This window comes from Onychostoma macrolepis, chromosome 02, assembly GCF_012432095.1.
Source record: "Onychostoma macrolepis isolate SWU-2019 chromosome 02, ASM1243209v1, whole genome shotgun sequence".
Classification (NCBI taxonomy): Eukaryota; Metazoa; Chordata; class Actinopteri; order Cypriniformes; family Cyprinidae; genus Onychostoma; species Onychostoma macrolepis.
In genome coordinates, this window is record NC_081156.1 from 18,730,158 (window position 1) to 18,802,246 (window position 72,089).

At 37.7% G+C, this 72,089-nt stretch overlaps 1 protein-coding gene across 3 annotated transcripts; it reads left to right on the forward strand.

Annotated features, from left to right (window-relative positions):
- Positions 1-17,754: 17,754 nt before the first annotated feature.
- Positions 17,755-44,893, forward strand: cdh10a (cadherin 10, type 2a (T2-cadherin)). Of its 3 annotated transcripts, none has more exons than XM_058798715.1 (12): positions 17,755-17,839; positions 30,209-30,569; positions 35,298-35,592; positions 37,647-37,766; positions 38,506-38,673; positions 39,173-39,360; positions 39,443-39,696; positions 40,853-40,989; positions 41,068-41,189; positions 41,295-41,403; positions 41,588-41,839; positions 42,948-44,893. In XM_058798715.1, the coding sequence occupies exons 2-12, from the start codon at positions 30,351-30,353 to the stop codon at positions 43,436-43,438; spliced, it is 2,355 nt and encodes a 784-aa protein (XP_058654698.1). In that variant the 5' UTR covers positions 17,755-17,839; positions 30,209-30,350; the 3' UTR covers positions 43,439-44,893. The 3 variants fall into 3 exon arrangements, with proteins under 3 accessions (XP_058654698.1, XP_058654689.1, XP_058654706.1); XM_058798706.1 differs by lacking the exon at positions 17,755-17,839 and adding an exon at positions 18,971-19,053; XM_058798723.1 differs by lacking the exon at positions 17,755-17,839 and adding an exon at positions 29,995-30,124.
- Positions 44,894-72,089: the final 27,196 nt, after the last annotated feature.

Here is a 72,089-nt window from a genome sequence, read left to right on the forward strand (position 1 = left end):
GAGAGAGAGAGAGATCTATAAAAAAAGGCACATACACATCATGACAAAAAGAGACAAAAATATTATATGGCCACTGTGAGCTTGAATGTTTGGAAACCATTTGCTGCCAGAAAATCTCCATACTCTTCCATGATGTGGACAAATTAATAAGTGCTGAATATTTCCATGCACAAGATTTCCCACAGTTTCCGTTCTGTGCTGAATCAGTAGACATGTGGATCGACTCCAGCTGAAACATAGCCTATTCATTTAGCTATAATTTAATAGAAATTTCAAACCCAAGAAAACTTCTTTCAAACACATTTCTGAGTCTGTTTTTGCACGGATTGTCTTTGGGTCTATGTGGGAGCGACATCAGAAGTGCACACACGCGCATGCGTGCAGCTTAGAGGGAGCATTGCCCATGAACCGGAGACTTAATGAGATCTCCTATCACCATTGTGAGCATTGTGGTGTTGAAAAGTGCACTTAACCCCAGGATGCTCCAGAGGCGGTGTCCATGCAATTAGTGTAATGTAAGTCACTTTGGATGAAAAAAAGAAGAAAAAAGTCTGCTAATGATGAGTAATAAAGCCATGGGAAGTCATATAAGGTTTGTTTGTTGAGGACTACCTATTAAAAAAAAAAAAATAGCCCCCAATTTTTATTTTTTATTTTTTTATTTTTTTCCCACATTAACATGACCTCAAACTCCAAATTCCTTATAAATAATACCCATAATTTTAATTAAAAAAGAAGAAAAAAAAAAAACTCATAGGGCATGTTAAACTCCAGCAATTAATTGTATTGATTTTCACATATCCTAAGCCTCAGCTCGATAATGCTTAACCTTCAGGAGGGTGTACTTAAAATAAAGGATAAAAAGAGAAATAAATAAATAGAGAAAAGTAACTAGAAAATACTGACCGAATATCTGAACTGCATGACGCAAACCATAAAATACTAGGAAAGAATAAGACAGAAACTAATAAAATGCAAGATTTTGCAATACATAAAAATGCAATTTTCTCAAGTTAACAACAAATAAAGGATACTGTTGTACAGCTTGTTACATATTGCAATTTGCCCCATTGTCAAAGCAATTTCACCAGTCCTCTCTTACTGTATTTCTATAATTAGGCATCTGTAGCATTACTTTTAGATGTTAAAGTTTGGCTTATTACTGGCCTCATACAGTAATCAAATTTTAAATGAATACTTCCACTTTGAAGCTGCTTTGAGTAAAACTGGTTGGCTATGTAAAAGCTGTTTTTGTTAACTTATTTAATTTGTAAATGAACAGGCGGAAGAGATCCAGTATATTCAACTGCTTGTATTAGTTTCTAATGTGCCACAAGACTTATTACGAAGGATTAGTTGTGTTATTTGTAGGTTGTATAAAAGCATGATCTGTTTAAACATGCTAACCTTGACAGATATACAGGGTTTTAACCAAGCAACCCATTTGCAAAGTTTATTGTAAGCCCTTTGAGGTTTTAGTTGATTTATCATGATGTCTGACCTTGTGCCTCCGTAAGGCGAGAAGACTGTACATTTCAGTAATGAGTAATTTGGAGGTGCAAGCAATTTCATTCTCAGCTGGACTTAGACGGGAATGGTGTGATTATTGCCAGGGTCATTATGTAGTGAATCTCACTATTTAATATAGCATGCATTGTGTGAAATATTCGTGCAGTTACAGGCATTAACTGGTCTGAATTCAGCACAAGAAACATGAGCAATCTTTTACTGAAGTCACTTTTTAAGGTCCAATCCGGGGCCAGTCAACGACATTGCACTCATTTTCTTGTCTTATTTGATTCAAACAGGTCAAATTCCTACATACTACGCCAGAATACACCTATGATAAAATAAATAAATAAATACAAATACATAAAAAAAATTAATAAATAACTGAATTACAAACAAATCTGAAAAAATAAATAAATAAATAATATTTGTAATTTGTACTTTAGGAAGTTATAAAATGAGGCTATAATGTAAGCATACTTTTAGCTGCTGGATGATACAGGTTTATTTATTATTATTATTATTATTATTATTATTATTATTATTATTATTATTTATTTATTTATTTATTTATTTATTTATTTATTTAATGGTAGGAGTGGTGTATTTTGAGCCAAAAGTTGAGCCAGTGGCTTACCCCTTCTTATGATTATAAAGTGTTATTTTACTATAATTCTATATTATATTTAAATATTTTTAGACCAGACATATTTGATTTTGTTCTTTGTTTTGAGCTTTATTTTATTCCTTTATATGCCTTGTTTATGAAAATTGGCCATTGAAGTTGCAACATATAAGTGGGATGTTGAGTACTGTTAAGGTCGGTCACAGTCCTTTTTTAATTATTCAGTTTAAACTTTATTTTGTTCTGAAATTTTTAAATAATTTAAAAATGCCTTCAAAGTTGTGAACTGTATCTTAAAATAAAACTTTTAAGAAGTCATCCCTCCATCCATTGCATTACCCAAACTGATTTATCATTATTAGGGCCATTACTGTCATGTGCTCAATTTAAACATGCCATAAGGAAAAACTGGCTTAACTCACTTATATAAAATACTTATTATACCTTAATATTTAATAAGCAACAACTGCCAATACAAAAGTTGCTAAGCAATTTAGTCAAAAGCTTAAAGCTTAATGTATACAAATATAATGTTATTAAACTTTGCCCTCAGCCAAAACTATTTGTTCTGGAACAAATAATGGATTCATGGGACCAGAGATTGCCCGTTAGATTTACCCAAAACAAATCAAAATATATCTTGTGTGTAACCACTATAGAGACATCAGAGCCAGTGGCAAATTCCAGAGGAACATTGGCGATGCCCTGGAGCTCACATCTCCAAAAACGTCAGAGCAAATGTTCAAATAGCCGCTATCTTTATAAACAAACCATATATTTGAAGTTTAAAGTACATTCTGTGACATAACAACATTAGTATTTGTAAAATTATGGTGGATTTGGGCGTCTACCATGACACTCGCTCTAAGAAATGCTGCAAGTAGGGTGATACAAATGGTGAAAGGTTCCTGTGGCAATACTGGGTGGATATATCATGGTTGGAAAGACTTCTCAGCCAATCAGATTCAAAGACCACAACAAACTGTTGCATAAATAAGTACATACAGTTAATTTATATAAATGTCAGATCAATGCAAGTGTCCCGAAAAGATAATGAAGAAAGAGTATCTTGAAAAGAATTACAGTAATCCTCTAGCCTTTATAAGTCCTCTATTAAAGAATTACCGTATTGTCCCGAATATAAGACGATGTTTTTTTCTTGGAAATACATCTGAAAAAACGCGGTCGTCTTATATTCGGGGTCTACACTTTGACATGTCAGTAATACACCCACAACAATAGGTGGCGCCAAAAACGCATAAAACGAGTGTGCCATGAAATGTGTAATGTAATATGTGTTGTAAAGTCGTGACTGTAATGTTAGCCTGATGGGACCAAACTTCCTCTGTAAGTGATTTTAAAACATAAGACTATACCCACATTTGAAGACTACAATAAGATTTCACTTCTACTGATAATAACATTTTGGTAGGCTACTATGAGATGGATAGCCTAAATGTTATATAATTAAAATGGGCTACCTGTTATTTCAATGGTATATCAAAAAGTGTATATTTTTCAATGTCATTGTTGGTACATTTTACCAGTATTTACCATACTTTCAAAACAAAAATTAAAATAGGAAAAATATGCAATTTGAAAATAATTTAAGAAAAAAATGTGTTTTACAGAGAGAAAAACAAACAACAAAAAAAACAAGATTTGTTTTTCAAAAAGCCTTTTTCCAAAAGGTACATCTGGAAAAAGGGGGGTCGTCTTATAATCAGGGTCGTCTTATATTCGGGACAATACGGTATAAAGAAATATTAAGAATTAACAATTATATTAAAGGTGGGTATGCATTTTTTCCAAAACGCTTTAGAAAACTGAGTCGGGCAAGTACCAAAACAAACTTGTAGCCAACCAGCAGTAAGGGGCGTGTCTACTCATGATACGAAGAGAGAGCACTCATCAGTGCACATGACGGACATTAGCCGAGCCGAGAGACGACAGAAAGATAGAGATGGCAGATAAAAAAACAAAAGAGGGAAACGTCTGCGGAACAAAAGAAGGCTTACACGTGTCTACACCGGACACAACAGTTGTCCTGTCGCGGTCTGTCTACACTGGACGCAACCAAGTGACCGTTCATTTGAAATTTGTGTCAATATGTCATATATAGAACGCAGCAGCAGTTTACTGTTGGGGATTTGTCATGTCGCGACGCAGCATCCAGTGTAGATAGCATCACTGATTATGAGTTCTATAGTATTTTGTTGCGCCGCACCGCTCGTGTCTGGTGTAGACACGGTGTTACGATAAGGCAAGAAGAAGGACCCGTGTAAATATCGGATCAGCTTTCCAGTGCTGGAGAGAACTCAAGGAGCGGGAAGGCCTGCAATCGGACGCCGAGGTTGCTTTGTTTCTTCTCGATAGGTGGGTAACATTGGTTTTGCCTGGGTTGCGTATGTGTGGGGCGGAGCTATCAAAATTGGGGCGAGAACCTTTTGGGGTAGGGACATGTTTGTTTTGGTGATTTCAAATGTCAACACTGGCTACCATAAATCACTTACCCCACCTTTAAATCTAAATGAACAAAAAGACTACATCTCTAAGAACTTGCCATGTGTGTTTTACATTTTTTTTTTTTTATAAATGACACTCCTATGTGCTATTGATCCTGTGTCACTTTGATCCGAAATTACGATAACAAGCACAAGAAATAAGCAGACATTATCTGTCATCTAGCTTCGATCTACTGTAGCTCTCCATGAAAAACTCTCTGTAAATGAGGTTTATATATTGCTAAGGACAAAGACACATAAATTACAGTCTTGCAGAAGATAACGTGGCTTTCCATCCTGACCTCCAACACCTCAGCTTAGCCGGAGCGCATCTGAAGCGCCTTCAAGAAAACATCACAACACGGCAAACGCCATAGAACATTCTGAGACTGAAAAGGTCAATAACGAAAGATTTCATTCTATCTCTGAGGAATCTCTCATAATAATGGGGGCAAGAATTGCTGGCAGAGCCCGTGGTTTGCTTTAAGTGAGGACAGGCTTTTTATCATCCTACGCAATGACTGACAAAATAACCTTGTCTACAAGGCTGAGAATGCTGAGGAACAGATGACTACAGAGCTCTCTACAAAGCCATCGGTTTATGCTTTTGGGCGACCTCTACAACCCATAAAGATGGGTCTGACCTTGTTGTAGTCACACTAGAGTAGGTACTAAAGTAGGTTCCTCCACCTCTTCAAGACTCCAAGATGCATCTTCCAAAGCAAACAACCTCCACATTTTACATGAGCCACCATCAGAGCAAGCAGTGAAGGACGCTTAGGGCAAAGGCAAGCTATGCTGAACAGCAGATGTGCACAATATCCCCCAGAGCACCTGGTGTAAGTGGGCTATGTTGTGATTGCCAGGCTGCACCACCCCGCCTCCAACCGGGAAAACATGAAAACTCCCAATGACTCCCTGAAAGATTGAAAGATTTTTCATGGTTCTGAGAACCAGTGGATAAACCACAGAGGGATTACTTGCCTTAGTGCCCTTGGAGTTCTAACAAATTCACACATGCAGCCTTTTCTTCACTCCCATATGTGGCCCACCTTAACCTTAAACTGTACACATACTTTAATCCCTGACCATGTGACTAAGACCAGAATTCTCTGAGCTCTCACATCAGCTGTAGCATCTGATGGGATTGCATTCTGGATTCAAAACAAAGGTGTGCACAATACCATAGAGAATCTCTGTTGACATAATTCCAACTTCACAAGAACAGTTGAACTGGTGCAAATTATTACATTATTTGTGTGCTGCGTTCACTCTGCTGTGTTCTTCTAATTATAGTTGCTACACAGTAACTGAACAATAAATATTTTTAAGTAATTTTTACTCATTCTCAGCTGTAACATTTACTATTTTTCTCACATGAACTGTTATGAGCAAAAGTGTCATATCGCATATTACAAAACATGTTGTCTAAAGGCCTATTCAGGTGGTATTTTTATCTCATAAGATTTACATATCACCTCAGTGATAAAACTCATGGATTTGAATGGCGATTTATTCACAGTGGCCAGCACATGATTGCCTGCTGTAAATAAAATTATTTTTATTTACAAATTTATTCTTATTATTATGTAAAATGTATTCTTATTATTCCAAGCATACTTTATAATATATAATCCTATTTATTATTTGATTTAAATCTCCTGTTTAAAAATAGACATGCTGTATTTGCACACGCGATATAGTTATGTATATACAGTGAGGAAAATAAGTATTTGAACACCCTGCTATTTTGCAAGTTCTCCCACTTAGAAATCATGGAGGGGTCTGAAATTGTCATCGTAGGTGCATGTCCACTGTGAGAGACATAATCTAAAAAAAAAAATCCAGAAATCACAATGTATGATTTTTAACTATTTATTTGTATGATACAGCTGCAAATAAGTATTTGAACACCTGAGAAAATCAATGTTAATATTTGGTACAGTAGCCTTTGTTTGCAATTACAGAGGTCAAACGTTTCCTGTAGTTTTTCACCAGGTTTGCACACACTGCAGGAGGGATTTTGGCCCACTCCTCCACACAGATCTTCTCTAGTTCAGTCTTTGAGCTCCCTCAAAGATTCTCTATTGGGTTTAGGTCTGGAGACTGGCTAGGCCACGCCAGAACCTTGATATGCTTCTTACAGAGCCACTCCTTGGTTATCCTGGCTGTGTGCTTGGTCATTGTCATGTTGGAAGACCCAGCCTCGACCCATCTTCAATGCTCTAACTGAGGGAAGGAGGTTGTTCCCCAAAATCTCGCAATACATGGCCCCGGTCATCCTCTCCTTAATACAGTGCAGTCGCCCTGTCCCATGTGCAGAAAAACACCCCAAAGCATGATGCTACCACCCCATGCTTCACAGTAGGGATGGTGTTCTTGGGATGGTACTCATCATTCTTCTTCCTCCAAACACGTTTAGTGGAATTATGACCAAAAGTTCTATTTTGGTCTCATCTGACCACATGACTTTCTCCCATGACTCCTCTGGATCATCCAAATGGTCATTGGCAAACTTAAGTCGGGCCTGGACATGTGCTGGTTTAAGCAGGGGAACCTTCCGTGCCATGCATGATTTCAAACCATGACGTCTTAGTGTATTACCAACAGTAACCTTGGAAGCGGTGGTCCCAGCTCTTTTCAGGTCATTGACCAGCTCCTCCCGTGTAGTTCTGGGCTGATTTCTCACCTTTCTTAGGATCATTGAGACCCCACGAGGTGAGATCTTGCATGGAGCCCCAGTCCGAGGGAGATTGACAGTCATGTTTAGCTTCTTCCATTTTCTAATGATTGCTCCAACAGTGGACCTTTTTCACCAAGCTGCTTGGCAATTTCCCGTAGCCCTTTCCAGCCTTGTGGAGGTGTACAATTTTGTCTCTAGTGTCTTTGGACAGCTCTTTGGTCTTGGTCATGTTAGTAGTTGGATTCTTACTGATTGTATGGGGTGGACAGGTGTCTTTATGCAGCTAACGACCTCAAACAGGTGCATCTAATTTAGGATAATAAATGGAGTGGAGGTGGACATTTTAAAGGCAGACTAACAGGTCTTTGAGGGTCAGAATTCTAGCTGATAGACAGGTGTTCAAATACTTATTTGCAGCTGTATCATACAAATAAATAGTTAAAAAATCATACATTGTGATTTCGGGAATTTTTTTAGATTATGTCTCTCACAGTGGACATGCACCTACGATGACAATTTCAGACCCCTCCATGATTTCTAAGTGGGAGAACTTGCAAAATAGCAGGGTGTTCAAATACTTATTTTCCTCACTGTAACTGTATATAATACACATTTTAAAATTGTACTGCATACCAGCTGCTGCCATGATAAAGACCCATTTCGAATGTTTTCGTGCTTTTCTTCTCTTTCTGCTCCCACTCACTGTGGTGGAGCAGTTATAAAATATTGTTCTTCTAAATACTTTCCAGAATTTCAGAAATAAATATGCATGCAAATTACACGGAAGCGCAACAGTTACCTTGCGGTGTTCAGAAGTGCTCAAAAAGGATTTAAACAGTGAATTTTGAATCGATTTTTTCTCGTGAACTCAGAGAGGTGGATTCGGACGGCAATTAAATTACCACACAAACTTGGTGTTTGTCAAAAAACAGTAGGCAATTCGGCCGAGGATTTTTAAGCGAGTGGTGTGAGAAAAACACAGACATCCTGGATTCGGACGGCATTAGACTACCCCCTGTAAATGGTGAAAATAACTTACGTCCCCCTGAAAAACAATTACCGTCCGAATCAGGCTAAATTGAATTGTTTCAAAAAGTGGTTTCATTTGAAATGAGATCTACTGTAATAACAACCCAGGCTCGTTAAAACAATGTGCCTATGGCAATATTTTTGCAAAATGTTACATGGATTCTTGCATGTTTCTAGGCACATTCAAAGTGAGTGGTGCCAAAAGCAAATTAAATTTGGTGTCAAATTTGGCTAAATTGAAATGTCCAAAACAGATGAATGTGGTGTGAATGTGGTTATTAATCATGCAGTATATTGTGATAGTTCGGAAAAAAAAAAAATAATAAACAACATTGTGGGGTGGGGAATTGTCCATTTTGTCCATTAGAAATTGATTGGATTTTTGTGGTTTGTTATCCACTTAAGTTGTGACGTAAGCAATACTGTTTTTGGTCCAGTCCTCTACTTGTTTCAGTTGATAATACTACATCAACGGCAATTTATGAGCATTGTTTTAGCTTAGCTAAGCTTTTAAAAACTCACAGTGTGTACACTACAGTCTCCATACTCATGACATCCCGGACACCAATATTTTAACAATTCATAAAAGATGAAACACTGTCTGTCCAATGGAGGTTTTAGTATGAATGTATGATCATGAGTTTTCAGTAGTATTAAAGCACACCATGAGTGTATATTAGCATAATTTTTTGTTTACTTGTGCATCTTATAGAGCGCTTGAACCTGGAAATGGCGATGCATGACATTAAAATTAACAGATTGCTGCAATCTCATGTGAGTGAGTTTGCTGGAGTGGAGAGGTTATTGTCCCGTCCTCACACCAGTGTTCATGTCATCAGAGAAGAGAATGTTGTTTCAAGGGAGAATTGTTAGTAGTTATATTAGTTAAATAAGTTATTTTTATTGCAGATTATGAGGACACATTATTTAAAAAAATAATAATAATCATGTCCACACATAAATTATTTATAATAAATACTGCAATATTCCATAAACGTGATAAAAACACATTTACTGAAGCAACCATGCCATGCCATATGCCAGTGCTGTACCAGCTGAGCTACCAAGCAAGCTTACTTCACCAGAAAAGCCATACATAGGGAGCTGGTTATGTGACGCAAACATGAAAATGTACAATCTACAAATCATGCGCTATGGTAAACTTAGCACTGTGCAAGAAAATGCAGTACATCATTGTATCAGTATTATGCCCCTGTAATCATAATTTGTGCAAAAATGAATGAAAGTTGTTGGTATTTCACTAGAATTTATTTCACCTGGAAACTGCAAATCATTTTTCCAATGAACGTAAGACGTAGGGTCCTCCATAAAAATCCATCAGACCATTTTATATACTGTACTGATACCGCTCTTTTTTTTTCTTCCATGAAGTACCTGTATCTGCAAAACGTAAGAGTGCTGAGAGTGAGCACATCAATAGATGGACACAAACCATCAGCCCTGAACTATAAAAAAACAGCGGTAGACATTATCTGACAAAAATAGGCATTAGCATCAGATTCAAGGCTGGGCAAACTAGAGAGGATTGATCGACCACTAAGAGAGATGCTTGATTTAATCACTTACATTACACACAGCTCACATTACCCTACAAGGGCACAGATTGTGCCTATACTACAACTTTAAACATTATGTTTTTGTTGCAGCTTGAGTAAAACACAGTACACTCAGATTGTCCTACACTTTATACTGGTAAATGTCACACAAATGACAAGCAATTAATCCCACTGAATTCCACACATAACCTCAAGCTTCACACTCACTGTCACAGATTTGATACTAGTAAAATTTACTGCATTTCAGACACTGCAAAGGCAAAAATGTTCTATTCAAATGTCAGAAAATAATTAAATAAACATATACATACATATTTACATATACAGTTTACCAACTCCAAACTTTTGATCAATACTGGGTAACACTTTAGTATAGGGACCAATTCTCAGTAGCTTATTAGCATGCTTATTATTAACATATTGGCTGTATATTAGTACTCATAAAGCACATATTCTACATCCCTAATCCTACTCAGTACCTAAACTTAACAACTACCTTACTAACTATTAATGACCAGCAAATTATGAGTTTATTGAGGTAAAAGTCCCTGGATCTGTGACCATCTGGTTGTAAATCCCAAATGAAAGGTAAAGTTCCTTCCCCATTTAACAAAGGCTGGCTTACAGGTTTTTCCATAAATCATAAATCACCATTCTCCATTCATTCAGATATTCTACCTGTGTTTGCTTCTTTCAGATGCACCAAATTAAAAGTCCCCAGTACTGCACTTCCTGCAGGGTCCATAAACAAACAGCAATACTGCAAGGCAACATGAAAGTGACCTTATTTACTTTCCTAATACACACACCAGGTCTGTGTATGATTCATCGGTGTATGTTCTTCTAAAGAAAAACTGCTTGTCTTCATAATCTTTCATAAAAATGTAACAACTTATTTCACCTCTGAATCATGATCCTTTTAGCTGACTTCACCAATCCTTTTCAAACCATCCGCTCCAACCACCTGGTTCCATTCTGGTAGGCAAGCCCACTTTTCATGATTCAATCAATTGCAGACAGTTCCGCTCTATATTTTTTTCTGGTTGAGTGTCCTGTGTCACTCAGAAATATATCAGATTACAGGAGTAAAATGAGTCTGCCAGGCCCTTTCATCTCTTACAAACATTTTCCAGTAGTTTCAGGAAAAAATACATAATGTTCATTGCCTGCTGTGGAATTACCATTGAATGGCAACATTTTATATCTTAGTATATTACTGATAAAGTGTTGCATTATTCCACCATATCTTCAACAACAACGTCAACTAGATGTGTTATCAAATCACTGTACCCCTCACTGATGAAACTGTAACCACAGACTGTATTAGAAAGCCAGCACTGGCGGCACAGAGCGAATTCCTCCAAAACCCTCCCAAATGGAGCATCCATGATGGCCACTCAGAGTGTGTGGAGGCCAAAGCCATCTGTTGCTCAAGTGTTAGTAATTTCCTCACCAGGTCTGTCAGCTGGAGCACTGCCTTGATTGGGCAATTCTGATGCTCATGGTAAACCAGCAGAATGTCACTGCACCTGGGCTCTTTCTGCAAACAGACAATTATCATTTCAATCAATGGGGTATTGGGCGCTTAGTGGGGTTCCTCTGCAGTGAAAGGATTGCCTCAGATTCTTATATAATTAAGCCCCGGCATGAAATGTCAGATTTAAGCATCAGATGTAATGCAGTCCAATGCCCATCAGTATCATTTAGGAATTTACATCTGTAATTGGCTGTTCATACTAAATAATGAAATACCTTTCAAACGGCAAACATTATGGCATGGATATGGGAATGGAGCAGAAGTATTCTGGCAGCAGTGTTCATTCAGTCTGTTCGCCTCACGTGAGGCCCTGCAGGAGGGAGAGAAAGGGTGAGTCAGACGGAGGTGCAGATCCACCGCTAATGCTGTGTTTCTGGAGAAGAAGAGGTCCTGCCAGCAGGATGCTACAGCGGTGCTGATAAATCGTGCTGCGTGACTGAAATTCACTAATAATAACAATCAGTCAAAATCTTCGACAGTTATTGCCAGGCGCCAAACCCGCCTTTGTCTGTGCACACATAACCGAACGCCTCTTAATTTGCTAATCAATTGGCCATGTCTGCTAAGCCCTGCAATTTATTATGCAAAGCCACCACAACCTGTTGACGAGAAAAGCTAAGCATCACATGAGAGCATTAATTTCCATTTCGGCTCAGTTTTAAACTGATAAATCAAGGCTATTGATTTTTTTAGAAATATAATGTTGGGCAGTAAGAATGATTAAGGTAGGGTTTAAACGGCATCATGGGGGGATTCAAAGAGAATGAACTGTGCCACTGGCAACACTGTTTATTTGCATGTGCTGTCTGTGTAGTTTTAAAGTCCAGTTCAATAAAGGTTATTGGGTAATGGTGCAAATGCAGCCATAAAATCTGTGTAGAATACAATTTGCATACTGCAAGTTCAGATCTTGTACATACTGCCAGTTTTGAGTTCTTGGATGCAGCAGGTTACAATGATCTGGCATACTTTACAGCATGTATGTATTTTGTCCATGAAAGAGGTAGAGTAAAAATGCTTAAAAATGGAAGAAAATAATAGAAATAATAATAATTTTGCATTATTGTCACTTGTATCTGATTAATCATAATTATTGTCAGTTTAAGCTTTTTTTTTCAGATATTTTACTTTTTTTTTTTTTTTTTAGTTTGTACACAAAAATATATATCTGCCTATACTTTTTAAGAAAGGGGTTCCTCACAAGAGGATTGTCACATTTGGGGGTCTTTGGCATTAAAAAAATAATTTACAGGACAATCATTTCATGCACAAGATGCATTTTGTGAAATTTTGAATCATGAAATGGAAAGTACAAGTATCATTTTGCAGGCCTAATAATACAGACAACCCCTTTAATGGATGAAATATGTATCTCATTTAAAGACAGCATTTTGTGATAGGTATTTTTGTTCACAAAAGGCTTTTTTTCCCCCCTGTTATCCACAAACGTACATTCACCATTATGTGCATGGAATGAAAGGAATTGCATGTACAAAAAATTATTTTTATGAAAAAAAAAATAAAAAATGAAGTACTGACATTTCTGTTGACAAAATGCAACTGCCTTTGTATTTCTGTGTTTGAAATGCATTAAAGTGTAATGATTAATTAATTCAGTACATGAAATTAGTCAGGTTACTTGGCACCCTATAATTTAGTGCATTTGACACAAAGTGTTAGTGAAGCTGTTTGTGAGTTTGCTTATATTGATGTGGTTATAATGAGATTGCAAAACACTACAAAAGGTGCAAGAAGCATGATGCTCATATGATGAAAGTACTGAATATTTATGCATTGGCTAGAAAAACTAACAGGTCCATGGGTGTGAAAAAAACTGTCCATGTGCAGTCATTAGTCTTGGCAGGAATACTGGCCAAGAGTAATGTAAGGAAAGGCACACAGGGAGAAAGACAAGGAGGTGGAGGCGTGGTACTGTCAGGAGGAAAAAGAGGAGGCGTTGTATGAAATAACACATGCATTGATGCAATATGCCAAGTGCCAAAATAAGGAGGGATATAGTTATTACATTGCTTTTGTTTTCTCTACACATTTTGTCTTTACTTTGACTTTTAACTGTGACATTCAATCATTTTTGCAGTTGATGTTTTCACTTTGCTATCTCTGTAATGGTGCCCAGACATGGGGTAAGGACTTTGAATCCATTAACATTTCATTCACTATCCATCTGTCGTCAGTTCTTGGTAGCATCTAGCATGTTTCTGCTGTGACAGCACTTCCAAGAGAAAATGAGCTAGTTACATCAAACCAGTGTTAAGAATTAGCTAGCCAACTGAAAGTACTTAACTAAAACTTAACCTTACAAAATTGTCCAGCAGCATTACAGTAGCTCAGTTGATTTTAAAATAATGCCTTTCCAGTACACTTAAAAATAAAAGTTATTTATTGGCATCTATGCTTTCATGAAGAACCTTTAACATTCATGGTACCTTTCAGTATAAATGGTTGCTTATAGTGGAAAAAAAGTTACTTAGTTCATTAAAATGTTCTTTGTGACAAGTATTTTTTATTTTTTTCCACATGACTTTTTTTTTCTCCCAAACCAGTTCTCCATGACCAAGTGAATCAAATAATTTCAACAGTTTATAGAACTTGAACCAATTCACTTCATTTTGAGTTCATGCGTGGCATTTTGGGGCTTTAAAGGAAAAGTTGTCATTATTTACTCACCCTCATGTCATTCCAACCCTTTATAAGTTGTTTTCTTATGTTGAACATAAAAAAGATACTAGGGGAAATAATAGGGAAAGAAATACTATGGAAATCAGTGGGAACCATCAACTTTTTGATTACCAGCATTCTTCAAAATATCTTCTTTTATATGCAACATAAATATGTATTTAGATATAAAGCTACGTTTAAAAAGTATCTTCCCCAACAATGCACCAATCTTCTTCAAAATATATTTAAAACTAACGATTATTGACATCCAGGACAATCAGATCTTCAGATGTTTCTAGAATCTCTCAGTTGCAATGTTGTCTTCACTGAAAGCGATTTAAACTTCAGACTGCACTGAAAATAAATATAAACTGGAGTTTCTGTAAGAGGAGACAGCTGTACACTAGTGCCTTTAAGCTGATGTAAACACGCAAGGCTTTCTGCAACGATATGTGAACAGGTAAATACAGAGATGTTTCAGAAAAAATATACTGAATATATATTCGATAAACATAATGTAAGTTTAATAAAAAAAAATAAATAAATAAAATAAAAATAAAAAAGTGATACCTGGCACCCATTAAGCAGATGTATGAGATGCATTTGAAAGTGTGAATCACTTGGAAGTCATCACAGGTTTTAAGCACCATATTTGCCCAGAAATATCTGATAAACATTTCATTACCCCCCACCACCACCACCACCCCTACCCCTGACATGATTTTGTTTCCCACCATTTATACACAATATTTCCACTCTCGCCATTTTTTTCCCCCTAAGGTACGTTTAAGAGTCTTATGCATCACCCTCTTCATATCTGAAATGAGTAACAACACTTACTCATGGGTTGCCGGTTTGCTGTTGGGACCAAAACAGTAGCTGGCACTGCTCCATCCTTTAGTACATTGTGGCAGGTCCGCGATGCAATCCATGCTCAAATATGCAACAAAAACTGTAGTGGGTGGACTGAAATGATCAGGGATTTTACAAAACATAAGCTATGTATACAGTACATTACCGTTTGGGATTATTTTATTTTATATTATTTTGAAAGAAAGTAATACTTCTTCAAGGATGCAAAAGAAAGATAAAAATGAAAATTAACACTTTTTTTGTTCTTTTGATCTCTTCATCTTCTATTCATGTGGTTTGCACATTTTTTATTTTTTTTTGTCAACTGCAAGGCTGTAATTGTATCATTGCCTTGAGACTACAACTGGCATATTGAAGGCATAGGATCAAATGTTGTTAGGGGATCTATTGAATTTATATGGTACTTGGGTAAGGTTCAATCAATGTACTATTGCAGGGCAATAAAGATGAAGCAAGATTCCTTTTGAATCAGATATTAAATCAGTTACACTGTAGTGTGTCTGTCCTCTAAAGCGCACAAGTATTCTTATAATTGCAAACTGTGCAGAGTAACACAAAAATGTAATTTATTGTAAAAACTGAGATCAAATTAAACTATAACTATATATGCTGTATATTAGCTCAACTGAAAATGCAAACTGTTATATATTTTTAACATGAAGAGACTTAGAAAAAAAGTCAAAACAAACATTCTTTTTTGCTCATGTGGCACATGACTTATTTGTTTATTCTTTTTGCAATACATTGACTGGAATTTCTCCCAACATCTGTGCCGTAGGACAGGCACATCAGTGTGGTCTTTGATCCACCTCATATAGCACATCAAAGCAGGGCTCAAATGAAAAGCTGTATTTGCCATCCCCACCTTGGCTCTTTCTAGCTCAGAGAGAGTCAGAATCTATTCAATGCGCTCTCATCTCCAGCACTTATCCACGGTGACACTTATCCTGAAACTGCATGCTATACATACAATAGAGGACTTGTATGTGAAATTTAAGCAATTTTGTTACACAAAGAGAGTGAAATATGCGGTTCTGTATGAATTGCTCTGTATGTAGTTGGAGAAAATCTACATAGACACATGATTTGATGCAACATTTATTATTATTATTATATATTTTTTAAATTTTGCATTCAAATCTTTCATATAACCATAGTATGTTATTATCCTAATAGATTTTAGACTAGAAATGTACAGCTTTGATATATTTTAAAGTATATCATTGCACACATATGTAGTTGATATTTTACATTTATGCAAACACCCCCGTCAAGGTATACATTTGCCTAATGCTACAGGTTCAATTTTGTTTAATTGTTTTGTCTTAAATAATATTTGGCTTATAATATCTGGCTTTGCAACAAAATACCATACCTATTGTACAAATTCATATTTTACATGGTCATTTATAGGGGTGTAAATCGGATGGTTCGTCACGATACGATATCGATTCTCATACCCAGCGATACGATATTTGCTGATACCTCAAACAATTATACGATACGATTACGATTCGATACAGGAGTATATCAATCGATATTGTGATATTATATACCTATTTAAATGCAATTTAATGATATTATATACATATTTAAAGGGATAGTTCACCCAAAAATGAAAGTTCTGTCATAATTTACTCACCCTCAAGTAGTTCCAAACCTGTATGAATTTCTTTGTTCTGCTGAACACAAAGGAAGATATTTTGAAGAAAGTTTGTAAGCAGGCTGTTCTGGGGCACCATTGACTTCCATAGTAGGAAAAAAAAAAAATACTATGGAAGTCAATGGTGCCCCAGAACTACTCTGTTTCCCACATTTTTCAGAATATCTTCCTTTGTGTTCAGCAGAACAAAGACATTCAGGTTTGGAACTACTTGAGGGTGAGTAAATGATGACACAATTTTCATTTTTGGGTGAACTATTCTTTTAAATGCTATTTTAACTCACAAATGCAACCAAAATATATAACATGAACATTTATATGAAATTTTTACATCCTGTACCTCAATTGGGACATTAATTATTTTTGATGTTACAAAGGTTATTTAATCAGGATTATTTAATCACGGATTTATACTGATACACATGCGTTTTCTTTCTCAACTCTTTATGTTAAGACATATGCCTAACCGGCTGTGTTTACTATGTTATTCGCCAAAACGCGCATTTTTTATGTAATTTTGTCTGTATTTATCCATCCATGCATAAAAACGCGGAAGAAAGCTCAATTTAGTATTCGTGCGGCTGCAGTGTGCGTGTGCGTGCGCGTGCGCTTCAGATGAGTGCGCAGAAAACTTCTCACACATTGCTGGACTGTTCCGCAAACATGACATTATGTGAAAATGTGGACAGTGCCAAAATAAAGGTGCCTATTTATACTACAGATATAGATATTTTACGCGTGGCATTGATGCATCGTATCGTCAGACATCCTATAGATGTATCGATCCATATCTTGCAATTTTGTTATACGAAAGTGAGTGAAACTTACAGAGCTGAATGGAAGTTGGAGAAAATAGTATTCTTCCAAATTTGTATTCAGATTTTTAAGATATGTATTCTTATATTACCTCTATATTATATTACTCCCATTGTTGTTGTGTTAGAAATATGAAATGAGTCATATCATACAGTGTATTGATCATTTGGTAATAAAAACCATATTTTTAGTTAATAAAAATGAAGAGTTTGTCCATGTCCCTTTAATGGCTGTCCACCCTATGGTATTGGGGAATCCTCCCCTTTAAGAAAAGGCCATCCCTTTAGTGACATCAGGAAAATAGATTTGTTGTCTCTTCAGTGGCGGGAATTTCAACGGCTGAGGTGAGTAAGTTGGTGACTTTTCACTTGACAAATTTTATTCGTATAAGTTTGCTTACTTGCTTTGCCAAAGCTTAACATGTCCACCCTGTCGGCATAAAATATGCCTGACATATTTATCTGAATGCAGTATTTTCAAAATATGTAAGTTTAAATATACCAAATTCTCTTCAACAACCAGACTAAATATTTAGCTATTATATCAATGTGATTGAGGATGTAATTATATTATTTATTATTATTGTTATATTATTTTTTTAATAACCCTTTTAAGGAAAGGGACATAATATCTTCCTGAAAATATAATTTGCATCTTAATTTTGCAATGAAAACGTATTTAACAGTAATGTATATGTCCATGACAGGGTGGACATATCTTATGGTATATTCTTCGAATAATGGCCCGTAATTATCTAAAAAAATGTGTAGGAGCTCAGCTAATATGTTTCTATAGTACTTGAGTGTCTACTATTTATGATATGACATAAAGTGTGAAATTAAAACCAAAATGTTTGAGTATTGTGAGGGTTGAAAGGCACTCTATGGTGATATTGACCTTTTTAATTTCTCTGAATGTATTGCTCTCTGTTTTTTGCTGCCTGAAACTCCTCCTTTTGTTGAGAAAGACTGCCAGCTCCACTGAGTGATCTGATTTATGTGTTCAGCAGAAAAATCTTACAGTTATATTTATGCTTATGTGTGGGATGAAAACAACCGGCCCTACGAAAACCTTTGTTAGGCTGATTTAGGATCATTTGCCGTTTTAAGCGTGTCACAGATATGCCTCGGGTTCCTGGCCTTTACCAATGTTTTTATTCCAAGATTTAATTCTTGAAAGTCATCATGCCTGCCGTGTTAAACCCACTGTCCTCATTTCAATGCCCTGGTCTGTAGCCAACACTGGTCTCTCTCCCCTCGCTCCCTCCTCCCAGTCAACTCCATCCCCAATCACAATCTTATGAATGGCAACCAATCAGAGCCTGCTCCCCTCTGCAAACTGCATCCTTGTCCAGCAGAGCAAGAAAGAAAGGATAGAGCAGGAGAGAGAGGGCTTTATGTGTGAGTGAGGGAGGGAGAGAGAGGCAGCTGGAGTCTCACACACAACTGTAGTCAGTCTTGGAATCTGAGCGCTGCCAAGAGGCGAGTACAGAAGCCAGTGTCGTACTTCCATGAGGATGACATGCTCTCAGAAGAGCACAGGAGTCTGTTTTGTTAAGGTAAGAGCCTTATGCTTCTTACTCTTCAGATAACGCCAGCTAATCTAAATAGCATGGAAAGAGCGTTGCAATTTTATTACTAGTTTGAAATTGTTGCTGTGGAACTGACAAGAGGCGAAACTCAAATCGAAATCGAAATACTTTGGAATGCTTCCTTCTGCATAGAATTGCATTTTTCCATGGTAACAACCTCATAATGGATTGCATTTTTAATGAAATAGATTTGAATGGCTTTTTCCCTCTGTCATAATGCCACAGACTTACCAGATCATATAATCTTACATGAAATGCCATGGACATTTGTGGACATTTGTAATCTATCTATCTATCTATCTGTCAATCTGTCTATCATCTGCTTAGATCTTGCATTATTATACTGTAGTCTTTTTATTTTATACTGTGTGCGTATATATATATATATATATATATATATATATATATATATATATATATATATATATTATAATGTATCAAACATATAATGTATAATTTATATGTAAACACAGTGTCTTGTCTAGTTAAACTTTACCACCCACAGGAGTCATGACTGCAGCTGAAGTTTCTAAAATCCTCCCTCTATCTCTATGCATTTAATCACCCTGTCGCTTTTTACAAGGAGGTGTGCACACGTGTTTAGAGGTCTGCGTGCTTGTTTGATCCTTCACATAAAACATATCACAGCCGACGAAGGGAAATTGCTTTCATGCACCGCTGTCTCTGATTGTGATCCTTAACCCGAGGTTTTAGCTAAAGCGGTGCAGATTCTGTAGTATGTTGGTATAGTTGTAACACTAAACCTGCATAAGCAGCGCTCTGTGTTTGAAAGTGTTCATGTAGGATATCCACGAGTGTTTTCCAGCTTTCATGTCAGTTGTTTGTACCACTTGCGAGTGTGGAAGTCAAATGCAAGACTGTAGACAAATCACTTTGAGTGCTGTATTGCCAATAAGGATTGATCCTTGTCTGTGTACCTAAAAATGTTCTTGCATATTGACTATGTAAACCATTCTTGCTAAACTTGAGTTTAGATCAGATTTTTCAGCTGAGCTTCTGAACTCAGCCAATATATGCAGACTGTGATTTATACATCTGACATAAACGCATAATGGCATGACTGTTTCACACAAATTAAAGTGCACACTTCCTCTGAGCCAGTGTCATATGTATAATTGCCTTTCAACACTGAGATAAATCATGAGATAAAGCCCCACATGCTTCCACTCTGGGAAGCTCTCTCTCTCTTTCCGTTTCTGTCTTCTGATACCATCTCCCTCTATTTCTTTCTGCCTCGAAATGCGAGGCAATTTGCCTCATAATGAGGTGAAAGATCCAACCAATGTATTTCTTTTCAGGGAGGTACTATAATCATATTTATGCCCTGACCTGAGGAAGTGACCTATTAAAATGCATTTTATGAGGTCAAGGGCTGCTCATCTAGCGTTCATTTGAATTCTAGTCACCAGTTAAACCCCTAGCAATGTTAGCCAGCATTTCCAGTATCCGCAACCGTGTACCACACAGCCCTCCCTTCTTCTTTGCCCTTCTCTGACAACACACATAATTTTTTTTAATCAGACAAGACCTCCGTCAGCTCCTGCCGTAGCTCACTTTTGAATTCATTAGATCCTCAGAGCCACACGAAATCAGAGAAAGTGTTCTGTCTAATAACTCAGGGTGTAAATGATTGCCTTGAGTCTGTGAACCTGGCAGAATCAAAGCCGATCCTCCAGGCAGGCAATCAACATGGTGCATATCTGATCTGTACCAAAGTTTCAAAACAAAGAAGACAGGGCATTAATATTGCAAGGGAGAGGCCAGCTGTGAGAGCCGTCCAGCATGAGGGATGGAGTGATGGGGAGATTCATACAGGGAGGAGAAGAGAGAAAAAGGTCTTGGGCTCCCCCAAGTGGTAACTGTTGCATCTGTGGCTTGTTGCTGGTGTCAAATTCTAGAGTATTGAATAAGAGTCCCTTAAATGTAAATGTTTCTCACTAGGACTTAAATATATGCAGTTATGTAGGTGAATTAAGCTGCTGTCTATATGGCAAGGACGGTCATGGGCATAAAAATCAGCATTTTTGCATATTCACCTGAATAGCACCAGAATTCAGGCAAAATGGGGGGAAAAAAACAAGGTATTATATGTCATTAGGGAGCCCAGATTTGGTTCCATGATAGCTTAGATACAAGGACTAAGCGTACTTGACTCGGAGCTGCGGGCATTAATGCTAATTCTCTAATTAATAGGTGATATATGGCACGTCCCGAGAGTGTATCTAATGCCCATCTCTCCCTTTCCCCGGCCAAATCACTGACCACTTATACCTTAAAATTCATGAGATGTCAAAGGCTGCTTATTATGCAGCGCACATCTAGGATTAATATTCTAATAAGGTTCATGGAAAGAGTTTAAATTATAACTGCAGCATTTAATCATAATAATAATCAAAGTGGATTACATGTTACAAAACAGAAATGGTTTTTATGCCGGCCAGGGGCAAGACGGGGAATTAACAAGGAATACACAGCACTTTATTAAACAATATCAAACAATCAAAAACATATTTAGACAGCTAGATGGCCACTGTTGTCATGCTGAATGATGAATATGACATGCAATTTCAAGAACTTTGCAAAAATGTGTTGAACTGGGAGGTATTTTAGTGAAAATTCCTTTCCTATTGACAGGAAAGTTGGTTGATTTGAAATTATTCTGTATAAAAACAAAGAATGTTGGAATGTGATGGATTTTCTGAGATGTTAGAGGTCAGCAATGAAGTGGGTGCTCTGGAATACTTGATTCTGATTGGTCAGTCGTGGCATTCCGTGGTCTGATACGTTTAAATAGAGTGAGAATTGAAAAATCCTATTCATTTTCAATATAAGAGAATTTATTTTTAAGAATAATAACTTATAAACCTTTAGACCTTGTAAGCTACAAGGTTAATCAATGGTATATGCTTTTGTTGAAGCTTATCAGCCCACTTTATTTCAGCATATTTTTCTGATTTCAAAATCCATGTTAAAAACTCATCTTTTCTCTTGCTCTTTTAACTTGCTCTTTCGTAACTGCATTTGTATATTACTTAAGTACAGCACAAACTGGTCAACCAAAGTTGTTTTTGAATGTGCTTTATAAAGAAATCAGAACTCAAAATTTATTTTGAAGTGAAGGTGGTTAACCTAAGTTGCTGGAAAAACTAGATTACTGCAAAAAGAAAATTGTGCCAAAAGAAAAAATTGCACTCATCTACTCATCCAAAGTCCACCTCAAACAAATATGCAACAGCAAATTTATATAGATATCCACTGATTTTAATTCCACATTGTTGTAGATCTTTACCTATTTAAATCCATTAAGTACAGAGTCTTGAACCTTTGAATTTTTGTCCGATTTTCAAAAACATTTTTCCTTCAAATCAAAGTTTGCAATGCTGTAATTCACCTTGTAGCTGGTTGGTTTGGTTCATGGCTTGTGAGGCATTTTTTCTGTTTTTAAATCCGTATTGGAAAAATACTTGGAAATTCCATTGCTTTGCCTCAGTTATTGTTTGTACTGAAAATAACCTCAGAGGATTTTAGTATTAATGTTACTGTAATAATGTTTGTCTCGTTGCTAGGCTGATTGTAATGGACTATTTTTGTCTTAGAGGAAGCTATGGGATAAACTATTTCAACTCAAATCAATATTTACTGTATACATATTTATTTATTTGGCATGTAGCCATGTAACCTGAAAGCTAAATTGGAGCCTGCTGGCCATGTTGAACACTGACATCTTTGCTTACAGCAGTTCAGTAATGTAATAGTGGCGTTAAATATCTCTCGGGACAGGCATTCAAACATTTAGCAACATTAAAACTCATGGTTTGCTACATTTAAGGAGATGCTCGTGAAAAATCCTCTCTAAAAGGTGAAAAGGAGGTGAGTAATGTTTCACTTAGTCCCAGTTAATTGAATGTATCGCACATCGGCTGTCATGCTTAAACACTCAGCCTGAAAGCTCAGGAATAAACACAGCGGCAGGCCACTCTGCCAGCAGCAATCACTATTTGAGGCAGGGAGCAAGAGCTTTTAGGTCGTGTGACCAGCATTTGAATCCAACCTTAGTCATTCTGTGACATATAATCAAGGTCTGTTATTGATCCCGCTACGTACGTTGATTTCTCTCGGCTCTGATGTAGCTATAACACCCGTACTATAGTACTCCCTCTGGAAATCGATTTGGATGTGGAACATATTAAGAGGACAAGGGAATAAGAAGATGACATTGGAATGAGAATCAATTTGTGAATAAGGGTTGTCACTTCATTCACTTGCAGACTTTGTTTTAATCATTGTTTGTGACTGCAGAAAAAAATCCACATGAGATGCGAACGTTATCTCGATCGATAATGATGCTGAGGGTCTTGACCGAATAACAGTCAGAGGTTGCGCTGGAAATAATTGGACTCTGTCACCATAACAGCCTGGGTTGTAAAATTTACTTCATATTTTTGGTTTCCCGTTAGCCTAATTATATTTGGTACTTATGCAAATGTAACTCCTAACATGAACCTAAACCCTAAAGTTAACCTGAGTACAGCATTGGTAGCAGATCCTGACAGATAGCAATATTGTTTGTAGCAACTGGATCTATTTCTTTGTATATGACTATTGACTAGGCCTATATTCATTTATTATTTTGCCATCCTTTTGTTTGAATAAGTTTGAATAAGGAAATATTTGATTTCATCATGTAATGTAGTGTACACAAGAATGTTTTGTATATTTGAATAAAAATAAAAATAAAATAGCCTATTTAATAAAAAGTAATTTTATTTTACATATTAGTTTACCCTACAAAAGTTGCTCAGCTAATGTATATGGTACATTACAAAACAAGTTCAAACCCCCTCCAAACAAGTTCAGTGCAAACCCTCCCCCACAGCAGATTCTAAAAATGTAACTGGTCATATCAATCACATTGCCATTCATTAAAAATTGAGCATTAGCATTAGCACGCTAAATTAAGGGTACACTATAACTTTTTTGTTCAAAATTTACATAATAAGCAAGTATATCATCAGTCCATATTCCAAAATGTGTTTCTGTCTTGCTTAACGGTATGCCTGTGATAATGGAATAGCCCAGTATCTGCGTGACTGAGTGGAAAATGATAAGCAACAAATCATTTCATGTCATTTTTTTTATATCATCTGGACTTAAGTAAAACATATCCAAAATAATTTTTGAAATATCTTATATATTTTGGATTTTATGAGTTTTATCTCCCAGTACACGTTGCCTTCTTTGGGTATAAAAAAAGGACCAAGTCATAAACCTGTTAACTGTCACTGGCCTACTTGCCAGTGCATGTTTAAAACAATTATATCCTATACTTAACCTGATCTAATGTTGAGAAACTATATATCATTCAAAAGCTTACGAACTCAAGATTCAGACTATGAAAACTATTTTGAAATCGGACCTTGTGTCACCATGAAAATGGTATTTTAAATTATTTTAGCGAGCTCCTCCCCTAGTGGGTGGTGTCAGGTTTTGTATTACAATAAGAGTGGAAAATGATAAGCAAAAAATCATTTCATGTCACTTTTTATATCATCTGGACTCATTCAAAATAATTTTTGTAATATTTGATATATTTTGGATTTTATGAGTTGTATCTCCCAGGTCACGTTGCCTGTTTAGGGTATAAAAAAAACAGCCCAAGTCATCAATAATTATATGATTTACTCATCTCCTGCTCCATCCCACCACCCAAATCCTGCACAGTTTAGCGCCATTCCTAAACAATCATATAATGTAATTTATACAACAAAATATAATGTATGTAATCCTGAAGACTTTTTTCAGATTTTTCAGATGTGCTTGATCAGGGTTGGAGCTAAACGCTGCAGGATGGTGGCCCTCTAGAAGCAGGGTTGGGCACCCCTGTTCTACCATAAAATTAGCTGTGTGAAACCCTACAAGAGAAAAATATAGTTAAAAATGCAAAGATGTAGTCAACTAAATGTAATATTATCCATTTTACATGCAAACATTAACATTTGCAAAATGTTTAAACTCAAAATATATAGAAAGGGGACTGTGTACAGCAGTGGCATAGCCAGAATTTACATTTTGGGAGGGCCTATCTTAAAATGAGGGGGCCGCTCTATATTACATGTAGGCTATAATGTCAATATTAAATGTGCATATTTTCAAGTATTTGTGCGGCGTGTGGAAGCTGATAGCAGCGCGCTTATACTGAATGACAGTTAAAGCCTGGTTTATACTCGCGTCCGCACGAGCACAGAGCTCAAGTTACTGCCAGAGGAATACTCGGACTGATTTAATTTTATTTTTAATACTATTTTGTTTATTTTTTCATTATATTTATTGTGATTAACCTCCCGTTCTTGTTCACAGTATAATGACATTCAATCGTTGCACGCAGTCAGAATATAACTCGATTAAAATGATCAAACTTATTTTTAATTATCGTCTATGGGCTGTAAATATTTCTTTATTTAAATCATAAAGTCAGCGCATGAAAAATGTATAAATTAATATACAGCCTTCAGTCATAAATAATGTTTTAAGCTTTGGCTAATTCTAATGATTTTTAATGTGATATGTTGTTTGTATAGTTTTATCGCTGTTCTGTAATGAAATAAGGTGATCAGACTGTGAAGAATTGCCTGTACACATACAGTATGGCTCGCGCTTAAGTTACGAAATACGCATCGGGATATCTTGATTAGAGGTCGACCGATAGTGGATTTTACCGATACCGATAGCTAGGTTGGACCACACTGGCCGATACCGATTAATCAACCGATAGTTTTCAAAATGGATACCGAAAGAAAGCTAGTGCTTTACTATTTAAAAAAAAAAAAAAAAAAAAAGCAGTAACCGTACTGAACCATGCATTGTAAATGAATAAAAATATTAATATTATTTACTATATTGATCATTAGAGTTATTTCATAGTTAGCTAATGTTAAAAGAAGAAACTTTAAAATGTAAAAAATGTAGCGTATTAGTTGCTAATAGTGAATGTTGAAATGAACACACTCTAACAAGGAACACACAGTTTTCATTAATGCTACGAATGGACTCTTATTGTTAAGTATTACCATTTAATTTCAACAGTCATACTTAAAGATGGCCATCTTTAAACATCTACACACTGCCATAGCATTAAAATTACATACATATGGATATTGTATGTGTACTCACACACTTATGCTTCTATTTTTTAACACTTGATAATTATCTTATAAAAAAAAAAAAATGTCAGTCACACACCGGAAAAAAAAGCACAGCGCTGCGTCTAGGAGAACTCAGAGGTATTACACACACACACACACACACACCAGACGCTTTGCGTTCAATTCAAGTGGCGGTCTAAAACAATTTATTTAATCCCCAAACGGACATAAGTTTGCTTCAAGAACGAACATAAATGAGCATAAATGAGTTTGAAGTTCGGTGTTTAAAAAAATAGAACACGTGGAAAGAGAAATCGCGATCTATTACAGCTCTCTATGAAGCATAGACTTTATTAGAGCCACAGAAAGACAAACGTTTTGCTGAAAAATGCACAATACATAATTTATAGCCTAGGGTGAAGTCATTATGTACATTCACAATGATTTGGGACAAATATAATGTAATTTAATAGAAAACTATGTGAATTGCGCTCTGTTCCGCGGTAGGCTTTTCTGTCGGCTGTATTTAAATGTGAGTCTGGAGTTTCCCGCTCTGTGCAGCGCGCAGTGTCACGTGTCAAAATAAACAACATGTGCTGTCAGCGATTTCCGCCTCTAGAGGCCGCTCTCGTACTGTATAATGCCAGCGGACCCTTCTCAGCCACTCCAGCAACGGTTGCAAACCGGAAAACTATCGGCATGGACACTATCTGCTCAACTATCGGTGCCGATGAATCGGCAAAACCGATGAATCGGGCGACCTCTAATGCCTAGTTCACACTGCACGATTTTCAAACTCGTCGGATCGCTGTTGTTTTCACACTGCGTGACTATCTGGGGTAGCATTCAGTCGCTGCTGTGTTCACATTGCACGATGGATCGGCGACAGGGCTTTCACATTGCACGATTTCACAATAGGAAGAATCACCGACAACTCTGTCTGATCCGCAAACCACGATCACAACAAAACACACGCGAGAAGTGATAAGGAAATAACGCGAGAACCTGCGTGTCAGACCGTTGTTCTCGAGCGAGACTGGAAGTATTAAAAATATAGCCAGCAAATTGTCTGTGCGCTGATTTCCAGCTACAAAAAGAAAGACAGATTATGCAGGAGGGAGATGCAGGGATTGTGTTCTGCAAAGAGTGGTAAATAATAATTTGCAGTAACTGTTATGCTGATGTTGCGGCTGGTCAAGCGTTTGTGCTCGTTTCTGTATGATATAATTGTACATATTAAAATACTGATATGGTCTATAACTCCTCACTGAACTTCCCTCTGCCCTGTATCTTAGTCTCTCATTGGCTGAAGGTCATCGTGATGTAGTTTTCAGTCAGAAATCATTGCACACAGCGTGATTGTGAATCGCCGACAGCTCCAGATATTTAGCATGCCAAATATTTCACAGGCGTCGGCGACGTGTCGGCGATTCCCTCAGATCGCGTCTGTGATAATTCACACTGCGCGATTGTCACTCACGTGAACGAGCTCCGATTTGCCTCCGATGTCGGGCATTTGTCGGCGATTTATCAAAACCTGTCGGCGAGTGAAAAATCGGGCTAAAATCGTGCAGTGTGAACTCGGCATAACATATTCCATTTAACACATTGGTTTCATAATACTCAATTAATTGTTGTAAGATTTGTGTCTTTAGAAGACGTATCTGTGCTGAAATCTACATGAATAATTCCACAACAATATAACAACATATCGCGCGCTCAAGTCCGTGATTTCAAATGTACAATGTTTTCAAATGTTTTCCAGGCGCGTCCGCACCCCATCGACATAAAAGCTCACGGTGCGTTTCCACTACAGCGTCAAATCTGCGCTCAGTGGCAACGCCATCTGGCAACGCTACAACCCCACTGCTTTGGGGCGTTGTCAAATTTAGGGCAGAGAACGCCTCTAAAAACAATGTTTACACCCTCTGTGCGTTTCCTCTTCCTCTTTTCACAGCGGCCGGCGTTTTTTAACTCGATATTTGCATAAATTTGAGCAATACCCAACATTTTTGACGCTCTCAGCCGCTCTGGCGGCAGACGCCAGGGGAGCGCAATCATAGCACGCAAGCTACAGAGCGCTTTGAAAGAAGGAGAAAGCGACGAGCCTAGCGGTTTCCACGCGTTTTTAGGCGCTACATGTGAACGGCCCCGCGCTACTATTTGAATCTTCCGCTTTTCGAACATGGAAGTGTGATAAAGTTTTTTTTTTAAGCCTCAGAAATCTGAGGGGGCCGGACATGTAAATGAGGGGGCCTAGGCTATGCCACTGGTGTACAGGGGGCCTAGAGGCCAGGAAGGCCTATACGGCTGTTCCCTAAGGGCCCCGGGCCCTGGAATGCGATTTCTACTGAGGGGGATCTGCTCTCCTTGATGTGATTTATATCCCCCATCCACCCCCCACCCCACTTCTCTGAGAGATTTTTTATCAAGGGGCTTCCACTTGTATTTTATGTGATTTCTGTGACTTCTGTGAATTTTCTGTGCATTTTCTACACCGCTTCCACCCCCCATAACCACCAGTGGGGAACGCCAAACACCCCCCACCAAACACCCCACACCACCCCTCACACACACCACCCCATACCACCCCAGAGGTCACAATAATGATATAACCAGAACTGGGGCCACAATTTACCTTGTGACACCATTCATTGTCAATACTGAGGATAATCCTTTTTATACCCTAAACAGGCAACGTGTCTCAGCATATTTCAAAATGCGATAAAAAACAACACGAACAACATATGTCTTCATTTTCTTTTTCAACATCTCAAGACAATGTTCACAATCAATACTAATAGTTGTATTGCATTTTTTTGCTGAAAAAAGTAAGATTAATATATGCCTACTTTCTACATTTTCTGAATGTCCAGCCCCATGGGCGGATGTGTTGGCTTTAGGTCAAACTGACAAAACGAGCACAGAAAATTTGAACCAAGTGATGTGACCCCCATAGTCCAAACAACCTCAACTATGATCATGATAACAGTATTGGATGAAAAATTCTTCCTCGTGCCTCCTACAAGAGACTAAAGAGTATGTATCTCGTGGTACACGTTGCCTATTTTAGAGTTAATCTTTGGAATAATGTGATAGCGAATAATTTTTAAAGACTTACCACCTAGACAAAAAATAAAATAAATAAATAAATATGGATAACAATGGTTAGGCATGTTTTAAATATGATTATAAAATCCATATGGCAAAAATGTTATTTTATCACATAAAAAAATTGTTTTGAATATTTATTATTGCACACATATGCATACGGACAGTCTAGTAGCAAAAATTGCATATTAGACAATATATATATATTTTTAATCAATCATAATGACAGACTGCATTTATTTATTTGTAGGCTACTGCTGAGACTACACTAGTGATGATAGAAGTGAGGCTTTTTGAAACATTGAAATAGTTGCATCGCAAAATGATTCATCTGATGATTAAAGCTCTATAAATTCAATAAGAACAAAGCAAAATATGTTCAGCTGTGTTCTGGAAAACAATTGCAAGTTCTATCATTAATCAGTAACCTAAAAATGTAATCAAATGACATAAATACCATTAAATACTAATGATCTGTGTTACTGTATATGTAGTCTTTCATTTTTTTTTTTTTATTCATCATCAAGGTTGTAAATAATAGAAAATTTTCGCTTAACAGTTGATAACAGTCTGTCCTGACCGTAACCCAGACCTGGCGTACTATGCCATCTTAGCGGTGTTTACCGATGAAGGCATTTCTGTTAATTGCATGGGCATGTTATATGCAAAGTTTTGTGTGAGGCTACATGTTTGATCTTCTGCGAATAGAATACCACATGAGGGCCCTGTGGGATACACTCCGCGAACAACAAAGGGATTACAGTGTAAGAAACGGGTGTTGCATCTTGACAAGGGCTGCAATGACCTCCAACACACTGTAACTTTTTTGCTTTGATTATTTTTTATAGGGAATCAAAGAAGGATCAAAGACGATTCTACAATGTCAGGGTTGCTGATGTTGCCGGCTACATCACTTTCAATTCAGCACTGCCCTCCCTTCTTAGCTTATTCATAAGGAGTCACTGTCGTCGTGCCGATCGATTGGCTGCAATGATAATGAATCACTTCCTTTGGCTGCTTCCACTGGTCTTTCCGCACCTGAGCTCTCCAGTCGTATTGCTAGAGAGGAGTGATGGAAATCTCTTTCACTGGAACCATCCGATGAAAGGAGATAAATTGGTGCTGCACAGATCCAAAAGGGACTGGATGTGGAGGCAGTTCTTCCTGTCGGAGGAATATACAGGAAGTAACTATCAGTACGTCGGCAAGGTGAGTGTCCATAATAACACAAGACCCAGAACGAGCCTTCTTGTCTTGCAAAACAGGGCTTGGAGGAGATGCAAATGCCTGATTTTTGCATTCCTTTTTCATTTTCCTGAGCTTTATATGGTTTGACACCGGATTTGAACACAGCACTGTGTGGCAGGCACTTTGAAAAACTTGATGCCATCATCAAAGAACATAAAGTAGCACAAATATGAATTACACACTCACTGAGGCATGAATATTCACAGAGGCAGAGAGACTGAAAGGGAACGAGAGTGGGAGAGAGTCGTTTTGAGACAGAATACTTTGTACCAGGGTTTAGTTTTTTACCACTCTCATTTCCAGGACAAAGTGGCTCCGCAGAGACCTGACAGGAATCAACAATTATGGGCTATTTCACTCACTCTTTTTCATTCCCCCCATTGACTTCCAACCCATCTGCAGTGGCTGTGTGAAGGAAGGGACTGCAATTCATCAAGCCGCAGTTCAGAGGCATGCTATATTTATGCCACATTAAACATGAAAGAGGAGTCCATACTGACATTCAGCAGCAGTCACTGTTATTAAAACACTGTCTGTGTTGTATACGTACAAGAAACATAGAATACGACAAAGAGGTCTAAAACTGTTATTTTTATTCTTCAATTTATAATTCTTGTTTAACACATATAGCACATACTAATAATGGCACCAAAAAACTTTTGGATGACTTGGTCAAGGGACCAACATTTTTGAACATTTTTCTGAACTTTGGGCATGCTAGACTAAATGCTTTTGATAGCGTGTTTGGCCTTTTTTTTTTTTTTTTTCAACGTGAAAGTATAAGGCACTTTCTATGAATGTGGAATACTTCCAAAACTTCATTAGCCTCTATAGATAAATAGCTAATGAAGTGCAGTGATTGTAACTTAAACAATACATCAATGTCGTCTTTATTTTCACACCAATACCTCAAAATATGATGATAAGAAATACCGGTTTGCAATATAAATTGGCCTAACAAGCTATTTTGTACAAATACCTGGAAGCGGCTAACACCGGAAGCCACGCACATTGAAGTTGAAGTATCGATCCTGAAGTATCAATATATCGATACTGATGCGAGTCTCAAAAGTATCAATACTCAAATAAAAAATATTGATTCTAAGGTGTGTTTTATTTGCCAGTGAAGAAAAATAAATAAAATAAAAATAATGTGTACAATATGCATTGAATTGAATATGAATGAATAATGAATAATCCATGTAAGTGAATAATTGTGAAGGATATTACTATTTTCCTGCTCATCTGAACACACGCAAATGTTGCAAGACAGAACCAATCAATCAATCACAGAGAGTGTTCACTCACTTTTGACAGTGCATTCAAACAGTGCTGCACTTTCTAAAAGTATCACAAGAAAGCATTGAAGCTTTTGGGAACAGCAGCCCAGAACAATGCTTATCAGAGGACAGGAAAAACACATTTGTTTGAGTTATATCACAATAAACAAGTTGAAATTGTAGACTACTGTACATAGTTTGTGCAATTACATTTATTAAAATTGAAAATTAAAAGTTCATATTGATCAAGTTCTTTTCTATAATACACTGTCAGAATGTTGAATTTTATCTGTGCAACAACATAGCAGTCCCTTATGAAAAATGAACCATGGTTGTACTAAAGTGGCCATAGTTCAACTATAGTATTTGTGGATTTACAATGTTACCAGTAAACATATTTTAACCATGTGTAAACATAAAATACAACCTAATAAGTTGCAATTAAGGCATACTGAATTTTAAAATGTGTTTCAAATATAAAGTAAAGTGGGTATTATTACCCATTTCACTCTTAGTAATTTAATAATATAATAAATGTCATAATTGAAAAGTGCAGTTTAGAAGTATTGTATCGGTATCGGTATCTGTATCTGTATCTGTATCTGTATCGATAATGATATCGACGATACTGGCCTTTAAAAGTATCAGTATCATATTGAAAACAAAATAAGTGGTATCGCCCATCCCTAACAGCCACATCCAGTCTTACATAAAAAATGAGGTGGAAAAGTAAGCAAGCAAACATAAAAGTGAACAAGTGGACACCGATACAGCTCTTGACTGAGAAGTAAGGAGATAAATTTAGCCATCATTTAATGTTGCGTAAAGGAATAAAGGGTTCAGTATTTGTATTCAGGTATTTATATTGTGATTTCTATTCTGCTCAGCTACAGTATTATGAATTGTGATTCGACCGGATTCTGGGATTCATTGGATTCATGATTCAATTCTAGAACGATTATGATACATTTATTTATCGTTGATTTATTTTGGAATTTAAATGCAAAACACTAGTTAACTATTCTGATTGCAGTCAGGTGACAGATGGATTTGGCTTAAAAAAAAATTATAAATTGCAACATGCAAGTTACTCACCTTTGCAATAATAGTAACTTCGGATTCCGTTTCAATGTAAGTCTATGCAGAAAAGGCTTTGCGGTCTTACTGAAATAAACCATTGTGATGGTAGAAGCGAACATTACATCAATTGAACCAATTGCATCACAAACTGATTTGCGATTCACTGTTTTAAAACTTTGCACGCCAAGGACGTCTGGTTATTTCCATATAAAATGCAACAAAGTGCAACTACAAAGGGTAGGGTAGGCGATTTCGGGAAAAGCTAGTGATAGCAAGTTAGCTTTGAAAGCATGAGATCCCACCCTCCCTGCGTAACCACTCTGCAAAGCCACGCCTCCCCCAAAACACACAAACGCGCTCAGGCAGACCAGAGACTAACCTGCGTTGGTGGAGGATTAAATGCAATGCTTTCAGATTACCTCATGTCTCATTCACCTGTGAGAAAACATTACAATACAAAGCACATAATATTACAATAATAGTGCCTTTCATTCTCGCTGGAATGCTCTGATGACATATCATGTCTGCGCAAACAGGTTGTGCAGAGGTATCCAAATACATATTTGACAGGCAGGCAGGACAGCCTACCGTAATGTTAGGACCGAACATTTTGATTGGATGAACATTTTATGGTCCTATGCCTTCCACAGACGATATAAATGCATATAAATAAATGTAAACCACTTAACTTAGTGATTGCTATCGGGATGTAAAGAGAATTTCAACCAGCATAACAAAAAGTGTTTTTGAACCAAATCACTTACCCTGCCTTTAAGCATTGCAACAGACATTTACTAAATTGAGTGCTTTTGAGAATGATAAGTGTGTGCAGCAAACACTATAAAGATAGTTGTTATGTTAGGCCAAATAAATAGTTTGCAGCATTCTGCTTTGTGATGTTTTCCTATGTCTTTCATTTGCCCTCTCTGTCAGTCAGTGAGGAAAACATAACGTGTTTGTTATGAGATCCTGCTGAGTGTGTTTGAAGGGTCAAGCTGGTGGAATCAGACCACTGGCTCTTTCTAAAAACAGCCTTTAGAGCCCAGGATAAATGCATTAAATGTCCATGACTTTGACCAGATGCTGGACCTGCATCTGCACACATAAACGCATGAAACACCTGCTTATTTGATTTTTTTTTAATTCATTGAAGCATGTTAGAACCCATATAGTCTCATCCCACTGGTTAAAATTTAATTAAGCATCAGACGGTGACAGTTGGACAGCTTTAGGGCAAATAAACTCATTTAAGGGAAACTAAATGACCCAACCAGTGGGATGTATCAGGGTGATTCTTCAATTAAGGGAACTCTTCTGTCCCCTATTAAGATTTTAAAGAAAGAGTAAATGACTTTGTCTGTTTTAATGATTTTTACCTAAAATTTAAGAGGGTTGAAATTAAAAATATTCTATTTTAAGGCTTGTTCATATACCCAGATTTTAAAAATTTCCTCTATAATAAATTAAATCATAAAAAGCAGGGAAAATCAAAAAAGTGTTCACAGTTTTTTCCATAACTTTACGTTTTATTTTACAATAAATAAACTATTGTATTATCTTAAAGTAAACAAATAGTTTATTTTACAAATCCAACATTTATTCACTGCTAGTTAACTTTTATAGATTTTGTTCCCCTCAAATAAAGTGTCATTATTATCACGTTATTTTATAACATCAAACATGTGTCAGAAGACAAAAATATGTTGAAATACTACAAAGCATTAGCGATTTGGTTTCTAACATCAGTCAATTTTAATGTAATACTATATAGAGGACAGTGATGAGATTTAGATTCATGAGTTTATTCTAAGTGGCAGGATGACAGTAAGAACAAAGATGGCAATAAATACAATTCTGATTAGTATTATTACTATTAAGATGAAAAGTCATGGAAATCAATAGTGTTCTAAAAGGTCTAGGAACATTTTGTATTTTTAGAAATGCAAATGGAAATGCAATGAAAATGCAGTGGTAAAAACCGACTAAAAGCTTCATTAGTATTTAATGGAATATGTTCTGAAGACTTGTACTCTTAAGACTGTGGCTTTTATGAGTTTCTATTGTCCCTAGAGAGCTTTCCCTCCAAAAGATGATTCTTCTAAGCTGCTAACCATGATTGAAAACAAGTCTAGCTGAAGTCCACTGGTTAATAAAACATGACAGCATATCATATTAACATTTTGCTGAAGGAAGGACTTTATGTTACTCTACTAGTGTCTGATTAAAGTGTATGATTTGAAAATATCCACAAATGATGTGCCAAATATCAAATCTGTGCATTGCAACAAAAAACTTGGGTTAAGTCACAGTCTGCTTTCTGTCCGTGCAGCTTCGTTCAGACAAAGACAGAGGGGATGGAACTGCCAGATACGTTCTCTCTGGGGAAGGAGCAGGCACAATTTTTCGTATCGATGAGAAGTCTGGGGATTTACATGCTACACAGAGACTGGACAGAGAGGAAAAGGCCTCTTACACACTGCAGGCCCAGGCTTTCAACAAGATCACGGGCCTCCCTCTGGAGCCTGCCACTGAATTCATTGTCAAGATACATGACATCAATGACAATGAGCCCAAATTTACCAAGGCTGTCTACGCTGCCAGTGTACCTGAAATGTCAGACGTCGGTGAGTGAATGAAAATTACTTTTTCTCCCGGTGTTTTTATTTGAAGTGCATTTACCTCATTCTGGAATACTGCACCAGGGTGTGATATTCCTGTCACTGCAGTGTTTTTAAGGTCATGGATGTCTCAGTGCCATTGGTTTTTCAACTTTTATTTCTTCAATTCTGACAAGTATTTGGAGCTTGTAGTGTTATGGAGTGGAGCATTTAGACAACAGTTGACTTTCACGTTTTTGCTTGTTTTTTTTTTAGGGTTATTTTGTTTCAGCTTTGATTTAAGTATTTATCTTGTCTTGTTACATTTTTTTTTGTTTTGTTTTGTTTTGTTTTAGGGCTGTTTTGGCTTTGATTTAAGTCTTTATCATGTTGACCTATCATGTTATTCAACATTACTAGGGGAAGATTTAAACAAATGTGAGTTAGACTTTGACAAAAAAATTGTTTTGGTTTGTATTATTAAGGTTGTTTTGTTTTGCCTTTGAATGGCTCTGCATGGTTTATTTTATTTGATTTTGGTGTGTCCCTAAATTGAAAAATGAATAGAAAATAAAAACAATAAATAAATGTTAGAGTCCCACATAAGTTTTTTTTTTTTTTTTTTTAAACCCTTTGTTCAGACAGGAGAATTTGGTGCTCTCAAGAGCTATTGAGACCATAACAAACTAGGATAAAATGCTAAATGAGTACTGGCATTTTCTTTTTATTATTTGGTGTTTGTTGCCACATAAGAAAATATAAATATGTATAGCAAATAAGATTAGTACCATGGTTCTATTAATAATCAGAAATAACCATATTACCTAAACATTGCAGTTTTCTAGGAATGCACTTTTAATAACGCATGCTGCAGGTAGTCAAATGCAAATATATGTAAACACTAAAACCAGTGCCCGCAAGGCACTGCCTCTCTTGAGTCCTGATGTAGCGTCTGATGGAAGATATTCTATTTGCTCATCTTATCACATTTTCTATTTACATCTAATTCCCATTCTCACATCATCTATCACCACTGTCTCACACAATCAGTGGCTCTGTGCTAGCAGTGACACTGCACCATACATATTCACAGCGCATGAATATTCAGGAGATTCATGCTGCTTCTCAGTAATATCATAATAACCTCTGGTTATCCCATTTCCAATCAAGTCAGTCCTCAAGCAGTGAAGCAGTCTGTTTGGTATCGTCTCCCCAAAGAAAATCTAATGATGCTCTTCCTTCTCTGATATGGGTTCTCATGTTCAACTGGAATCTAATATAAGGGACTGTACATCTTATTTATGAAATTATTGCCCTCAATCAAGGGGAAAGTGTCATCATATTATGAAGCACTCATTACCCTCTGACACACAACCCTAGGACAAAACCAATTCCATCTGTGTTTTCCAATTTAAGGAATTGTGGTAAATCTAGGTTGGAGGCACTGTAGCCTTTGAACCATAATGAATGCTAATAATTTGGTTCTGAAAACAAAGCAACGGGCCCAATTATTTGTTTTATTTTCATGACTGTACCCCTTGATAATAAATTTATTGAGAGCTTGGTTCTTCACATTTGAGAAATTTAATATAATATAAATGTATTTCCAAGCACAATCCTTCCTCCGAAAAAGTATTATATAGAGGCTAATCGGTTTAATCTTAATATTAAAGAGACTGTATCTTCTCCACTGCTACCCAAAGGAATATGTTATTGCTCTGAGGTTGGTCTTTCATAGTTCTGCAGACTCAGTTATGTTCTCAATTATGCTTGATTGAAATATTGACTTTGCCTCAGATGCTTATCCTAAAATGCCTATAAGGAGAAATAAATATTGGCATGTGGTATGTCAATACATTTAATGTATTTAGGTTTTAGAATAATTTGATGAGAAGTATTAGAGAAATATAATTAAGTTACTGATCGCAGACTTTGGTATTTTGACAAATCTGTGGACATTTTATTTACACTGTTGATGTTACACTGTTGACTGTCAGCATACGAGAGAAGGAGACTTAATCAAACATCTCCATTTGCTCTCCTCTCCATTCTCAAAACTCTTCTTTCTTTCTTTTTTATAGGGACTTTTGTAATAGAAGTCAATGCCACTGATGCAGATGATGCCACGTATGGGAACAGTGCCAAACTCGTGTACAGCATCCTGCAAGGGCAGCCCTACTTCTCTGTGGAGCCCGAGACAGGTGAGTCCTCCAAACATCTTGTTGAAAACATATTCTCTGCTGACATACCACTACAATGTATGCCTGAGGCTATTTGACAAAGTGAGGCAGGGATGTGACTTTTTATGTGGTATGTCTGAAGCATAAAGATCACACACTGCTGCACCTGGTTAACACATTCAGCTACAACTAGAATATTTGTTTTACACGAAATGGAATAAAACTTTGAAATGGAACAAATTACTATGCTAGGCTTGTTTTATTACTTTTGCTTTTGGAAGAATGGAATTTAAGTTTGATAAATGTTGCAATATAAAGGTTATGGATGCAAAATATTAAGATGAAGGTATAAACACAAACCCAAGCAGGAAAAGAAAGTACTGGCCCTTTAAGAAAGTATAGTGCTGTAAAACAAACAAAAATTGGATTAGATAAAATATTAAGAAAAATGGAAGTATACGTTTCTGTTTAGTATGCAGATGGTTACCCGGAACTGCAAAATAGCTGTCTTGCATTAAATTGTGAAAAATTTGCGGAAAAATGAATGAATATGTACATGCTTTGAATAAAAAGTAATAATATATCATAATAAATGAAAAAGTATATGAATGAATAGGTATGATATGGACTATTTATTTTATTACTAATATATACATCATGTGTGTATAGAGAGAGAAATAGATTTACATTTTCATTATGTTAGTGATATTACAATATTATGTTTTCCTGCTTGTTGGTCATCCAATGTTTTTCTGTGCAGGAATTGTCAGAATAGCCCTTTCCAATATGGACCGAGAAGTGCGCAAGGAGTATCAGGTGGTTATACAAGCCAAAGACATGGCAGGACAGATGGGTGGTCTGTCTGGAACCACCATGGTCAACGTCACCCTTACAGATGTTAACGACAGCCCGCCACGTTTTGCTTACAGTAAGATATCACTAAATTATAAGTGCTTTTAAAGTCAACGTGAATTGCAACCCATCTACCGTTTGAATTGTATTTCTGACATATTGTGTTTCTTGAACTGTGAATTTCCAAGTGAGATAGAGTATTCAGCCAGAGAAATGTAAAAATTATATGGAGCTAAAATAAATGTGAGTTCACTTAATTAGTTGTTTGCTATTGGTTGGCATTTTAGATAAGCTAAATTCTTGCATGGCCAAAGTGACATCAGAAGAAAAGGCTTTTCAGAGGAAAGGCAAGTTATTCGATTTTGATTAAAATATAATGAGGACCATTTCTTTTCGTCAAGAATAACACGCAGCAATGAAAATACATCTAGTATTGCGCATTAAGAATGCATTAAGTAATTAAATAGGGTAAATCTTGACTTTAAAAAACCACGAAGGGCTTAGAATTAAGACTAAAAAGGGCATAAAATTGTGTTTATATGGTTGAAATGAACATAACCTCTTTCATTTTCAAGGTTCTTACCACCTAAGCACTTATGAGTCAGCAGAAATCGGATCAACTGTGGGTCGAATCAAAGCCAACGATGGTGACGAGGGAGAAAATGCTGAAATGAAATACAGAATTGTAGATGGAGATGGCAAAGAAAATCTCGATATAATAACAGATGAGGTAACCCAAGAGGGTGTTATCGTTGTCAAAAAGGTAAAACCCTGTAACAGTGTTTATGAATATGTTATGATTTATAACGCTATGAAAACAAACACACTTCTTGATCTTCATCCAGAAACTGGACTATGAAAGCAAGCGTGTTTACACAGTGAAAGTGGAGGTGACTAACACACACCAGGACCCCAACTTCACTGATCTGGGCCCATTCTTAGACACAGCCATCATCAAGGTCACGGCCAAAGATGTAGATGAGCCTCCTGTCTTCAGCAGGCCTCAGTATGTCTTTGAGGTCAACGAGGACACACCAAAAGGAATAGCAATTGGAACTATTACAGCCTGGGACCCTGATGCCACACATTACCCAATCCAGTGAGCATTTGAAATATTTAATTATTCAACAGTTACTGCAGGGAATTCACTAAAATGATTTGCACCCACGGTAGCATACGGTAGTTTATTTCCACACGATCTCTACACTGCATCCGATTCTCTAAATAAATTATGCAAATCAGATAATGGCACAAACACGCCCCCAAAAATCTGTTGAATGCAATTCCCAATCTTGCAGACTGGTTTTGCTCCAGGTTCTGGAAGATGCAGCACACTACTGCAATCTGACATCATTTAGTGCCTGAATCAACTCTTTAAAATGACAAAAATGCACTCGACTGTGTTTGGATATATGCGCAGTGTTCGCTCTTCTTCTTTATTTGATTATCATTTGATGAATTGCTGATGCAGTGATGCCTATAAATTTACACAGACACCAATAGTGCTGACTTTTGGTGTGTAAGGCGCAGTCTATAAGCCTAATTTACATAGAAAAGATTTGTTTGCAGTGAAAAGATATGCATGTCACAGTGCTACATATCGAAGATTGTGCTTGGTAAAACTGGATTATGAAAGGTTAGTAAAGGAGACTAAAACAAAAATGAGGTGCAAATGTTTAGTGAATTTGTCACATATATATTTACAAATTTAAAGTTGTTTTGTACAGTATAGCAACATGTCACAGTAATGCCCACTATTGGCTCTGAGAACTTGAAAAAAATAAAAAATCAAGTGACTTGTGCTGAATGGGTAAAAAAATAATACAGATTTTAAGAAATAAATCTCATGTGAGAAAATCACCATGATAAAAAATAAAAGCTGAGAAAGGCAGAAAGTGTGAAATATCACAAAGTCACAATTCATTTAAAGTAGATCAATTACAGGACATTTTATTTTCAGTTAGGCAATATAAAGTTGCAATTATGACTAAATAAAGTGGAAGTCGCCTTATTATTTTTATGTATTTATTTAGAGGCTGAAATGGGCTTCTATAATGAACAGTTCTATAAAACAAAACATCTTTCTTGAGAGAGAGAGAGAGAGAGAGAGAGCTCATTTACAATAATTCCCTGGCAGTTGGTCTTTGTCTAATCTCATCCAGTTTATAATATGCAATGCCAGCCCTTCTTCACATTTCAGGGAATGTCAATGACTGTTTCAGTTATTTTTATTTCATTCTTAAACCTGTCCATAGATATGCAATAGATCAACACACAGACCCAGAGAGACTCTACCACATCGACCCCAAGAATGGATCCATCACAATTCTTAAGTCTCTTGACAGAGAAGTGTCAAAGTGGCACAACATCTCAGTCCTGGCCAGTGAAATAAGTAAGTAAACATATGCATACAGATAGCCTGGTGACACATCATATATACATATATAAACTGCCTACATTATTCCTCTAGATAACCCTCATCAAAGAAGCCGTGTTCCTGTCTTGATAAAGGTTTTGGATGTGAATGACAATGCACCAGAATTTGCCATGATTTATGAGACATTTGTGTGTGAGAATGTCAAAGCTGGGCAGGTATTTATACTTTAGGTTTGCTTATGACTGTTATGAAGGTATCATACAAATATGAATGCTATTTATATAAATTGAAATGGTTCAAAGTCCTATCTACCATTCCAGCTCATACAGACTATCAGTGCCATCGACACAGACGATCCTCTTGTGGGTCACAAATTTGTATTCAGCTTGAGTTCAGTGAATCCAAACTTCACCATCTTTGATAATGAAGGTGAATAAATCTTTCCTTTGACGTTTCAATCTCGAATCTTATGGAAAATGCATGTGTTTAATCTTCTTTTCTGTTTTGGCACCAACAAAAACAGCTTTATTTTTGCTGTTGTTTGACTCAGCATGAGATAATATCTTCAGCTCTGACTGTTTGAATGTTCTCTTAACCCCCACCTCTCCCAAAGATAACACAGCCAGAATCCTGACCAGAAGAAGTGGATTTAACAGGCGTGAAATGAGTGTCTACTATCTGCCAGTAGTTATCTCCGACAGCGACTACCCCATCCAGAGCAGCACCAGCACGTTGACCATTCGCGTGTGCAGTTGTGACGCCACTGGCAACATGCGTTCCTGCAGTGTTGACGCGTTGCTGCTCTCTGCTGGCCTCAGCACTGGGGCGCTAGTGGCAATACTTCTCTGTATCCTCATCCTGCTTAGTGAGTTTATGCCAACCGGTTTTTTAGAATTCACATCATAACCCAAGGCAGGCTTATTATAGTTTTTATTTATTTATTTCTCAATTTAGTTTAGTGTTCCTTAGTTTCCATCACCTTTAGTTTTAGATTCGCCAAGTATTGGTTTTCTGGTTTCAGTTTTTATTTGAGTTTTTCAGTATTTATTCTAGTTTTAATATTTTAGAACTTACAAAGTTAAAATGTTTATTTTTAAAACCTCTTTAATAGTGTTAATTTTCTCAGCACAGTCTAGTATTATTGCAGTCTAGTGGTAATTTCACATTAAATTCAGGTTGTAAATGATTAAAGTTTTACAATACAACATATCAAAACTAATACTGTCGACTGATATTGAGTAAATCCTTTTTAGTTTATATCAATAGTTTAATAGTAATTTACACTCAAAATTCAGATTAATTTTTTTTTTTTTTTTTTTTTAAATAATAAATAATATTTCACGAGTTCGTGTGGCCATATAATCTTAGCATTAGTGGTAAACAGATTTGGCTTGATGTCCGCAATGGAGGGCTCAGAGAGACTATTCTACTCGAGCTCCGATAGCCCCCCTATAGACAGAAGGATAAAATCATCAGGAGTGATGAAAATGCATTTAGTTTTGTTTTGTTTTTCCCCAGTATTGCTTATTTTAAATGTATTTTATTTTAGTTTAGTTTAATTTAGTTAATGAAAATGTTTTCAATTGGGTTTCATCTCAGTTTTCATTAAATTCATGATGTAAATAAGCAGTGACAAATATTTTCTTCCATATTGTGGCGAACATCTGAGTGAAATAGATTAACCAAAAAAAAAAGAAAGAAAGAAAATCTGATTGAGAGCTTGTGGTTGATTGTAAAGGGCCAAGCTTTAAGCAGACTTGTGATTGGAAGTGATTGGAGAAGTCCTGAATACGTCACCAGAACTGGAAGATACATTTTGATTAAAAATTACAAGCTAAAAATGGTAAACAAATTAAATGTATGCATGGATGAATTCTTCTCAATAAGATAAAAAAAATGTATTTACAAAATAGATAGGGTGAATTTGAACAAAAACAACACTGACCAAGGCGTATCTCTTCACTCTTTTCCAGTGATTGTGGTGCTGTTCTCGGCTCTTAAGAAGCAGAGGAGGAAGGAACCGCTGATCATCTCCAAAGAGGATGTCAGGGATAACGTAGTCAGCTACAACGACGAGGGCGGCGGCGAGGAGGACACGCAGGCTTTTGACATCGGCACGCTGCGCCACCCGGAGGTGATCGAAAGCAACAAGCTGCGCCGAGACATCATCCCCGAGATGCTATTTCCCTATCACAGACCTTCACCCATGAAGGAGTGCGCGGATGTCAGAGACTTCATTATTAGCAGACTGCAAGAAAACGACACAGACCCTTTCGCGCCTCCCTATGACTCTCTCGCCACTTACGCTTATGAGGGCAATGGATCAATTGCTGAGTCACTGAGCTCTCTGGAGTCCTCTGTGACTGAGGGAGACCATGAATATGATTACCTCTCTAACTGGGGCCCGCAGTTTAAAAAGCTCGCTGACATGTACATCGGGAAGGATACGGGAGTTGCCAACTAGGCTGCCGTTCAGTGACATTCATATTCTCTGTATGTACGCTCGGATCTCACTCTGAGGCATAACTTGAAAGAAAGAAAAAAGGATACTTCACAAGTCCTCTTTCTTTGATTTCTACCAACACAAGCTGAATTTCACTTTTATGATGGATTTTTTCGTGGACGGTGTTGTGGTAAGGTGATTTTGTGTTAATAGGAGAAGTTATGGTGATTTTGTTTTTTGTTTATTAGAAGAAAAAAAAGAAAAACTTGACTGAGAAGCAAAATGAATGGAGGATTTTGTGACTTTAAATACATGGACAGTGACAAGACTGCTTCCGTCTTGTAACTGATTGTAAAGGACTCTTCCCTGTTCCTCTTTCTTGATGATGGTGGCGTATCCTGCATCACAAATCACATTGTGCTACATTTTTGCTTCCATTTATAACAAAAATAATTTATGAGAAATTATGTTTCTTAAAATTATTCAAATGCAGGTTTTTTTTGTTGTTGTTGTTGTTGTTGTTGTTTTTTTTTCATTTGATGTGTTTAAATGAATAGTGCACCCCTAGACAAAAAATCTCCAAATTTATTTCCTTACAACTTTCTTTCTTTGTTGAAACACAATTTTTGTTTTTAAATTCAGTTACAGTGAAGCCTTCAAGCCTCAGAAAATATGCAAAAACATTATAAAAATGTCTCTATAGAACTTGTGAACTATATTTCATGTCATTTGATTCTTTGTGTGAACATAAATTTGAGTCCATCTTTAAGAATTTGAATCATCTTCACAAAATTTAATTTTGAAAGATTAATTCACAAATTAGATCGATCCATTTCCCAAAATCTACTCACTGGCTCAATTTAGGAAAGATTATTTGTAAATAATGTTTAAAATTTGGTGTATATCTCACACAAAGCTAATGTTTGACTTCAGAAGTCTTATAATGTCGCACACAAGTAATGTATGGATTATTTTATGGTGCTTTTGCTACCATTTTTGCATCTTGAAAGCTTCCGTTCTCATTCATGGTGATTAAATGGAACAGAGCAATTAGGAAAGTCTTCAGAATTGATGTTCCACAGAAGAAAGTAGGCTATGTCATACATGTTTGGAACGATGTGATGGTGAGTAAAGAATTAGAATGTTAATTTTTGGCTGTACTGTCTCTTTAACAGGACTTTCCATAGAGGGATTTCTGTTATATTGTCTACATTTAAATGTGAGTGGAAAAATGTTTCATCACAGACTGGGCCTCTCTACACATCTTGTGAAGTGCTCCCTTGTTGAAACATAATTGCAGCATTATCATTACAGCACTGAAAGCTTACAGAGGAACAGGGGAGTATTTCTACATCTGTATGAGATGTAGTTCAATTCAACTTCATTTGCTTGTGTGAAGTTTGCTTAATTTGCAAAACTGCAGATTACACTGAAATCAAACAGGAATGCTGCAGTACACTGAGCTTGTGTGAAAGAATGTTGTCAAAGTGTTTTATATTCACATTTTTTAAGTATATATTTTAATAAAAAATTTGAATGCACTTAATGGCCGCCTAACTTTTTCTGCTAGTCTACATTTTTTTAAGGTTGAATTACATCTCTACCACTCACAAAGGCCAAGAACAGAAGGTTGACTGATGTTAGGTGACATTTGCCGGGAGATAGACAACTAGGGTTCTCTGTTGGGGATCTTCTAAAGCAAAATCTTTTTCCACTGTGGACTGCCAAATTTTGGAATTGTTTTGGCCTGAATTGGTCAATCTTAGCTGTGATAATTCATTTGAATTCCCCTAGTGGAAACTTAACAGGTTCTGCATTGTCTAGAGCACTTACTGCATGTTTAATGCAAATCTTTTGCAAATGTTTAATTTAAACGGTTGCTGTTGTGTTGTGGAATAATTCCTTTGTGCTGTCAACTTTGGTTTCACAAATGTGGTTATTCTGTATTGACAGCGAACGTAGAACACAGTGAGAACTCTTTTAATCAAATATTCTTTCATATTATTTTTGACAGTTTGTCATAGAAAGAAACAACATGCACAGAATCATTCTGTGGCAATATCAGACTTTTTGAGGTATAATAATGGATACTTGAATGAATTAAAATACTACAAGCAGTTACATTGCTGTGGTGAATGTAACTTTGAAGGATTTGCACAAAACAACAACAACAACACTTTAACCATAACCATATAGTAAGTACAGTATATGTAGTTAATTAATATTACACTGTAACAAGGACACCTTAAAATAAAGCGTAACCAAAAAAAACAAAAACTGTTTCCCATACAGTGGCATAACTTGCTACATTAATAGTAAAATCCATCTTTTGAGATATTAATTAGCTAAAAATGTAGTAACTAGCTTTTTGTAGGCTTTTGAATTGTCGAATCGAGGTTACAGTTGTCAGATGCTTACATCATTGAGGATGTCTAAGAAAAATAACTATTATAAGGTGTAAATTACTGTAATGTCTGTCTTGCTTTGCAATGCAGTGGTTACTTTTTTTTTTTTTAAATGAGACATGTGGCTGACAAATGTACAGCCTTTGAAATGAGACAGAGCTTTGCTTATCTGTCATTTACAATAGTTTAATCATGCAATATCAGAGACTGCAGTTTCAGGACTACATTTCTAAGACCATTGTTTTTTGTGACTATTAGAGGAGACCTGATTCAAACCCAAAAGAAACAGGTGCAAATACAATTTTTTTTTAACACGTAAAATGGGTGCCGCCATTTAACTCTTGGATATAAGGCTTGAATATAACATGCTTTGAGTTATTTCAGCTGTGCAAAAAGAGCTAAGATTATGCTTGATGTTGCAAAATACAAAGTTCTTTCATGAAAGTCTAGATGGCGCAGGTTGATAGGTTTTAACTCAATCTGATAAAATCACATTATTATTCACATGATGCAGCTGATTGATTTATTTTCACAAAAGCAGCCAATTAATTTACTGCTCAACATTTCAAACACTTGAGCGCTTGCTGTAGCAGTTGCAGTGTGCTTCAGAAACCCTTCACCTTCCCCAGCTCCACCTGTATAGATCTGCTATGGGGTTATTTTCTACCTGGTCTCATGGCATAAACGTACCTGGGGGCACTTTTTAGCTAGACGCGAAATACGTACCAATAAGTACATATTACTGCAGTTTCCAAAATAAATGAACACTAGAGGCAGTAAAACTCAGACACCTTTTTATTCCTTTTCACACAAATTTAATTTCGTTAATTTAGTTTTGATTAATAAAGCATAATTTTCGCACAATTACTTGAAGAATATCATATTATGACTTCAAAACAATATTAATATGCTGGGAGATTTGAAAACTGATGGTTTTGAACGTTAGCATTACACATGTCCCGCTTCATATCTATGGGTTTTCATAGACGGTAGGTTTGTTCGGTAGCTCACGGAGTACGGAGACGTACTTGAGAGCTGAGGAGCTCTGGATCAAATCCTGTGCAACTACGGTTCAACAAAACAGTTTAAATCTGCATATAAGGAACTTCAAATAGCATGGTTGCATCAACAAATGCGTTCTTATATCAGTTTTGCATTTGTCAACACTATCGGGTAGGTTTAGGGTTGGGTTTGGTCTAGGGCATAGTTCCAACACGATACAGCATTAATTTTTTAGCGACGGTCCCCGGATATTTGAATTCTGAACTGCTGCAATACGTACCTGAAGCAACATAATAAAAACACAGCAATACGTACCTACTTCAACGGAAATGCCAGAGTTTACATATTGAATTGTTTTAGCGCCACTCAGTGGACATTTCTCTTTGAAACTGCGGTGAAACGTGCAGTAAGGTACGTAAAAACGCTCTCGCTAAAAAGTGCCCCCAGGTATGTTTATGCCATGAGACCAGGTTGGTTATTTTATATATATTTTTGCTCACAGTCTGTGGATGTACTGCAGCAGGAGTGTAGTAGATCTATTCCGCCAAGACCAAACACATTAACATTGTCATGTAAATTGCCATGCAAAACTCTCAGAGAGTTGTTATGACAGAACTGTTAGGCTATTTAATATCAAAAACACATAAACAGTTTTACTGTTTACTACACTTTGTTAAGCCGGTCGCACACCGTGAGATGTGCCTGGCTTAATAAATGGAAACTAATAAAATGTAAGTTTTTCACACAAATAGAAAATAGCTTACCTCCTTGATGAAAAATATGGTCTTTCTTTTCAAGAAAACTGAATTAAAAAACAGAATATAGGTTCATACCTTATATTGAAACAAATTAGCTTAATTTCTACACTGTAAAGAGATTGCTGTAAATTTTACAGTAACTTACTGGCAGCTGGATGCCAGTAAGTTACTGTAAAAATGGTCACAGTATGAGTACTGTATTTTCATTTACAGTACTATAATGCCCTTACTGTATGTTCATTTACAGTACTATTACCGTATTGTCATTTACAGTATCAGTACAGTAGAGTTTATTTTCATTTAGTTTTGTACCTGTAAAAAACAATCCAATTGCCTTACAGCACTGTAATCCATGATTTTTATCACCTCAACCCCATAAAAATCACAATAACTCATGAGAATTAGTTCTGATAATATTCTTTAATTGTTGAACATTTTATTTTTAAAAGTATATGTAGATTCATCACTAAACCATCCAGGTGTTTGAAACTTTCCAAAAAATTTACTTTTTATTAAAATCACTGGACTATAAAAAACTTTAACAAGACGTTTCGGGTGTCTATCCAAACACCTTCATCAGTTGTAAAACAGGAAATAACTCTGGCAAATATATCCACAAAAGTCACATGATCAACAAACCTATAGAGGTCATGTGACTACTAGATTAAATGTGTGACACATGCCAGAGTGGATGGTGTTACAGCTCATGATGGTGCCCCTCCTACTCTCCGAACGGAGCACTCCAATCTCTCCTTGCAGCGCCTTGGCACCGTTTCCAGAACCACATCATAGGCGTTGGATAGATGGTGTCTCAAACCCCCTCCCCTATTCAAAGAGGGACGCTCCACCTTTACATGAATCACTTCCCATTACGCCTCTTTCAAACCACCTCTCTTCTCTATCCAGAATTCTCACCTCATGGTCGTGAAAATTATGTTTCTTTTGTTGTAAATGTAAGAAGACTGCGGAATCCTGCCCAGAAGAATTTGCACGTCTGTGTTGAGCCATGCGTCGGTAAAGTGGTTGTTTTGTTTCTCCTATGTATAAGTCATCACACTCCTCACTACACTCAACAGTATATACAAGATTACTTCTTTGATGTTTAGGAATCCGGTCCTTAGGATGGACCAAACGTTGTCTCAAAGTAATCATTGGTTTGAAATACAATTGCATAAGATTCCTGTGTATTTCAAACCAATAATTACTTTGAGACAATGTTTGGTCCATCCTAAGGACCGGATTCCTAAACATCAAAGAAGTAATGTGGTATATGCTGCAAAATAAAAAAAATACAGTAAAAAATAGTTTGTGTTGTTGTGTTAAATTGCAGTAATTGTGCCAGTCAAAGTTGAAAAGGGATTGAAATACCACAGTTCTGTTCATATATTAAAAAATAAAATAACAGGAGAGTTTCAACGTGGCTTATTGGAACACTAGTGTTCAAACTTTTTCCCTACCACATGGCAAGCTATGGTTGTCAGCATTAAAGGGTATAACTGCTGCTTTTTGCAGTGCAAATTTAGTTCTTGCTAAATATGCAGTTATATTACGGGCTGTTGGCATGAATTGTAGGCTACTCGTAGCCACCCCTAGTGCCACCCAGCGCCGCCCCTCTTTGATTTCCAGGGAATGGATAACTCAATGAAATGTGTACTTTAAATAATATAACTTGCTTTGGATAAAACATCTGGCAAATGCATGAATGTAAATGCAATGTAAAAACAAAATGTATTTTAGGTTACCAGCTTTCTGTATGATGATTCTGCCCCTCATAGTCAGCATCCTGTTTTTGTTTGGAGAAATCTCTTGTAACAGACAGTCACAACAGCCTTTTTGTGTTATTACAGATTATGATCAGGAAAAAAATACCATACAATAATACAGTACAATACAAATTGTATTTCTATAGCATATTTAAAACAACTGCCATTGACCAAAGTGCTTTCCAGCATTATTACATACAGTCATAGAAACAAAATAAAACATAAAAATTTTTTTTAAACCTGATCACTCTAATCAATAGAATAATAGAATTTACATTTTAATAAACGCATAATATTTATTAGCAAAATTTGCTATATTAATATATTGCTAGCCCGTTCCCCTCTTTAAAAAGTCAACCCGTTCTGTGAGTTAGTAGAGCTAATTTGGCTAATTTAGTAGCATTAGTTAAGTTGATGGAAGCTCACCTGTTGTTAGCACCGCTACGATGGCAATCACAAGAAAAGACTCCAAAACACCTCCAATGCAGACGACATGACCACAAGACCACAAACTTGAAAATAAAATACAAAAGATGTTCTTAACAGTGGTGTTCTTAACTCTGTTTTCCTCAGTATTTCATGTTAGCTCACTGCAGTTACGTCTGTCACTGAATTTAGGGACAGTCTCTAAAGTTACATACAACATTGGTATACACATTTCTAACTTAAATAGCATTTGAAGAGAATTACCTTACTTGCAATAAAGAGGCAGTGTAGAAAAGTTATTATGCTTCCCTGTGTTCAACTAAAGCCCTATTCGCACAGGATTAGTATTATCTGGGGACCTTGTGTTATTTAAAAATTATCCCCCCACATCTGAATTTTGTGTGGCGTGATACGGGATAAGCGAAATCTGTGATTTTACTCGAATTTACCGACTTATCTCCCGGATATGATGTCAAGGCATTGCGTAACATCTGCTTTCTTGTTTCTCAACATGGCATTGGAGGATACACTCTGTTTAATTGATGTTTGGGGTGAACCATGTTACCAAAGGCAATTTGAACAAATGGTGCACAACCACACCGTTTGGGAAAATATTCACAAAGACCTTGTCCTCCGGTGTCCGTCTATACAGGACTTTGGAGATTGGACCAAATGTAAAGAAAGGCTGGAATACCTGCGAAGAAAGTACCGTGATATCCTCAAAAACAACAAAAAGACCGGATCAAACCCCATTAAATGTCCTTATTTTGATGAACTGGACGCTATTCTCTGTAAGATTAATCAACATTTCCCTTCTAATGTTAGCTAACATATGCTACAGTAATTGCCAGTTTAGCCGCAATATAACGTTTCAGCAGCTAACATAAGTTACAGTAATGTTAACGTTATGCAAAGATATGGTACAGTAATAGCCAGTTTAGCCGCAGTGTACAGCGGCTAACATACAGTAACATTAACTTTATGCTAACTTTAGTAATGCCACACAATTTAGGCAGCAACTTGCCAACTGTTGCACGGTAGATTTACTTTAGTTTTCTATTGTGTTTTTATAGGTTGCCGATCTATGAACAACCCCGGAGACATGAGGATGGATAACGGGGGGAGTTCAGATGAGGAATCTGACTGTGGTAAGTAGCCTACACTGGCCTGTACACTGCATAATACTTTAATGCTATATTGTGTTGTTAATTTATATGTTGACATTATATCTTCTCTGCAATAAACCTGCACTTGCAAAATCCCAGGACAGTCTCCCGCACCCTGCTTGGGAGTAGCCTACCACCATTACAGCATAATACAAAGACCACACAACACAGCATCACTTTAATTGAAAATAAAAATAAAAGGAATTATGAGAGTTCAAAAATGTCCTTTCATTAACAGGTGCATCACTCAGCTGAACTTTGGTACGTTGTGTGGGGTAGTGACACTGTCAGGGACACAGATGTAACCAAAACAAGTGTCCCAAAGATATATTCACAAACCATTAATTGACCATTACATAGTTCTTACCAAACATATTGAAATTGAATTTAATCACTGTAGTATTGAATGTTCCTGGTATTTAAGGGTTTTACAATCTGATACGCCCATCAGCTGAGATCATGGACTATCCATCTACAGTCCCTGGACCACCTGCCCCAGCAGCATATCAAGTGCACTACCCCAATGACCCACCCAACTAGCGTTTTGTGCCGTGCCATCTTGCAGGAAAGCATTATTTGTTCTTAGGCCTTTTTGATTTAGAGTGTTTACATGCAAGACAGAAGATCTGGCAGTTCACTGTTTAATTTATTTCAATATGCTTTGATGTATATTTGGTTTTGGTGCATCCCTACAGAATTCTATGTAGGAAAGAAAGTAAAGTAAAAAACTTGAGACTCAACTTTGGCTGGACAAGTTATGAATGTGCCTTTTTTATTTTACAAAAGCAATATTTGCACATTTCTTTTTTTTTATTTTGTAACAAAATGCTTTATTTTATATTCAAACTGTGAAAAAAAAGTTATATTTTATAACAATTGTTTGTTATATCCAAACACTGGAAAAAGTTTGAAGTTGAAACTTATGTGAATTTCCAAGTTCAGAAATGAAGGATGCTCTGCACTACCAGTAAATGTTTGAATGTGGTCTACAAGTCCTTGTAGAAGAAAACTATACCATCCTTTTCTGTTATAGTAGTCGGTGGGATAGCTCGCTGGGGCAATTATTGGGATGTGCGTGCCATCCAAAGCACCAGCACACATGGGGAATCCCGTCTTCCTCTCAAATCCTGTGATGATGGCTTGGACTTCAGGGACAGTTTTTGGCCTCCCTGAGTTTGCTCAGTGCCTCACACACCTCCCAGAAGATGTTACAGGCGGTGCTGGTTCCAATACCAAACAGACTGGCAACATCGTGGAACTCAACATTACTGGCAACCTTGTAGATGGTAACTGCTACCCTCTTCTCTAGAGGTACTGGATCCAACATGTTGATAATGTGGGGGTTGCTATATGGGTGCAGCTGGTCACAAAGGACACTGAAGGCCTCTTTGGGCATTCTGAAGTTTAGGTACCAATCATTCTCTTGGAAATTCTGGAGCACCTCTGTTTCCCAGAAGGAAGGGCCTCACTCCCGTGGTGTTCTCTCATTGTACCATGAATTTACTATAAAAGAGAGAAGACAGTCAGTACACATTATTGTCAGTTTGCAGTTTTTATTACAAATTTAAGTACCTAAACTACATAAAACGATTCGCATGATGATGGATAAGGATGACATTTTGATTTGAAGATTAGTTAATAACTAAATCCAGCCCACCAGAAAACAAAACTAATATTGCTTGCATTTGTGTAGCACATTTTTACTAAATACTGTATTCTTTACTGTATTCTTCACTGTCTTTACAGCTTACACATGGGCTAGTAAAATTGAGATATATTTTTTTTAAATTTTATAATTATTATTTTAATAATTTATAATAATTAGTATTTAATAATTATTGTTAGGCTATTATAATTAAAATGTATCATGTATTAAATGCGGATAGCAATAATAAATAAACAAAAATAGTTAACAAAATAAACTATAGCCATATAAAATAGTTATATCCAAATTATATTTCTTGTGGAAAATGTTTTCACGGGGTGACTAGATGGCATTTTGGCGTATCCCCTTGTTGAGAGTCCCGTTGTATGGTGATGGATAAAAAAAATAATAATAATACTAATAAATCGTGCCCTGTCTCATTTATATTTTACCAGGTTCAAACCCAATAGCTCAAGCTTTGCACTTGTTTTTTTTTTTTTTTGTAACACAATAACTTTGAATTATGATGTGCACCCCCTCGCTTGATTGTGCGTTATTTTGGATAGGCTAGATTGCTTGGAAATGTCTTATAGGTCTAGCTGTACGATATATCATAAACAGAAGAATGTTACTTACCGCATGCTGTTATACATGTCATCCATCTCCATCTAATCATTCTTTTTGTTTTCACTTTTCTGATGGTTTGCTTTCTCTTTCTGCAAATTGTATTGTTGTAGGGTGTATTGTGATATGACCCAGCACCCAAAATACATTCAAAACACTCCAACGCAGCCTCCATTCTTCGCGAAGGATGGATAAAAAGGCTCACAGGAAACAAGATAGCCTACACGCCCCCTCCAAATCCTGGTCAAATCATAGAGATGCCGATTCGCTCAAGACTAATGTTATCACAGGACCTCGGTGTTCTGCGAAATATGGTAGGTCATTTGCGGGGCAATTTTTACTTTACAAATTACAGACATGGCCGATTCGCACAGGATTAAGATCACAGACAACCTCCGCAATTATTACAAATGACTGGAGGTCACCAGATAATACTAATCCCGTGCGAATAGGGCTTGTTAGTTAACTTCAGCTAACTGACATTAGCTTACCAGTTGATGTGATTATCGATACAATGACATTCACAAGAAGAGGCTCCAAAATACACCTCTGACATTGCAGACGACATCCAGACTAGAAACTTGAAAATAAGAAACAAAAGAAGTACTTGGAAATACTGTTTAAAATCTCCACTGAAACAGTGGTGTTGCCTAACGCACTTTACCTCAGTATTTCACGTTAGGTCGCTGTTAAGGTTAAGTAACGACTTGCCAGATTAGTTAACCTGCATTAAAGGGCAGCAGAACGTACAAACCTGTTTCTCGGTTTAACTAAGGTTTATTTCAACTGGTAACATTATAGGTGACTTTAACTTACTCACCAGTCGATATTATCACCGTTATGGCGGCATTAGAAAAAAAAGGCTCCAGCTCCCGACATGAAAAAGACACAATGAATAATGTTAGTTAACTGTTAACAAGTGAAAACATCTTAAAATATATCAGTTTTGCATAAAACAGAAATAATATAGGCCTACTAACCTTTTTATCAAGTTAACGGAACAACATTTCTCTTATATCCTTTTATGGCCAGTCCACCAAACAGTGAAAAAAGAAAACAGTGGTTCTTCCTTGCCATTGGTCAGTTTTTCGCGGCCAAGTTCACGACTGTAAATTTACAGTAGTTTACTGTAAATGGATTTATAAATACAGTAGTGACCGTATATTTACCATACTCCTTTGCAGTTTACAGTAAAATACTGTATACACATTTTACAGAATCTTACTGTACATATTACAGTAAAATACTGTTCAAATTACAAAAATCGTTTACAGTGTAGGTTTATCAATGGTTGTGTTTATAGTAAAGGATTGATAATGAGAATATATCAATTTAATGTAAATAATTAAAGCAGTAAATCATTCCCACAACTTAATAACACAGATTCATGATTTAATAATACTGTAAGTTTTATAAAATAGTTTAAACTGCTACATACCAACAAAATTAAAAAATACAATTTTGGGGCCTAGAAATGCTGTTATAAGACTGTGCTCTTGAAATTGCATTCTTCAGTATTGCAGGATCACACTACTGTTTTTTCACAGTGTCTCTTCTCAATAATAAACAAGAGGTCATGGTGATGTTCAGTTCATGCCCCTTTTCCAGGATTTGAACGTAGGTTACCATCCCTGGAGCCTGAAGCGATGTTCACGTTGACATCAATCTGCAGTGACAAAGCGACCAGAACTCATTAATTTTCAATGAGACCAGGGCTGCGTTTCCCGGTAACGGTGTCTCTTAGCGCGCTACGAAGACTCTAAAGGTACACCTTAACTGGGGGTATAACTTTCCTAGGTGTGTTCCCCGAACTATACCTTAGGATGTTGCTTAATGCTGAGTACACATCACAAGATAATCGGGTTGATTTTGGGCCGATTTCTCCCCTTCTGACAATCCTAGGTAATGTCCCGAGTATCTTGGTGAATCTAAAGATTATCTTATCAGATTTTCCTGTGGTGTGAGGTGTGTTAAGAGTGACTGAATCTGCTCGGAAGAACATCGGAGGCGCCCCGATCGCGATTCGTAAATATTCAACATGTTGAATATTTACGATCAGATATCCTGATGTGTGGGGGGAACCCGAGGACAAACATGCGTATGATCAAAACAATATCCAATCAGAAAGTGAGCTGACAGAAGACGGAAGCATAACAAACACTTCATTTCACAGCACAAAAGGATTTGGACACTTTCATCGTAATGTCTTCCTGCCATTACCAAAGACTGGGACTTTAAATATAAATATTAAATATAATAATTTTTAATTATTTATATTTGTTTAAGGAAATGTAATTATCTTATTGTTTTTCCTTTTTTATTTTATTTTATTTATTTATTTATTTATTATTGTTTTTTGTTTATTATTGTATTTGATGTACTTTATATGTTATTGCCCTTGTATGTTCTTTGTTCTAAAATGGCAATTTAAAAAAAAATAAAAAATTGTTTATTCTCAAGTCTCAGGACTCTATAGGAGCAAAACGGTTAAATCTAGGATTTTTTTTTCCTCATGTTTGTGGTCTCTCACATTTTGAAGATCTTATAAGATTTTAAAAATCTTTTAGTGTGTACCCATAAGGTAAACCTTCTTATGTGCGACGTTAGCAGGTGCTGTCCATGGAGGTGGTGCTGAATAGGTTGATATCGATGGCTCGAGAATCGATTGTTCACTATATACAAGAGCTCCTAGCTCCTTCACTGCGTTATAGAGTGGGTAAAGTATTGAGAAAGCGATGTTCATTATAAAGAAGCACTTTTTTGTTGCATTTATCAGGACTCACTGCATTAATAAAATAATTCAAATTGCAAACTAAATGCAACCTTGGATATCATATATACACACACATAAGGAATAATTGACGATGGGTCGTTTAAATAAATATTTATATATATGTGTGTGTGTACAGTATGTATGTATGTATGTACGTATGTACGTATGTATAATTGTGTAAGTGTGCGAACCCACAACCTCACGGCCAAAAGTATTCTGCTTTAACCAGCTACATTAACTGGCTGTTTGGCTTTGCTTGCTTTTGAAAGGGTCATTTATATTATCATGTTCATATGTATTATGAAGGCCTGCTCGAGCGCTGATGGGTTGGCGATGGGTATAAGTGTACCGTCCACAAGGCCAATTACTCATGGAACACCCGCAATGGCATGGAAGCCTTGATGTGCCTCTAGCATTTTGTGCCTGGCAAAAGGCATACGTATATAATCGGTGGCGTGACGGAGCTGGATGTTTGTGACTGAGTGAATGCACCACCACACCGAGGTCTTACTCAGCCCATCCATCCCCAACCACCTCCAGAAAACTCTCCACAATATAAAAACAGAGAGCCGCCATCAGCTGAATTTCGGGGCTTAGGTTGTAGCTCTGTCGAGTTTGTCTCAACAAAGTTGGACCAACAAGATGTAAAAGCTGCTGAATTTGCTCCCGTGGCAGATTAAATTTTTGTAGAATTGTATCTTCTGACATGGTAGCCAGGGCACTAAAGTTTATGAAATAGTGCACATACACTAACAGATATACAGTATATATCAAATGAAAGCTCTTAATGAGCTCTTTCTACTGACAAAAGTACTGTCATCCATGAGTGTACAAATTTGTATTATAAACAATTGAAATCAGTACACAAAGTCAGATCAATCTATGGTAAAAAAAAAAAAAAAAAAGTTTTGGCTCTCCTGTAAAGTTTTGCATAAAACAGAAATAATATACTAACCTTTTTATCAAGTTAATGGAACAACATTTCTCTTATATACTTTTACGGCCAGTCCACCAAACAGTGAAAAAAGAAAACAGTGGTTCTTCCTTGCCATTGGTCAGTTTTTCGCGGGCAAGTTCACTACTGTAAATTTACAGTAGTTTACTGTAAATGGATTTAGAAATACAGTAGTGGACATATATTTCCCATAATCCTATACATATTTTACAGTATCTTACTGTACATATTACAGTAAAATACTGTTCAAATTACAAAAATTGTTTACAGTGTAGGTTTAACAATGGTTGTGTTTATGGTAAAGGGTTGACAAGGAGAATATATCAATTTAATGTAAATAATTAAAGCAGTAAATCATTCCCACAACTTAATAACACCGATTCATGATTTAATAATACTGTAAGTTTTATAAAATAGTTTAAACTGCTACATACCAACAAAACTAATAAATAAAATGTCGGGTCCTAGAAATGCTGTTGTAAGAAATGGTGAAATGTCACTTACGCCTTTCTGGTTCTCACCCCTCGCAATAATGTTGGAGCATCCAGCACAATAACCTTTTGACCTCCAGCAATCAAATTGCTGCCAGTGCGAACAAGGCTTCATGTTTAAATGATACAGAAGAGGTGATTGATTCACTGAATTGAACTCACAAGCAATAATGGCCTTGTTCTTTATGGTCTGCACAGTACAGAAGGTGGATCAGCCTACAAAACTGGGTAGCTAAATCGATCAACAGGCCCACACAGAATCTGTGCCCACAGCACTCAGCAGAAAGCTCAGCAGATTTATGAAAAATACCCAAAACAAAGTTCTACATATTATGCACCATTTGCATGTTCATCCCACAGATTTTGTCCAAAAATAGCACTTCTGTAAATGTGGAGATAAGGACCACTGAGTCTGGGTATATTGATCATTCTTGTATATCCAACAGCATCACTGGTCATAAATGTCCCCCTTCCACTTTACTCTATCTTAGTGATCAGTTAACATATTGTCAACTAGCTTGTTAGCAAAATCATTTTTAGAAATAGCAGTTCGCTACACTTTACCTTATGAGGCATATACTGTAAATAGTGTGGCATGTTGCATAATTTATAATGAAAGTCTAGCAATTTTATAGAGAAATGTTACTGAAGATTTGGGCTATATTCTATGTGGTCGATATTGTGTATACACACACACACACGTTTGTTTCTGTGAATTGTAGGGACTTTCCATAGATTTCTATTACTTTTTATACTTACCAAATGATCATTTTTATCCTCTAAGCCTAAACCTACCCCTTACAGAGAAAACCTGTTTGCATTGTTACACTTTCAGATAAACATCATTTACTTTTTTTAATATATTTTTTTTTCCTTGTGGGTACTGCAGGCCCACAATGTCAAAAATTTCAGATTTTACTATCCTTGTGGGGACATTTGGTCCCCACAATGTTGCATAAACAAGTACATAGTATGTACACAGTATATATGCACATATCACTTTTTAATTTACGCATTCACACTGGTTGTGCTTTGATGGAAATATATCCAAATTATAAATCCCAATGTCACGTTGTGTGATGTTATTACATGATTTGCAGATCTAACCAAAAAGGAGGTGTTTTTTTTTTTGTGTGTGTAAAAGTCAACTATAAGTATATGAATGAATGAATGAATGAATAGGTAATTGTGACTTTTTGTCTAACAATTCAGACTTTTTATCTCACAATTCGGAGAAGAAAGGATTTAGATTTGTGAGTTATAAACTCAGAATTGCAAAATATAAACTCAAGATTGCAAGATATAAACTTACTATTCTGCAAAAAAATGGTGAGATATAAATTTGCAATTGCAAGTTAAAAAGTCACACTTACCTTTTTATTTTGTATTCCGTGGCAGAAAAAAAAAAAAAAATTGTGAGATTTAAACTGATAATTATGTGAAAAAAGTAATAATTGCAAGATATAAACTCAAAATTGTAAGAAAAAGTCTGAATGTTAAGTTTATATCTTGCAATTGTGAGAAAAATAATTCTGAGAAAAACGTTGTAATTACCTGTTTTTATTTTATCATTCAGTGGAGGAAACAAGCTTCCATAAGAAGTCTATTGTACAAAGACACAGAATATGTTGCATAATATCCATTAATGGATTACACAAACATACTGTACCACTATGCCTGATTATATGGAGCTCCGTATTGTGGATTGCTCTTGAAATCCAAATGACCACTTGGTTCAAAGCAATGCAACATTTGATGAAACCTTTTAGAGTAGGATCATTTATAATATATGTGGATGACAGTTGTGCTGTACAGCATGCACTGTAGGCAGGGTATTTCAGAAACACGCAGTAATTGAGGTGCTGTAGGAGGGATGGACCTCACTCTCTTTCAAACGATGCTCCATAAATAAAACACTTCAGCTCGCTGTATGAAGTGTCCTTCACAAACTTTCAGTACAAGCTGCACCTCCCAGCACAATGCTATAATCATATACGGGGACTTGAAGCATTCATTTGCAAAATCAAGAAGGTTAAAGCAACTTTTAAAGTGAGTGGGAGACACTGACTTTAAGTAATGGAGTTTAATGTGGTCAAAAATGAGCATAAATATAATTTTCCTGTAACTTTATAGATGTTAGTTGTTTGCAATTATTGATTTTCCTGGACTGTGAATGAGTAATACGCCATACAAAAAGTAGTTTAGAGGAGGATAAGAAATCAGAAACATTTAACCATTTAAAAAATATCCTGGCAACTCTGTTCCATGAAAAACAAAGCGAAACGAAACAAAACAAAAAGAACAACTAAACAAAACAAACAAAAAAAACACACAGATGTGTATGAATTAAAGGTCCCAGTCTTCATCAAATTTCAATATTCTCATGGAAAGTGAATAATGACAGAGTTGTCATTTTTGGTGGTTTTTGGGTGGACTATGTTTTCAAAAATGAAATGCTCGCAAAAAAATAAATGTAAATGAAATTGTAAAAGAGAATGAAATGAAACTCAAACACTGAAACACTCATTCACAAGTTGTTTCTCAGCCAGAAACATCAAACAATGTTTGGCAACGGTATGGAATTCTGTCATAAAATCCAGAACTGTGTGTAGTGGATATTTCACAAGAGGAAACGCCTGCAGTTCTTTGAGAGATGAAAGAGGAGGAAATGTCCTTGCACAGTGTTCTCTAGATCTTCCCCTGACAGCTCATTGTTGTTGATGTGTGGTGATCTGGGAATCCACGGATGGTACAGTACCTGTCATTTGTGAATTTGATTAACAGTGTTGTGTACAGTTACTAGAAACTACTAATCAACCTACTGAAATTCACCTGTAGCTCCATTTGTCATTACTATTTAATTAGTTCACTCCCTTTTCATGTTGTTTACCAGAGTTTGTCCACCATGTGAAAATAAATTAATAATAATAATGAAAAAAACATCAAAACAGAGATACGTTAGCACACTTGCACCACACAACAGAGAGCAACAAAACTCAAAAGTCATATCAGAGCAGCAAATAACACATTTATTCTTTACAAATAATAATAATAATTAATGAATAAATAAATGTACAGTATATAGCAATAACATAGTATAAGCATTCAGGGTTTCCTGTATAACACTGTTTAAAAGTTTGTGGTCAATTAAATTTTATTTATGTATGTGTTTGTTTATTTATGAAACCAACACATTTATTGAGCAAGGATACATTAAATAGATGAAAAGGGATACATAATTATAATTTTACATTTCTATTTCAAACAAATATATATATATATATATATATATATATATATATATTACATTTATATTAATCAAAGAAACCTGAAAAAAATATAACAGTTTCCAATAACAGTTTCCACAAAAATATTAAGCAGCAAAATATGAAGATTTCAAAATTGATTATATATAAAGCACCAAATCAGCATATTAGAATTTCTGAAGGATCATGTGACACACTATTACAGGTTTTGCTATATGTTTATTTAAAAAATATGCTTTAGTGAGCATAACAGACTTCTTAAATAAATAAATAAAAACCCTTCTGAATGGTAGTATTTGTTTGTTTGTTTGGCAGCCAGTCCTCAAATATTTCCAAAGTATTTTTCAATGACAGAATTGTTGTCACCCCTTGCATGTGACAATAAAACAATTAAAAAAATTTAATAAAATAACAAAACAAAATAAAACAATAAAAAATAAGAATGTTAGCACATTGAAAAGAGAGCAAACAAACCTTAAACCTATAATATCAACAAATAGCATACTGTTATTCTTAATAAATTATGCAAAAAATAAAATAAAATAACAATAGCATACTGTATATAACAAGCATTCCTGGTTTCAAATAAAGTGCATAACATTGTATGACAAATTAAAGGAATGCACAAATTAAAGGTATGCACAGATGGACTCTGGGTGGCAGTATTACCTCACTGCTTGAGCCCATTCCAAGTGTTGAATAACACTAATTTGTGAGTCGACTGTCACATTATAATATAGAGATTAAAAGGAAGAGATACTCCACTATATATAAATATGTTTGATCTTTAATTTGAAAAGTATAACCAAACAAGATAACATATTTGTCTTAAAGCTGGATTTCACTACACCTACATAAGCATTTAAACTATGCATAATTATTTGTGTGTGGGAAAACTTTGTATTTCTGAATTCAAAGACTTTAATCTTTTTGACTCCCTAATGAAGATCAATAGGTTCAAAACATTTGTCTAGTATTAAAACAAAGTTTGGGATTATTGTTGCAGTGTGCTTTCTTTTTGCTCTTTTTGTCTGAGGCTCCAGCAGGTGGTGCTCACTCTCCAGTCTGAATGGATTCCCCTCACAGTCCAGTAGTTACAGAAACACTGTATAAAATGTGTATAAAAAGCCACTGTCCTTCAGATGAGATGTTAAACTGAGGTTCTGCCTGTGGCCATTAAAATCCCAGGGCTCTGTCTGAGCGAAAACCTCCAGTCAAATTACTCCTATTAGTGCCTCTCCATCATGGCTTTCTAATAATCCATACATAACAGTCTTCACTCTACCAATACTTGCTGTGCACTCAGCATTCTAGTACATTATGGATGCAGTTCACTCAGGTGGGCGCTGCACACTGGTGGAGATTCCCTTCTTGGAGTAAAATGCTTTGAACGGAAGTGTGCAGTCAGTGGTTATACATGCAAGGAATTATAATGTGCATGTTGTTTCGCTTTGTTAGAGTGGCAGTAAAGCTAATGTTTTAAAGAAATATTTCATCCAAATTCATGCATTGATTTTTTTTGTTTGTTTTGTTCGGGTTTTTTCCCCCTGAATAAACACTATTCATTGATAATAGTGGGAGATTGTGGCATACAAGTCGAGACTAAGATGAGACATTAATATGAGGCTTTCACTTGAGGACAGGAACAGCCCAGCTAAAGCTTCACTGCTAATTAGAGCTGGCTTCAGCCTCATAGTGACATATTGATGGACAGGGATGGAAATCTCTGGAATAAAAGTATGGTGTGAAAAATGTGTGTCCTGAAGTGAGAACATATTGATTCAGGGTATGTGCCAATGAAGCAGGCCTGCAGGATAGAAACACTATAGCTTAATTGAAATGAGCATGGATTCGTGCAAACAGGCTCTGTTTTAGAAAGTCAAGTTATTGGCAGATTATCTATACTGCACTGAGAAGATCAAAGATGCAGTGAACTTTGTGGCAGGTGTTCAAAGAAACCCCTTTTAAAGCAGTGACGGGTTGATTCTCTAGGTAATATAGGTTCTGAACTGCAAATGTGATTGAAGGCTGTAAGACTGAATTTTAATAGAGCATATTGTTGAATAGTTGACACAGATAAGGGAGAATATAATGCTGTAAGTTAATGTACAGTGCAACTGAGTATTAGCATTTATTTTCTTTGCTCTGTTTTTGTGTGAAATTAATAATAATATATGCTAAATTACTGCAGAATAATCAGAAAAGTTCAGATAAATTTCCAATGATGTCTTCAAGTGGATAGAATCATATAAAAAATGCATGTTTACAGAAATTATTAATAGTTTGATTTAAATTAAAGGAATGGTTCACCTAAAAATGAAAATTTGCTGAAAAATTACCCACCCCTAGGCCGTCCAAGATGTAGATGAGTTTCTTTTATCATCAGAACAAATTTGGAGAAATGTAACATTGCATCTCTTGCCCACCAATGGATCGTGAATGGGTGCCGTCAGAAGGAGCGTTCAAACAGCTGATAAAAACATCAACAATAATCCACAAGTAATCCACATGACTCCAGTCAATCAGTTAATGTCTTATATGTGAGAAGTTGCATGTTTGCAATAAACAATTTTGATGTGGGAGGGGGATGAACTTTTTCACTGGCTTTTGGCTGGAAGTTTTTTTTGTTTGTTTTTTTTTTCTTATAAAAATGCAGATTTTCACTTATTTCTTATGTTTTACAATTTATTTTAAAATTTTTTCCAAATGTTCATTTTTGGGTAAGCTGTTCCTTAATAATGTAAATAATAACAATAATAATACATTTTAAAAATAAAAGTTCTGCCACAATATCTGGAGAAAAAGCCTTACACATAGCGACTAAAGCAAAGAAAGTGACTGCCAAAAGCATATATGTCAATGTAAGAATATGTATCTCTTTATAAACCATTTTGTCTTTAAATGTGTGCTCATTCATTTTTGCTAATTAAAAGTATACCCTCCTAAAGAAATGGTTAGTCATATTGAGAATATAATTAAAATGATGCAGAGTGACATGACTTCCCAGCATGTGTGAAATCTGCAGTCCAAACAGAATGAAATTCCCTAATATGCAGTCCCTACAGAGCTATAGGACAAAAAGTGACTATGACATGGAAATGTGTCTGTGACCGTACAAGATGCACCTTGAGGCTGTCCGGTGACGCTGCAATGCAGTAGCCAGCTGCGTACCAGCATGAACAACCAACAACACAGCTAAATCTAAAAATATCCATTTTATGGATGTATATAGCATAAGATGGAGTAAGACAAAAAGGAGCAAAAAAAGAAAAAAAGAATCCAGTGAGAAACGTTATGTATCTAAGCAAATATCTAAGCATATAAAGTCTGTGGAAACACTGTGGTAACAAATGAATGTTAAAAAAACACCATACTGTACATAGATGGCCGAAATGTTTTGCTCAGGCTCACTTACTGTAACAGTGTAGAACATGAACCATTGCACACTATTATAAATACCTCACTACTCTCACAGGTTTCATAAGATCAGAGGCCTAACCTGTTAGTGGGAGTGATGAAAGGAGCACACAGTCATGCAGCTTTAGCATATACCATTCGATTGACTCTCCCACTCTGCAAATTACCAAATATATTTATAAAATGACAAGTGTACCTGAGAGAATTTTGTGACAAGTGAACTTCAAATAGCCTAATTTGTTCTGCTTCAGCAACTCTCCTCTCTCTCACACAGTACATTTCTCATGCTTTAATATATACGCAATCGAAAAGCATCTTCTATCATGCTACATATTTGTGAATCAACGTTTCAATCATTGCCTATGGACTGAAGGTCACCAGGTGTTTTCATCTGTGCAAAAAAGAAGACATTTAATTCTAAACCACAGGATATCCTGCTTAACATGTCACACTGCTCAGGTGTTACTCAGAGAATGTGAAAATAAGGGCACGCGATCGGGTGTCTTTTGCGAAGTAGCCGGAACATTCTAACACTGCATCTTTCACGCTGTACAAATTTGGCTCTGCAAAAGCAATGCTAACCTTGTTTCTAAATTAGAAGTGTGAAACATGCCTTTACCTGGGGTTACAAGTGGGTTTAGAACGAAAATAACCAGGGTTTAGCACAGTGTGAAAGAGCCCTATTCGATGAATATCAATAGTGTCCCGTGTTGTTTAATGTCACTTTGCATGTAAGACTAGTACATTCTAGGGTCCTATGACAAGGCAAACAGAAAGTTACAAAAACATTTTAATGAGCAATAAGCACAAAATGAAGATAAAACGTCTGCATACATAACCACCTGAATAAGGCATAGCAAGTGACTGATGGCAAAAGAAACAGCTACTTTAATGTACTGTAATGTCGTCCTGGTCCCTTTGCAGAAAAACAGCCCCAAAGCATGATGTTTCCACCCCCATGCTTCACAGTAGGTATGGTGTTCTTTGGATACAACTCAGTATTCTTTCTCCTCCAAACACGACAAGTTGAGTTTTTACCAAAAAGTTCTATTTTGGTTTCATCTGACCATATGACATCCTCCCAATCCTCTTCTGGATCATCCAAATGCTCTCTAGCAAACTTCAGACGGGCCGGACATGTACTGGCTTAAGCAGGGGGACACGTCTGGCACTGCAGGATTTGAGTCCCTGGCGGCGCAGTGTGTTACTGATGGTAGCCTTTGTTACTTTGGTCCCAGCTCTCTGCAGCTCTGAAGGTCACAGTTCTTGTGATCATTTTGACCCCACGGGGTGAGATCTTGCGTGGAGCCCCAGATCGAGGGAGATTATCAGTGGTCTTGTATGTCTTCCATTTTCTAATAATTGCTTCCACAGTTGATTTCTTCACACCAAGCTGCTTACCTATTGCAGATTCAGTCTTCCCAGCCTGGTGCAGGTCTACAATTTTGTTTCTGGTGTCCTTTGACAGCTCTTTGGTCTTGGTCATGGTGGAGTTTGGAGTTGGACTGTTTGAGGTTGTGGACAGGTGTCTTTTATATTGATAACGAGTTCAAACAGATGGAGGACAGAGGAGCCTCTTAAAGAAGAAGTTACAGGTCTGTGAGAGCCAGAAATCTTGCTTGTTTGTAGGTGACCAAATACTTATTTTACAGAGGAATTTACCAATTCATTCTTTAAAAATCCTACAATGTGATTTTCTGGATTTTTTTTTCTCATTTTGTCTCTCATAGTTGAGGTATAACTATGATGAAAATTAGAGGCCTCTCTTTTAAGTGGGAGAACTTGCACAATTGGTGGCTGACTAAATACTTTTTTGCCCTACTGTATATCTAATATACTGTATGTATGTATGTATGTATGTATGTATAATAAAACCCTATATATAGGCACGATTAACCGGTACATTTTTTTTTACTATCATCTCTATCACGTTTACACACTCTCTTGATGTTGCTGTGCTATGTGGTCATGAAAATGTATTGTTTGTACATGTTTTTAAGCATTGTGGTTTAAAAACAAGTGATCTTAAGCTGTTGAAATGCAATCAGCATCAAAAGAGAACTCATTTCGCTATAAGTGCACGCTGTCTAAGAGAGGTGCACGCACGTGAAGGCAGTGCTCATATTTCTCAGTTATTTTTGCTGCTTTATAGGCCTTTAATAGTTAAATACACACACTTGTATGTGTCAAAATGCCCGTCTTTGCAAGTATCCTCATAAACAGGATGCTTTCATTTAATGTATTAAATGAAAGCAAACAGCTGAGGAAAAAATACAAACAAAAAAAAACATGTGTAACAGTAGGCCTATATTGGGTCTGGACAGCTCTTAAAGTGACAGCAGTATAATATGTGTGTCGTTAATGTTAAAGGGATCATATGACGTTGCTAAAAAGAACATTATTTTGTGTATTTGGTGTAATGCAATGTGTTTATGCGGTTTAAGGTAAAAAAAAAAACCGTATTTTCCACATACTGTACATTATTGTTGCTCCTCTATGCTCCGCCTTTCTGAAACGTGTCGATTTTTACAAAGCTCATCATTCTGAGAAGCAGCTGTGCTCTGATTGGCCAGCTATTCAGTGCGTTGTGATTGGCTGAATACCTCAAGCGTGAGACGGAGATGTTACGCCTCTCACTGTATTGTGATGCCATGTCCCTACATGACGACACAAAAACAATAAAACCCATTATAAACTAGGCATTTGTTGCATCCAGTGGGGACATAATTACTGATTATAATGACTTATACTATATTTTTACACGAAAACATTACCATGTCTGCATTTTTGATCATAGACATGACAAACAACAAGCACTACTCTACACTGCAATACATGGCGCCGGCGGCAGCAACAACACTACAGCGAGAATAATAGTTCCACCTTCTTTCATTGCATATACATTTGTGCGGTGTTTTGCAAATCTTCCCACACCATGACATGTGGGGGCATGTTTGAATGAGCCGTTTTAGGAGGGCATGGCAGAGTCTTAACCTTTATAAACAATATCTCCTTGGTTTTGAGACTTTAGTCTTTGCAACTTCAGGGATCTTATCTACGCACAAACAGCTTGTAACACTCCAAAGAGAAAGGAAAACTTGAAAAATCGCATGATCACTTTTGTAACTCTAATAGGAAATAAATATTTAAATTTACACACACACACACACACACACACACACACACAGTGAATAATATGCAGTGTTTTATACATTTGATTACTTTCTACAATGTATGTAGCATTTATTTGTTCTATTTTTGTTTGTAGCAACGTGGCATCGTGCAACAGAAACACTGGAGAGATGACTATGCCACCCTAGGACTTGCACCCAGGGAAATACTACGCACCCTCAGGTGCTACTCAAGGAAACACAGGTTCGACTAAATGAGCAAGAGACGTGACTTACCAAAATAACATTTATTCTGCACAAAGATCATTAATTCTAAAATATTCTAAAGAATGGGTCTCGTCAACAGTTTACCAATTAAATACCCACAGTTACAAAGAGACCATAATAAATCTAGCTTTAACAGAAGGGACAAACCACACTGCAAATCAGTGCATAAAGATTCTTAAAGCAAATGACAAACCAAAAAGAAAATAAACTATACAAAAAACGTCTCGGTTACGTATGTAACCCTCGTTCCCTGAAGAAGGAACGGAGACGTCACGTCGGATGACCGACGAATTGGGATCTCGCCAGAGAGACCAATCCACTTCGAGTGTAACTAAACGAGCCAATGGACATTGGCATGCGATCATTGCATCCAGCTGCCGCTGATCACAGCGTGAGTATAAGAGGCAGCGGGTGCACCGCGATAATTCATGCTTTCGCTGAGGAGCCGAGCCGGTGACCCGCCGCTCAGCGGTGGTACAGCAAACTGTGGCGGCGGACGTGGCGTCTCCGTTCCCTTCTTCAGGGAACGAGGGTTACATACGTAACCGAGACGTTCCCTTTCAGTCGGTCACTCGAGTCACGCCGGATGACCGACGAATTGGGATCTACCAAAACGCCACAGGAGCTGCCCTTCCAGTGCCCTGTGTAGACCTCTTGATCCTTCCTATAAGGCAGGCGATAGGACCGGGCTCTACACAGAGAAGGTCAACTACTGTTGTTCCTTGGACAACCCAGACAGTAGGACTTGGAAACACTGGGAAGCATGCCCTTCCGTTTGGAAAAGGCACACTGCGGAGTCACCTCCTCCCAGAGGGGGTTAAGTGGCATTTAGACATGTGAAGTAACCCCGTAGGGCCCTATTGCACATGGAAGTCTCTGAGATGGCACAGGCTGCATCACTAGAGATGGCAGAACGTGGTCTGCCAGGGGAAACACGGCTCTAATAAGCATACCGTGGAATACACATATGGGATCCCGGCAGGGTCTCTCATATGGGCACTAGCCTCACATCAGATTTCAAGAATTCATTGGCTGAAAGGCCTGGCGCCGGACGCTCCACCACGTCCGGACGCCGGAGTGCTGGAGGACTCAACAGGGTTTGCCTGGTTAAGGAACTCTCTGGAGAATTAGGCGAAAGAACGCCGCAAGCCGACTCTGAGCCGGGCCTCTCAATGCCACTACCCGCTTGAGGTGAGAACACAGGAGGAAACCGGTTCGACACGCAGGCTATAAAACCTAGCGAACGTGTTAGGAGTCGCCCAACCCGCAGCTCTACAGATGTCTGCTAGCGAGGCACCACGAGCCAGCGCCCAGGACGATGCGACACCCCTAGTGGAGTGAGCACGCAACCTGAGCGGGTAGGGCACACCTTGTGCTTCATAGGCCAAGGTGATGGCATCCACTATCCAGTGGGCCATCCTCTGCTTGGAGACAGCCTTCCCTTCTGCTGTCCTCCGTAACAGACAAAGAGCTGTTCTGAGGTCCTGAAGCTCTGAGTTCTATCCACGTACTGTCGCAGTGCGCGTACAGGACAGAGCAAAGCTAGGGCTGGGTCTGCCTCCTCCAGGGGCAGCGCTTGCAGGTTCACTACCTGGTCCCTGAAGGAGTGGTAGGAACCTTGGGCACATAGCCGGGCCGGGGCCTCAGTGTTGCACTGGAGTCAGCCGCCCAAACTCAAGGCACGATTCGTCGACCGAAAATGCCTGCAGGTCCCCACCCTCTTGATCGAGGCCAACGCAGTCAGGAGCAGGGTTTTCATAGAGAGAAACTTCAACTCAACTGACTGCAAAGGCTCGAAGGGGCAGTTTGTAGGGCTCTTAGCACCAATGCCAAATCCCAAGAGGGTAGGGAGGAGGCCTAGGCGGGTTTAACCTCCTGGCCCCCTAAGAAACCTGATAACCAGATCGTGCTTCCCCACCGACCTCCCCTCACGGGGTCGTGGTGAGCGGAAATAGCAGCAACATAAACCTTAAGGGTGGAGGGGACAACCCACGCCCAACCCTTGTTGCAAAAAGGAAAGCACGGCTCTGATCGAACATCTCCGGGGTCCTCACGGTGAGAGGAACACCATTCGACGAACAGGTTCCACTTCAGCGCATAGGCCCGTCTTGTGGACGGTGCTCGTGCTGAAGCAATAGTGAGAGCTACCTCCTGGGGCAGATCACCTAGAACCTCCGCGTCCCGTCCAGGGACCACACATGGAGTTTCCACAAGTCTGGACGCTGGTGCCAGAGGGTGCCCGTCTCTGAGAAAGCAGATCCTTCCTCAGAGGAATCGGCCAGGAGGGGCTGTCGCGAGGAGCATGAGTTCCGGGAACCAGGTCCTGTTGGGCCAATATGGAGCCACTAACAAGACCTGCTCCTCGTCCTCCTGATCTTGCACAGTGTCTGTGCTAGCAGGCTCACTGGGGAACGCATATTTGCGCAGGCCCAGGGGCCAGTGCCAGTGCATCCGTGCCGAGCGTTGCCTCGGACAGGGAATAGAACCACTGGCAGTGGGTGGTTTCTGGAGACGCGAACAGGTCTAGCTGAGCAACTCCAAACCGACTCCAAATCAGCTGGACCGCCTGGGATGGAGTCTCCACTCCCCAGGAAGTGCCGCTCGAGACAGCTCGTCGGCCGCCTGATTGAACACTCCTGGGATGTGGATGGCACGAAGGGACCTCAGATGCTTCTGACTCCAGAGGAGGAGGTGGCGGGCGAGTTGCGACATGCGACGGGAGCGTAAACCGCCTTGCCGGTTGATATACGCAACGGTCGCAGTGTTGTCCGTACGGACCAGAACGTCCTTGCCCCGAAGGCGCCCTCTGAGGCGGCTCAAGGCAAGGCGTACTGCCAGCAACTCGAGGCAATTGATATGCCAACGCAGTTGGGGACCCGTCCACACCCCTGACACTGCGTGCCCGTTGTACGTGGCTCCCCAGCCGGTGGCCGAGGCATCCGTGAATACCACAGCATGCCTGGATACCTGCTCCAGGGGCACTCCTGCCCGAAGGAACGAGGGATCTGTCCACGGGCTGAAGGTTCTGCGGCAGGCCGGTGTAATCTGAACCCGGTGAGTACCGCGTTTCCACGCCCACCTCGGGACTCGGCCATGGAGCCAGTGCTGAAGCGGTCTCATATGGAGCAGACCGAGCGGAACTATCGCCGCAGCTGCAGCCATATGCCCCAGGAGCCTCTGAAAGAGTTTCAGTGGGACCGCCGTCCTGCCTGATAAAGTCTTGAGGCAGTTCAGCACCGACTGAGCACGTTCCTGGGTGAGGCGTGCTGTCTGGTTGACCGAATCCAACTCCATGCCGAGAAAAGAGATACTCTGCATTGGCACGAGTTTGCTCTTTTCCCAGTTGACCCGAAGACCCAACTGGCTGAGGTGCCTGAGCACCAGGTCCCTGTGTGCGCACAACTGCTCTCGATACTGTGCAAGTATGAGCCAGTCGTCGAGGTAGTTGAGGATGCGCACACCCCGTTCTCTCAGGGGAACAAGGGCCGCCTCTGCGACCTTGGTGAAGACGCGAGGCGAAAGGGACAGCCCGAAGGGCAGGACCTTGTACTGATATGCCCGACCCTCGAACGCAAATCGCAGGAATGGCCTGTGTCGCGGGAGAATCGAGACATGAAAGTACGCGTCCTTCAGGTCGATCGCTGCAAACCAATCTAGGGGACGGACGCACCCAAAGATGCGTTTCTGCGTCAACATCTTGAACGGCATCTTGTGAAGTGCACGGTTCAAAACTCGCAGATCCAAGATCGGTCGTAACCCACCGCTTTTCTTGGGCACAATGAAGTAAGGGCTGTAAAACCCCGACCTCATATCGGCTGAAGGGACCGGCTCTATCGTGTCCTTCGCCAGCAGGACTGCAATTTCCGCACGCAAGACAGGGGCATCGACGGCCTTGACTGAAGTGAACCGGATGCCCCGAACCTGGGGGCGCGGGCGAACTGAATCGCGTAGCCGAGTCTGATGGTCCGCAGGAGCCACCGAGACGGACTGGGGAGCGCTATCCAGGCTCCGAGAGACCGTGCCAGCGGAACCAACAAGGCCACCGACATACCCGCGGTGGGGCAGCGAGGTGGAACACAGGGACCCGGCCCGGAGCCTGTGACGGCTTGGCCTGTGATGGCAGGGGGCGGGGTCTGGGTGTGCAGTGTAACACTCACCTGATTCCTCCTCGTGAGGGAGGAAACACAGGAACCCGGCTTGAGGCTTGTGACAGCCTGGCGTGTGACGACTTGAAGCGGGGACTCGAGTGCTACCGCCCTTACCTGGTTCCACAAATGGGCAGGAGGGGTGCTCTTGGGCAACCCACTGCTGCCTGCTGGCGAGAGAGGAGAAGGGAAGTGTTCCCGTGATGCACGGTTCACCACTCTCCTCCTCTTGAGACCCAGAGATTGAGAAAACTGCTCTTTTACTGATGTTTTGGGTACCGCTGGCTTCTGGGCCAGCGGCGGAACAAAAACAGAACGAAACAAAAGATTCTCCACCCGGCCCTCCTCCGGGGGAGGGAGTGGTGTGGTCACCATCTCCCGACAAGCAGTCTCCACCATCTCCGGGTCGCCCGTCTCAGGGCCTCTTGCACTTGCGCT

Bases quoted from the DNA above. Each gene is read 5' to 3' on its own strand.
- cdh10a (XM_058798715.1), top strand. From the start codon at position 30,351: ATGATAATGAATCACTTCCTTTGGCTGCTTCCACTGGTCTTTCCGCAC. The intron at 39,361-39,442 runs GTAAAACCCTGT...ATCTTCATCCAG, and splicing joins GTGTTATCGTTGTCAAAAAG to AAACTGGACTATGAAAGCAA. The intron at 41,840-42,947 runs GTGAGTTTATGC...ACTCTTTTCCAG, and splicing joins CTGTATCCTCATCCTGCTTA to TGATTGTGGTGCTGTTCTCG.